The sequence below is a fragment of the Pecten maximus genome, chromosome 6 (genome assembly GCF_902652985.1).
Source record: "Pecten maximus chromosome 6, xPecMax1.1, whole genome shotgun sequence".
NCBI classification, from domain to species: domain Eukaryota; kingdom Metazoa; phylum Mollusca; class Bivalvia; order Pectinida; family Pectinidae; genus Pecten; species Pecten maximus.
This window is the reverse complement of record NC_047020.1, coordinates 34,395,071-34,453,063: the sequence shown is the minus strand read 5'-3', so window position 1 is coordinate 34,453,063 and position 57,993 is coordinate 34,395,071. Positions and strand designations below refer to the sequence as shown.

Genomic DNA, 57,993 nt, shown 5'->3' with positions numbered 1-57,993 from the left:
ATCTTGACTTTTTAGCTGAGTGTGCATTTTTGTGAACTGAACATCTTAACCAAGTTTCATGTGAATCGGTCAATAAATACCAAAGTTATAGCCAGGAGTAAAATTTGTGGCAGGCATGCAGATAGACAGAGATAGACAGACAGACAGACAGAGTGATAACTAAAGTGCACTGGTATCTTCAAGGGGCCCTAAAAAGGAAATTTCAACTTTGGTTACATTGTACTGAAATATTTACTACATTTCAAGTTGTATCAATTTCATCAGACAATTAGAAAATTGAAAAAAAAAAAGGCTTATCTAAAAGAAAAATAACTAATTTAAATCTAAATTGATATCATCAACTGTAAAAGTTCAATTATGGAAATTGTCATTAATGCAGAGTAATGAAAAAAATAATTTAATCTGATTAAAAAATAATACAGATGAAATTGACTCAATATTTGTTAAGAGTTTTAATTAGTTAATCAAAAGGCCTCCTAGTGCTACAGCAAAGAAAAATTAAAATGATTTTTTTTTTAAATATAAATTTGAAATGAAATTGTCTTTGTAAAAAAAAATTAATTTATAAAGAGACCTACTTATGAAGTGAAAAACAAGAGGCCCAACGAGCCTGTATCACTCACCTGCTATTAAGGCAATTTTTTTAAAGTTGATCTGATTACTTCTTTCAAATAATAGAGTATGCTAAGATTATTCATTTAAACAAATTTAATTTTGTAGTCCTTAATTTAAGCATACTCCTGTCCTAGCTTTCTTGCTAAAAAAACAAGAGGCCCAATGGGCATGTATAAACTCACCTGCTTCCAATACAATTTGTAATGATGATTTAAAGCTGATTATCACTATCAAATATAAGATCAGTCTAAGTAAATTAATACAAGAGATCACAAAGGGATCTTGACATCCACCATTGAATGTACTTTATTGGCTCTATGTCAGACTGATCTTTTTGTTTTTCTGATCAAAAATCCAAAGTCCAAATGGCACAACCAGGGAGCAAGAGGAACCTACAGATGATGTTTGAGGAGTATCCCTAAGTTCTTTTAAAAAAAACAGTGATACCAAACTTCAATTTTCAAAATCAAAGATGGCTGCCTGTCGGCCATTTTATTTTTCTGATCAAAAATCGAAATTCGAAATGGCACAATAGACCACGGGGACCAATCTTGCTTTCATGACAATTTGTAGCAGGCAAGAAAAAAAATCTACAAAACAATATTTTTGCTATTGTAAATATGTAGTTACAGTGCCTTTGTAAATATGTAGTTACAGTGCCGTTGTAAATATGTAGTTACAGTGCCGTTGTAAATATGTAGTTACAGTGCCGTTGTAAATATGTAGTTACAGCGCCGTTGTAAATATGTAGTTACAGCGCCGTTGTAAATATGTAGTTACAGCGCCGTTGTAAATATTTAGTTACAGCGCCGTTGTAAATATGTAGTTACAGCGCCGTTGTAAATATGTAGTTACAGCGCCGTTGTAAATATGTAGTTACAGTGCCGTTGTAAATATGTAGTTACAGTGCCGTTGTAAATATGTAGTTACAGTGCCATTGTAAATATGTAGTTAGTGCTATTGTAAATATGTAGTTACAGTGCTATTGTAAATATGTAGTTACAGTGCTATTGTAAATATGTAGTTACAGTGCTATTGTAAATATGTAGTTACAGTGCCGTTGTAAATATGTAGTTACAGTGCCGTTGTAAATATGTAGTTACAGTGCCGTTGTAAATATGTAGTTACAGTGCTATTGTAAATATGTAGTTAGTGCTGTTGTAAATATGTAGTTACAGTGCCATTGTAAATATGTAGTTACAGAGCTATTGTAAATATGTAGTTACAGTGCCATTGTAAATATGTAGTTACAGAGCTATTGTAAATATGTAGTTACAGTGCCATTGTAAATATGTAGTTACAGTGCTATTGTAAATATGTAGTTACAGTGTCATTGTAAATATGTAGTTACAGTGCCATTGTAAATATGTAGTTACACTGCTATTGTAAATATGTAGTTACAGTGCCATTGTAAATATGTAGTTACAGTGCTATTGTAAATATGTAGTTACAGTGCTATTGTAAATATGTAGTTACAGTGCTATTGTAAATATGTAGTTACAGAGCTATTGTAAATATGTAGTTACAGTGCTATTGTAAATATGTAGTTACAGTGCCATTGTAAATATGTAGTTACAGTGCTATTGTTAATATGTAGTTACAGTGCTATTGTAAATATGTAGTTACAGTGCCATTGTAAATATGTAGTTACAGTGCTATTGTAAATATGTAGTTACAGTGCTATTGTAAATATGTAGTTACAGTGCTATTGCAAATATGTAGTTACAGTGCCATTGTAAATATGTAGTTACAGTGCCATTGTAAATATGTAGTTACAGTGCCATTGTAAATATGTAGTTACAGTGCCATTGTAAATATGTAGTTACAGTGCCATTGTAAATATTTAGTTATAGTGCCATTGTAAATAAGTAGGGACAGTGCCATTGTAAATATGTAGTTACAGTGCCATTGTAAATATGTAGTTACAGTGCCATTGTAAATATGTAGTTACACTGCTATCGTAAATATGTAGTTACAGTGCCATTGTAAATATGTAGTTACAGTGCCATTGTAAATATGTAGTTACAGTGCTATTGTAAATATGTAGTTAGTGCTATTGTAAATATGTAGTTACAGTGCCATTGTAAATATGTAGTTACAGAGCCTTTGTAAATATGTAGTTACAGTGCCTTTGTAAATATGTAGTTACAGAGCCTTTGTAAATATGTAGTTACAGTGCCATTGTAAATATGTAGTTACAGTGCCATTGTAAATATGTAGTTACAGAGCTATTGTAAATATGTAGTTACAGTGCTATTGTAAATATGTAGTTACAGTGTCATTGTAAATATGTAGTTACAGTGCCATTGTAAATATGTAGTTACACTGCTATCGTAAATATGTAGTTACAGTGCCATTGTAAATATGTAGTTACAGTGCCATTGTAAATATGTAGTTACAGTGCTATTGTAAATATGTAGTTAGTGCTATTGTAAATATGTAGTTACAGTGCCATTGTAAATATGTAGTTACAGAGCCTTTGTAAATATGTAGTTACAGTGCCTTTGTAAATATGTAGTTACAGAGCCTTTGTAAATATGTAGTTACAGTGCCATTGTAAATATGTAGTTACAGAGCCTTTGTAAATATGTAGTTACAGTGCCATTGTAAATATGTAGTTACAGTGCCATTGTAAATATGTAGTTACAGTGCCATTGTAAATATGTAGTTAGTGCTATTGTAAATATGTAGTTACAGTGCCATTGTAAATATGTAGTTACAGAGCCTTTGTAAATATGTAGTTACAGTGCCTTTGTAAATATGTAGTTACAGAGCCTTTGTAAATATGTAGTTACAGTGCCATTGTAAATATGTAGTTACAGTGCCATTGTAAATATGTAGTTACAGAGCTATTGTAAATATGTAGTTACAGTGCTATTGTAAATATGTAGTTACAGTGTCATTGTAAATATGTAGTTACAGTGCCATTGTAAATATGTAGTTACACTGCTATCGTAAATATGTAGTTACAGTGCCATTGTAAATATGTAGTTACAGTGCCATTGTAAATATGTAGTTACAGTGCTATTGTAAATATGTAGTTAGTGCTATTGTAAATATGTAGTTACAGTGCCATTGTAAATATGTAGTTACAGAGCCTTTGTAAATATGTAGTTACAGTGCCTTTGTAAATATGTAGTTACAGAGCCTTTGTAAATATGTAGTTACAGTGCCATTGTAAATATGTAGTTACAGAGCCTTTGTAAATATGTAGTTACAGTGCCATTGTAAATATGTAGTTACAGTGCCATTGTAAATATGTAGTTACAGTGCCATTGTAAATATGTAGTTACAGTGCCATTGTAAATATGTAGTTACAGTGCTATTGTAAATATGTAGTTACAGATCTATTGTAAATATGTAGTTACAGTGCTATTGTAAATATGTAGTTACAGTGCCATTGTAAATATGTAGTTAGTGCCATTGTAAATATGTAGTTACAGTGCCATTGTAAATATGTAGTTACAGTGCCATTGTAAATATGTAGTTACAGTGCTATTGTAAATATGTAGTTACAGTGCTATTGCAAATATGTAGTTACAGTGCCATTGTAAATATGTAGTTACAGTGCTATTGTAAATATGTAGTTACAGTGCCATTGTAAATATGTAGTTAGAGCTATTGTAAATATATAGTGACAGTGCCATTGTAAATATGTAGTTACAGTGCCATTGTAAATATGTAGTTACAGTGCCGTTGTAAATATGTAGTTACAGTGCCATTGTAAATATGTTGTTACAGTGCCATTGTAAATATGTAGTTACAGTGCCATTGTAAATATGTAGTTACAGTGCCATTGTAAATATGTAGTTACAGTGCCATTTGATGGCCTTAACCATGACACTGATCCAAGACATGTTCATTCTCGACTTACTTGGTATGTAATAAGTTTGATGTAAACCCCTAAAGAAAAGTCACTAAAGCACTGATGTCAGTGTGTTTAACGTTTATAAATAGTAATGCTCAACTTGACATCCTGAAACAGCAACTTATCTCCAAATTAATACTAGACCTTCGCATAATACTTGATTAAAATCATCAAAAGAAATAAAGTTACTAGAATGATATTAATTCAATTGACCTCTTCACTATAAATAACAAGGAGACCTCGACTTTAGAAGCTGTAACACAATTCCTACGGTATGTTTACTCTGCAATTTTATCAAAAGTTAAAGTTTGACAAATAACCCAAAAGAAAGATATAATGACTACATCAATGTTATCGATTCCTGATGGAATTGGATGGATGGGATATATGGGATGGGATGTATGGGATTAGATTGGATGGGATAGATGGGATGGGATGGGATGTATGGGATATATGGGATGGGATGTATGGGATTAGATTGGATGGGATAGATGGGATGGGATGGGATGTATGGGATATATGGGATGGGATGTATGGGATATATGGGATAGGAGGGGATATATGGGATGGGATTGGATGTATGGGATCGTATATATGGGGTCGGAGGGGATCTATGGGATGGGATGTATGAGATATATGGGATGGCATGTATGGGATGGGATGTATGGGATATATGGGATGGGATGTATGGGATGGATGGGATGGGATGGGTGGGATAGATGGGATGGATGGGATGGGGTTTACACAGGTTACAACCAGCCCTGTCGACTCTATCCCCCACATAAATCAGTGGGGCAGAACATAAATTGTTCGGTAGTTTAAGTTTCGTTACCACGTAAAAAATAAGTACAAACTGATATGAAAATAAAATAGATTGTATTTGTTTTTATTGTCCTTGTTTATCTTCCAAAAATCACTTTTACAAGACAAGAAAAAATACGACTACATGACTAATCAATACATTAAACATAATGAATTCTACACAAGACTACCATTGTCTGGATGAAGTTTAAAAACAATGATTCAACCAATTAATCATCCAAAACAAAACATTTAAAAATTGTCGACACAAAAAATGAATACTTGATGTGAATTGTTTAAGAACGTAAAATGTATAGAAGATTAGAGAACATAAGTAAATGATATATCTACACATGATTACTGTTTACAGACTTGTCCAGGGTCAGAGTTCAAGCCTTGTTAGGTAAGATTACTCCCCCGTACCATCATGGTTTTCTTATTATATGTTACAGTATGATACAACAGTTTCATTTAAGTAAAGCTGAACTAGAACAATGAAAGACTTCAGTACCGTACTCATCCTTGAGTTTGCGCTTTCCCCTTTTGACGAAAATGGGTAATTTTTGGGAGGGGGCTTTTTGCAGGCATCATTTCTATAAGTCATCAGTTTCATGTTCAGATTCTTTGTAAGTGGAGGGTTTTTTTTTTTGTTTTTTTTTGTACATAACAAGGCCGGTCTGTGGTTGTACAAGCCAGTAAAGAGTTTGATATATAAACATGATCATCATCTACCATATTTATCCTGAAATAAGCCAAGGGGGCACCCAATTAAACTTTAACCAAATTAAGGGGTGGACTCATTAGAGGAAAATAATATTTTAACATTTTTAATGAACTATTAATATACATGAGTGGGCTTATTACCAAGCATGGGCTTATTGCCGGATAAATACTGTAATTAGGTCGTGGTTTTATGTACAGGTTATAAATGACCACACACATCCTTTCACACACAGATACAGAACTATTATTCCTCTCTCAAACCATCGTATTCGTTACATTCATGTTCCACGTTTATAATGGGACGTTTTGTTTACATGTCACACATCTCCTACTGGAACATGTCAATGCCACCTTCGTTATCAAATCTATGAGGTTCAGATCTTATAAATGTAATGAACAGTAAATCGAGAATCTTCCAGCCGAGATGTCAGTTAGCTTTGTTTCCCATCATCTGTATATAGAGCGGTAAAAGAGGAGGCAACTCAATAATTTACAAAGGTCTTACTGAATATCAGCAGAGCATTAAAATGACACTTTACACAACTAATTCAGCACCAACATTAATCTCTGTCAATACAAAATAAAAGTCTTCATCAGGAAGAATGCTTTCATCTCTTTCTTCAGTCTCAATACTGTCTAATACATCGTAATGTTTCAAATTAAAACCACAAAATATACCTTCTGGGGCATTGCTAGTCATTTCATGCTAGTACAGAAATGTTAAGAAACTATTTCACTCAACATCACAAATAACCAGCAATACGACATGTTGTATACAAAATGGAAAATTAAACTGAGTGACTTTTTGTAAAAACCATACAAACCATAAAAGTGTAATTTGATTGTACAAAAAAGATGGTTCGTTCTATAAAAAAAGATGTACACAAAACGATGTAAAACTTGGCCTTAAAAATGGTAATTCTACTAAAATCATCCGACAATGAAATGTCCCAAACAGTATTTATATTTTAACAGGATCACTAATGCTGCACCAAAACATAAATTTGATATATAGCTACCAATGTATCAGAGGGCAGCCTGGATACTCAAAATATAAAAAAAAAAACATGACCCAACTGAATCTTCAAAATTACAAAATCAGACATAATTTCTTTTGTCATAATTCTGTTCATTATCAAAATGTTTTACAAGATTAATTTAATAATAATTTAGTATTTGGATTAAACATCAAATGGGTATAAGACGTTTAACATTGACTGAACAAGTATATATACTTCATAGTGCCTATTGGAGGCTGTGTTGTGTTTAGTACCAGTCCAACTATCATGATTTAAGACCTTTTCATCAAATCACCATTGTGTTGTTTTATTTAAAAACTGAATGATCAAAACGTAACAATTGTGTGCCAACACTTTGAAAATATACAGGCGATACTGGGCACTGAACCGCTCCCCCAAAGCCCTTATACAAAGTTGAGGTCCCTTGAAATAGGGATGCTCCATGTCAAATTTTGACAAAATGACGAAATCAGTTCAGCAGTTCTGAAAAGGTAAGCTTTTGAATAAAAACCTACCAGATGAACAACAGACGCCATGCCCCATAAACTCACACGGAAAGGTGAGCTAATACACTGCAGTAGCATTAACAACATGGAAGTGTTTCACATCCCAAAAATCTGTTCAGACATTTTGATCACATCTCATTCATGACTGGTCCAATATCGGGGTCTCATTTGTTCATTTGTCTCAATGTCCTTACAAGCCGACACAAAATTTCAACCCACAATTACATCGGAGGTCAAATCTGAAATGGTCGCGTCAAACTTGTATTTCCTGCCAACCGAGCTGTGGATTTGTGGTTAGATTTTATGATTGCATTAATGTCCCATCTCATGCACTCGCCGCCCGATACACGGCAGCAATGTCGCTGTCACCATATCCCAGTCGTCTCGCTTTCTTGTACAACTGAAACAAACGTAACACCATCAATTCCACTATTCCGTTAAGATAGTTATGAACAACTCTACAAAATGCAAGCATTTAGATTGTACATTCTCTAAATTATCTCCAACATTAGTTTTGATAGTACATTAATCTCTAAATTATCTCCAACATCTGTTTTAACTTTACATTAATCTCTAAATTATCTCTAACATTAGTTTTGATAGTACATTAATCTCTAAATTATCTCCAACATTTGTTTTAACTTTACATTAATCTCTAAATTATCTCTAACATTAGTTTTGATAGTACATCAATCTCTAAATTTACTTATTGGCCTCTTATATACAAGAACTTCTGAACCATATTTAACATCAACTGTAGGTAACACACAAATTTTAAATTAATTGAGCTGTAGTATATAATTGGTACTATGAAGCAGTCCCCAGATCAATAAATATGTTCTATGACACATTTATATGCATTGTTTTAATCTCCCAGACAATCTGAAGTACCATAACACCTTAAGTCATACGAAACCAAAGTTAAATGGCCGTAACTTACCTCATTTGCTGCTGCGGCCACATACAGAGGCTGTTCTACTTTGTCACCAAGCAACAGGGACAGACGAAGGTCCTTTTGTTGGTGTACAAGAGGGAAGTGGGGGTCATACTTCTGGTTAAGTATTGCTGTCAAGGTCAAAGTTCAAAAGTTAAATAGTATGCAAGATTCTACAACAATAATAGCATTCTTATTTAAAAGCTGACAATTTATTTATTTATTGAAACAGCAGAATTCTTCCTTTTAGCTTGTACGCATTTTACTCTATGTCAGACCAGTTATAATAAATCTCACACATATTTCTGATAAATATGAAACATGGTCACTCATTGTTAGACAGCTTAACACAAATTTCCTCCTTGAGGAAAACTCTGAATGTGATAGAAGATAAATTGATAAAAGCTGGGACCTTCAAACTATTGACGGATGTCCTAACCAGTTGTAGCTACCTGGCCACTGGTTTTCAGCCTGTATGAAGTCTCTGAAGGTTTACCCAGTGGTCATTGGTTTTCAGCCTATATGATGTATCTGAAGGCTTACCAAGTGGTCATTAGTTTTCAGCCTATATGATGTATCTGAAGGCTTACCCAGTGGTCATTAGTTTTCAGCCTATATGAAGTCTCTGAAGGTTTACCCAGTGGTCATTAGTTTTCAGCCTATATGAAGTCTGTGAAGGTTTACCCAGTGGTCATTGGTTTTCAGCCTGTATAAAGTCTCTGAAGGTTTACCCAGTGGTCATTAGTTTTCAGCCTATATGAAGTATCTGAAGGTTTACCCAGTGGTCATTGGTTTTCAGCCTATATGAAGTCTGAAGGTTTACCCAGTGGTCATTAGTTTTCAGCCTATATGAAGTCTGTGAAGGTTTACCCAGTGGTCATTGGTTTTCAGCCTATATGAAGTCTCTGAAGGTTTACCCAGTGGTCATTAGTTTTCAGCCTATATGAAGTCTCTGAAGGTTTACCCAGTGGTCATTGGTTTTCAGCCTATATGAAGTCTGAAGGTTTACCCAGTGGTCATTAGTTTTCAGTCTATATGAAATCTCTGAAGGTTTACCCAGTGGTCATTAGTTTTCAGTCTATATGAAGTATCTGAAGGTTTACCCAGTGGTCATTGGTTTTCAGCCTATATGAAGTCTCTGAAGGTTTACCCAGTGGTCATTAGTTTTCAGTCTATATGAGGTCTCTGAAGGTTTACCCAGTGGTCATTGGTTTTCAGTCTATATGAAGTCTCTGAAGGTTTATCCAGTGGTCATTGGTTTTCAGTCTATATGAAGTCTCTGAATGCTTACCCAGTGGTCATTAGTTTTACCCAGTGGTCATTAGTTTTACCCAGTGGTCATTGGTTTTCAGCCTATATGAAGTCTCTGAATGCTTACCCAGTGGTCATTAGTTTTACCCAGTGGTCATTAGTTTTCAGCCTATATGAAGTCTCTGAATGCTTACCCAGTGGTCATTAGTTTTACCCAGTGGTCATTAGTTTTACCCAGTGGTCATTAGTTTTCAGCCTATATGAAGTCTGAAGGTTTACCCAGTGGTCATTAGTTTTCAGCCTATACGAAGTATCTGAAGGTTTACCCAGTGGTCATTAGTTTTCAGCCTATATGAAGTCTCTGAAGGTTTATCCAGTGGTCATTAGTTTTCAGCCTATATGAAGTCTCTGAAGGCTTACCCAGTGGTCATTAGTTTTCAGCCTATATTAAGTCTCTGAATGCTTACCCAGTGGTCATTAGTTTTCAGCCTATATGAGGTCTGTGAAGGTTTACCCAGTGGTCATTAGTTTTCAGCCTGTATGAAGTCTCTGAAGGCTTACCCAGTGGTCATTAGTTTTCAGCCTATATGAAGTCTCTGAAGGTTTACCCAGTGGTCATTAGTTTTCAGCCTATATGAAGTCTCTGAAGGCTTACCCAGTGGTCATTAGTTTTCAGCCTGTATAAAGTCTCTGAAGGTTTACCCAGTGGTCATTAGTTTTCAGCCTATATGAAGTATCTGAAGGTTTACCCAGTGGTCATTAGTTTTCAGCCTATATGAAGTCTCTGAAGGCTTACCCAGTGGTCATTAGTTTTCAGCCTATATGAAGTCTCTGAAGGTTTATCCAGTGGTCATTAGTTTTCAGCCTATATGAAGTCTCTGAAGGCTTACCCAGTGGTCATTAGTTTTCAGCCTATATTAAGTCTCTGAATGCTTACCCAGTGGTCATTAGTTTTCAGCCTATATTAAGTCTCTGAATGCTTACCCAGTGGTCATTAGTTTTCAGCCTATATGAGGTCTGTGAAGGTTTACCCAGTGGTCATTAGTTTTCAGCCTGTATGAAGTCTCTGAAGGCTTACCCAGTGGTCATTAGTTTTCAGCCTATATGAAGTCTCTGAAGGTTTATCCAGTGGTCATTAGTTTTCAGCCTATATGAAGTCTCTGAAGGCTTACCCAGTGGTCATTAGTTTTCAGCCTATATTAAGTCTCTGAAGGTTTACCCAGTGGCCACTGGTTTTCAGCCTATATGAAGTCTCTGAAGGTTTACCCAGTGGTCATTAGTTTTCAGCCTATATGAAGTCTGAAGGTTTACCCAGTGGTCATTGGTTTTCAGCCTATATGAAGTCTCTGAAGGTTTACCCAGTGGTCATTGGTTTTCAGCCTGTATAAAGTCTCTGAAGGTTTACCCAGTGGTCATTGGTTTTCAGCCTATATGAAGTCTCTGAAGGTTTACCCAGACATATGACAGAACTACGGAGATACTTACCCTGACTTTTGTGTATGATAGTGGGACAGGAAAGAGCACCTATAGAGAAGACTTCGGCCACATCCTCCTGGTCCAGGCCGACCTTCTCCGCCATCGCCATGCCTTCTGACAGACCCGCCACCACTGACCCCATTACCATGTTAATGATGAGCTTCATCCTCGTGGCCTGGCCAACATCCGCACCTGGATGGAAGAATAAAATTAGTCACATGATACCATTTTGTATCTCCAGTTTTCTAACTTTTCATCTTGTTTAGTGCTAAATGCTGTAATTTTATATATTAGTTATTTCAGAGAATTAGTGGTTATACGGATATAAGAAACATGGATCAACCTCAAAACTCAGGTCTATATAACCACATATTGACCTGAACAGAAGTCCATGATTTTCCTGTAGTAAGTTAAGGTGGTCAACACATTAAATTTACTCAAAATAGAGGTTGGTTCATTGCAGAACAATGAAATTGCATTTGATAAATTCTTAAATGATGTGCAACAGGCATGGATAGTCATATTATAGGGCAAGTGCTTTTTGTAGGAATATATACACTAGTACTGTATTGTGTATACAATGAATTTTTTACAATTTTTTATATATTTTTTTTTATGGATTTACACTTTGGTTTACTTTTCAGACTAATGCACAATAATGAGCAAAGTACAGAACATTTAAATTGATGTAAGCTAACAACCTGTTTTTCTACCTCTTCAACAACATAAATCCAATTAATTCTTCCTGCCATCACTAACCCAAATATAAAGCCTTCTTTCCGATTGCTTCAAAACATGAGAAACAATCATCGTATAATTTGCGTTCCCCAGCTGCTAAGATGATGAGTTGACCCTCTAGGGCAGGGACTCGGCTGCCGACGACAGGGGACTCTAGGAAAACGCCGCCTCGAGCCATAATTGCCTCTCCAACATCCTGCATTGTCTCTTCGTCTATTGTGGACATCTCCACAAAACATTTTCCCTTGGTAATGCCCTGCAGAACTCCTGAGTTTCCAAAGACAAGCTGAAAGATACAATACATTCCATATCATTTCTTTAACCGAACAGTATAAAGATTACATATTTCCAACATGTACATATATAGATATGGATATAGATGTCAAATGGGAGATAACTTGTATCAAAATATGTCCTCATTGTAAGGGCAGCAACTCCACTCCTCTTTCAGGTAATTTTACAGATTGCTGATTAGTCACAACAAAAAAAAAGAGTTTGATTTCCTTTTACCCGAATCCTATTGTTTGTTCCAGGAAGCAGTGTTTATGTCATGATCAATCTCCTATATAACCCCTTTGAAAATCTTTTAACAGGATAACAAACATTTCTTTTAAATTTTAGGGATTTGTTTGTTTGCTGGGTTTATCACCCTGTGAACAATTTGCTAGGGTCAATTTCACATGGCATCCATAGCAATTAAAGTGTCTTGGCCAACGACACAACCACGACAGCACAGACCCGGCTGGTTTCTCAGCTTCCCGAGAAACACAAACAAACTCAGATAGGGAGCATCCAACCATGCACCTCAGATTTTTACCCGAGGTTTACGTAGCCAGTTCTAACCAACTATAAGCTATCGCAGCCCCCTTCAGGGAGATGCATACAATTTTAAGTCATGTTCAACATTAAATACCCATTTATATACAGTATATCAGTATACCCAATACTGATTTTATAAATAATATCCTATTGTCTAAACAAATCTAATTTATATGTGGTAGGAAGATGCGTGTTTGGTCAACACATGAGTAGAATACTGGTAGTTATCAGATGGACATTATAGTCGGAAACTCTGTTTTTGATCAAACACATGTCTCTCTCTTGTGTAGTAAACGAGTTCTAATATATATTTAATAATGATTTTTAAATATCATAAAGAAAAGAAAAAAAACCACATAAGATTATCATTATATATTATTCACAAATACTCTTTCTATATTATATACATGTATATACAAATGTACTTACTATACTTTCCATTCTTGACTAATACTAAATATTTGAAATAAATGTAATATGTTATGGAGAGAACTTTAATATAGGCTTAAGCCTGATGTTCAATCCAATTGATTTCCAATAAAATATGTAGAAATGAAATTTAACATATCTAAAAAATATCTTGGTGTGGCTGTTGGTTCATTGTCATCACGTTAACCTAAGTTTCTGTTTTCATCTGTCCAATATCTTCAGAATAACGAAGTCTTCCAAACTGTACTTACATCTTTTACAGCTGTGGAGTCTGCCACACAGGAGAATGTGATATCACAGCTTTGTATAACTTCTGCGGGGTTGTTTCCCTTTAATGCACCAGCTTTTACAAATTCTCGGCACTGCAAATACACAAATATACCAAATCATCAATAAAGATACAGGAAAATAAGAGGAAGAGGCTGATTATCTGAAACAGGGCAGATAAGTAAGTAGATAATGGTAAATCCATCTCACCCTTGTGACCACCAAATTTACACAGGTCACTCATTCCAACAAAGATGGAAAATCTCCATTTCAGGAAACTAGAGCATAAAATATCTACAACTTCAGACTAGAGTATAAGATATGTACAACTCCAGACTAGAGTACAGACTAGAGTACAGACTAGAGTACAGACTAGAGTATAAAATATTTACAACTCCAGACTAGAGTATAAGATATTTACAACTCAAGACTAGATTATAAAATATTCAAAACTCCAGACTAGAGTATAAAATATACAACTTCAGACTAGAGTATAAAATATTTACAACCCCAGACAAGAGTATAAGATATTTACAACTCCAGACTAGAGTATAAGATATGTACAACTCCAGACTAAGTATAGAATATACAACTTCAGACTAGAGTATAAAATATTTACAACCCCAGACAAGAGTATAAGATATTTACAACTCAAGACTAGATTATAAAATATTCAAAACTCCAGACTAGAGTATAGACTAGAGTATGAAATATTTACAACTCCAGACTAGAGTATAAAATATTTACAACTCCAGACTAGAGTATGAAATATTTACAACTCCAGACTAGAGTATAAAATATTTATAACTCCAGACAAGAGTATGAAATATTTACAACTCCAGACTAGAGTATAAAATATTTACAACTCCAGACTAGAGTATGAAATATTTACAACTCCAGACTAGAGTATAGAATATTTATAACTCCAGACAAGAGTATGAAATATTTACAACTCCAGACTAGAGTATAGACTAGATTATAGAATATTTACAACTCCAGACAAGAGTATAGACTAGAGTATAAATTATTTACAACTCCAGACTAGAGTATAAAATATTTACAATTCAAGACTAGATTATAGAATATTTAGAACTCCAGACTAGAGTACAGACTAGAGTATAAATTATTTACAACTCCAGACTAGAGTATAAAATATTTACAATTCAAGACTAGATTATAGAATATTTAGAACTCCCGACTAGAGTACAGACTAGAGTATAAAATATTTACAACTCCAGACTAGAGTATAAAATATTTACAATTCAAGACTAGATTATAGAATATTTAGAACTCCAGACTAGAGTACAGACTAGAGTATAAAATATTTACAACTCCAGACTAGAGTATAAAATATTTACAACTCAAGACTAGAGTATATAATATTAATTTAATACCTATCACTTAATCACCTTATAATTTTTTAATTTATACATTTATTTTTTAAGTTCAATTTATTAAATTACTCAGCAATGCCCAATATATGTGTTTATGTATACACATGAAAGATATATATTTTAAAATAAGGGTGACAGGGTTTAGAGGCCCTAGCTGTGTTCAAATCCCTGAACAGTAAATGTCCTCAAACACAGGGCACTTTCATACTCCAATTGTCAAACATAAAAGTTTTTATTATTTTACACAATCTTAGAATTGTTATTAATTTTACAATCACCTTCTGATTTAAATAATCTAGCAAAGCAGCAGATCAAGATTTCACAAATCCCAAAGATCATTAGAATTTTTAAATATATTTTATCATGGAGACTATTAGATGTTCCGATGTGTGTTTAGTAACACATGTCAGCACGTAAATGGAAAGACATGAATGATCAATACTAATATGTATGAGTGATGGGAGAAAATAATCTTTATTGATAATTTTGTCAGTTGGTGATGAATTATTTCTCATTTGTCAAATTGATATATAGCATTAATGTACAACAGTCTATGCAATGCCCTATTAACACACAGACATGTATATTCTATAGATTTCAAAACACTCACCTATAACTGAACAATTCTATATAGATATGCTATGAAGTCAAGCCTGTTCATATGATATGCACATAGATGGTGTTAATTTCAATGAAGCTTTTTTGCAACCTGCCAGTCATGGACAGAAATTAACATCCTTTGTTAATTTGTAATATAATAGGTAGTTGCTACTCCTGCTCAGCACTCTGCCTTATTGGAGTGCGACGACTGGTTCGCCCGTTGTCAGTATAATGTGACCGGGTGGGGTATCCTGCAGGGTGTCTTTGGCAGCATCAGATCTGCACTATCGCAAGGTAATAAAAACGACCATACCGCATCTCACACACAGGGGAGGTCATCTTTAAATGACCTTACCTGTCGATAGGACGTTAAACAATACTAAATCAAACCAAACCAAAATTAAAACATTACCATTACCACTATGTACATTTTCTGATATCATAGCAATCGTGCGAATTTGTTTTTTATCTGAGAAAACCTTACCCATATAACACAACTATCACATTCACCAATGTATGCAGGCAATGAAGTGGCTTCATTTGCATATCAAACAGTCTCATTTGCATATCATACAGCCTCATTTACATACCAATATATGTCATACACTGACTGTAGGGTATTTCATTAACGCATGTTCATAGGTAGAATAGATTGAGCTAATTCTGATTGTTTGTCATGGTATCAATTATTTTATGTTAGTTTTGATAGTCGTTTGGGTTTCCGAATTAAATTTGAAGCCAGCTTTGATAGTACATAAACTTGTAATTCATAATCAGCAAAATACATTTTACATGTACTGTTAAAAGTGTAACAAGTCAATGAGTACTTTTACTTCAGGGCTATTTTGCATAATTGTTTAAACTCTCAGAAATCGATACCAGCTCTGTAGTAGTACAGCCACAGCAGCCAGCTCTGGTGTACACCCCTACACACAATGGAACAGCCCAGCAGCCTCGCCAACCCTACAGGTCACCAGGATGGATCAGCTCAAGGTCACAATCATGGAGGCTGATCAATACAGCCTGGTTCAAGAAGAGGATTGGGCAGTGAAATAACTGGCTGATTGTGAAACATGGTAAGTAGAATAGCCCTTTATTTATATTGTGTTTTAGGGGATGTTTTCATCACCATACCTAATATGCATAACCGGGGCCACAGACTAATTATAGTGAGAGTTGTCTTTGTTCTCCGGTGAAATCATCATCCCGCCTTGTGTAGTTTTTGTCTAACTGTAGACTACAATACAAGAGATAGTATTTTCATACTCTCCCCTAAGGTGTAATCCACATGTTTATATATGGAACATATTTGTACGATAGGACTTTTGACTAGCAACATCTTCATGAATTGCTTGACTCAACATGATACTAATATATTGCCTTTATACTTTTAGAGCTAGAAAACTACAAGCCCTTATACTTTAAACATATGTTCAACAATACATGTGCAATCAAACTTCAGTAAGAATCACTGTATAACGTAAATCTGTGAAATCAGTATCTATGATAACAATTTCCGAGGGATCTAATAACTTTTAAATTTGACTGAAATAAAAAAAACAAAAAACAAGTTTACTAAAGGAAAAGTCACTGTGAATCATCTTCAGTTTCAGCATTCAAATACAACTTTACTGCTGGCTTTAAAAGCCAAAATGATTTTCAATAAGAGAAATGCAAGAAAAATACACACTTTATGCCATATATAATATTAAACATTTTGTTATCTTGACAATATCCTGGAGAACATTGGGTTTTGATGTTGATATAACAGAAGCTGAAGTTTCACCAAATATTAACAAATCTCTGTCATGAAAAATGACATTCCATTAAAACACTATAAATGAGTTTTGTACATAAAAACTGTAAAATAGACAGACCTCTGAGGGAATGTATGCTTAACTGTACATAATGTTACCTGGATCACTGCCTGGTGCAAATTTCTTTTTTTTTTTCCCTGGAAATTTACTTAAAATTTAGAACAAATGTTTCCTAAGCAGTTTCATTTTAAAGAATTAATTCTGTGGATAAAACAGTAAAAAATGTCAATAAACAGGAAAGGTCTATAAAAGGTTTTTTTAAATTGTTTAAAACAATACACAACTATAGATAATGCTATATGTACCTGGTACATGGGGCAATTTAATTATTTAAGCACAGCTGGTGTGTTGGAACAAACCATACAAAATCTACATATCCTAACAAATACCAAACACAACAGGGTAATGATTTATGTTTTTTTTTTGTGCTTCAAAAAAAACTTTACCCAGACCAGATGAAAAATCTGTAATTAGGTGCCAGGTTGTGTGTATTACAAGTAACAATCCAAATGATGTTTTATGGCATCAAACTTGGGAAGAAAAAAAAAACATCAGGTAAACATAGACATAAAGCTATTGATTCTGAACAGTGTGTAAATATTGTATGAGAAAATTGGTAACATAAATATTGCTATACAGAGTGAAGTGTCTCACTATATATCAGATGAAATACACATCACAGGAACTACTGTATTACAGTCTGTACAGTGTATAAGTACACAGCGACTGGTCAAGTGGTCAGACCAGCAGGACCACTGTCTCCAGCAATACATCAACTGACCACATCAAACTGACCACTGTCATTTAGGGAAGAGGAATATGTCTGAAGATTTCAAAATCATCCACAAGTATAAAAAATCTCCCTCAAAGAGTGTGGATATTGATTTAATTATATACGAAAATCTGAACATAAAAACATATAATTTGTTTTTAAAAAACTCTCCCTTGATCTGGAGTATATCTATTCTTAACAGTTATATTAAGTTTAAGTGGTGCTTTCTGCAAAATTTCCTCTCCAAGTCAATCAGGTAATTTTAGGTATTCTTTATTACAATGCAGCAAGCAAGGTCTACCAGTAGTCAGATGTGTTCAGTGATAGTATTTTAAACGATCTTATCAAGAACTCAGACAGGTTGGTGAGCTATATTGGTATCACAGCTAATTAAATAAATCAAGGTTTCATACAAAGATTCCGTCTGTAACAGTTCTTCAAAGTTGGAATGTGTTTCTATATTGGCACAAGTCTTCTCAGATATGAAAATGCCTCTTTATTGTTTTTTGATGAAAGAGAATATCACAGAAAGAATCAATTCTTAATTAGAACAAAAATGGAGACTTGTAATGCAATAACTGCAATTTATGTGAATGCTTCGGAAGTCATTACAAAAATCAGAATCCATTAGGTAACAACCTGTACTAAAATCAACGCAATGAATCAAAATGAACTTTCCATATCAAGACGGCATTGGTTCTTTGTTTTTTTTTTTAGTACGATACTCAACCTGCAATAACAGCCATCCCCAACCCCTCCCCCCAAGCTCTAGTAGGAAATAAAGGGATTTGAAAGACAGGAGGCTTATTGCTGAATGTAGGCCTAGTTCTAAAACAGGTTTCATACAAAGTTATGTTTTCGGCAAATGGAAAATACATAAAATGGAAGAGGCTTTTGCCGAACGTTTTGACGTAATTTTATTCTATGTCGCCACTTTAAAATTCGTGTTATATTATATTTTTCTGTTTGTTTTATAGGAATTCCTAGTTAAAATCAATGGTATTTTAAGAGACATTTTTTACCAGTTCGCTTAGAAAAGACGAGTGCATAATATGGAAATGCAGCGGTGAAGTTAGGATCTATTAATGTGTAACTGCGAAGTTTCCGCACACAGTAGTCGTTTAACTAATTTTTCATATGTTTCTGTTACATATATACATGCACAAACCCAAAAATAACAGTGTGCAAAATTTCACTTTGATCGGATGAGTGCGGCCTAGAGTTTATTTTAGTCATTGATGCTGTAGACAATCCACAGCGAAAGGGAAGTAACTCTACTGATCACGTGATGATATCATAGTTTTCGTAGCCGTGCGTTTTTTATTTACATAATAGTATCAACTAAACTGGCCTAGACAGTGCGTTTTCATCATACAGACAGCACAATAATTTGTTCCAGAATTCGAATTTCCATGCCAAATTATGAAATGCCATGGCTGGTCTTCCGGGTGTTACAACTCACTCAAGGTGTCAAAGGGCTTGCAATATTGAATGTGTATGTACCACACTGATTCACCTGAATATTAGGTATTAATTGACCAATCACATTTACGGTTCACTGGAGGATCTATTCATCTCTGCCACTAATTAATTTAATAGCTGAATGAACTATACCTCTCTACCACTAATTAATTTAATAGCTGAATGAACTATACCTATGTATTTAAGATTTTCAATCACTGTTGATCTGACGATCACATCTATTGATCTGATAATCAGTTAATTGAGTATAACAATACTACATGTTGATAGTAATGTTAACCTTTATTTATTACAGTACTGTAATAAAACTATTTCTTTAAAATTTTGTGTTTTATCAACATTCAAATCAAATTTATATAATAAGATTTTCGGAACAAGAGCAAAATTGGGAAGGGGGCTTACTATCAAATGTAAGCATGGTTGCAAAAGTCTTCATAAAAAGGGGAGGGGGCTTATTGCTGAGCAGGGGCTTCAGAAAGGGGGCTTACTACTGAATGTAGGCCTGGTTCCAAAAGTCTTGACAGAAAGGGGAGGGGGCTTATTGCTGAGCAGGGGCTTCAGGAAGGGGGCTTACTACTGAATGTAGGCCTGGTTCCAAAAGTCTTGATAGAAAGGGGAGGGGGCTTATTGCTGAGCAGGGGCTTATTGTCAGTCTAGTACAATATTATCAGCTTTGAAAACCAAGAGGTCTACTCATTACACTAAACATGTCTAGGCTTTCCACTGGTACCACCTTAATTCCATAACGCACTTCATTGTAACATGCAAATATATATATACAGTTGTAACGCTCGTGTGGGAGGAAATGGAACATCCAGCATCTAAACAACAATATACACAAATGATAATGTCATTGACTTTTTATACACATTGGTGAATGAATTTTTCAAACATGTGGGTTAACAACATTCTCATACATATGGATGAATGGCACTTTCATGCATGGGTGAACAAGTTTATCATGCACATGGTTGAATGACTTTCTCATACATATGGGTGAATGACTTTCTCATACATATGGGTGAATGACTTTCTCATACACATCTTTGAGCAACTTCTTATATATATATGTTGGTGAACAATATCTACAAACATGGGCGAATGACTTTCTCTCTTGCGGGGTAAAATAGAAAGAAAGGTGAAAATAACTTTAACAGCAGTTTCTTGAAAATTGTCACAAAAAAATAGGGTAGACACCAAGCATTTGGGTCAGTATAAGGAAACACTTCCAATTACTGGGACAATTAATGTTCCATGTCATTGTGATAATAACCATCAAAAGGACACCTTTGTCAGGCGTGACAGTTGGCAGCCATAACTAATCCTACCGGAATTAATTTGTCTGTCTACTGCTTTACATATATCACCAGCTTTGCACCATAGATAGATAGGTGATATTCAGGCCTATATGTCAAGAAGACCAACAGAACCTGCTTTAATTTGTTCTTAGCAGGAATGTTTGTAAAACCAGAAAGGTGAACCATCATTAAGTGTGACGCTGTATGGTCACATGTTGAAGTGAGACAATGACAGTCGGCCTAAGCCTAACTGTTGCTCGTCATCGTAAGCAGGTCTAATACCATGGTACATGACACCTGCATATTAGCTCTGATGTACTTAACACAAAGCAGAACACCTCATCTTAATTCTGTACAGCCTCATTAGCAGGTTTTATTATGAGAGATTCGATCAGATATAAAACTCTTATCATCAACCAAATCCTATACAGGAACAACCAATAAGGAAGAAATTGATTTTGAGATCTAAACGAGTTAATGACCGATGTCATTAGTCTGTCGACTGGTGCCATGAGTAATGACAACTTCCTGACTGATCATCCAGCTCCAGTTTAATTTCCTTAAGCATAATAGAAATACATTGTGAGCTATAATTTATGTAGATATATAATAAAAACACTGGCATAGCTATAGAATAAGTCATGTTTACCATATTTCTATAGTTTTACTGATAATAAGCTGGAAGATTTATTCAAATGAATTCATACATCTGTACTTTGCTGGAAGGCTTAGATGAATGACAGCTAAGCTGCTATTTGTTTTGTCTCCCAGTATAACATAGTAATGATTCCACCGATTCCCGGATCAGACTTGTACCCATCCTAGCCAAATATATCGCCACAGAGATACACCTTTCAATATTTCATGTCTAGGACAACAGGGGACATGATAAACGGTCAGCGGGGCTGTCAGCTGATCCAAATATACATTCACTTACATATATGGGTCACAACAGTGGGTCTCCAAAGATATGTATACAGAGTAGATATGTAGGTTCATAACCACCATTACGCACATAAAAAATAATGATATATCTATTGTCAAAGTAACTTCCCAACATACCAATATAAGTCTATGAATATCAGATAACATAATAAAGAATAATTTGATATTTTCTAACATAACTGTTATAATCTAATTTGACACATGATATCCATCGGTTGATAGCTACTTTTTTATTTGTTTTTCACTTGAGATGCTATTTAAACAGATGAAAAAAAACATGTATATTCTTCAACAAAGATGAAGACCCCAAAATGTTCACCGTGACAGCCTACAAGTTTTCAGAGAAAGTGTAGGCAATTCTACACATGTACAGTACACATTATTCCAGACACATGTGGTAGTGTTTATAATTACATAAATACATTACCAAGCATGCTACAGCATGGTACAGACATATACCAGATAACATTTACATCACACACAACTCTATACATAATTCAACATCTGTGTTCACAATCAGTGTAGTTTATGTGTACAGTATGAAATGATGACCTTATGACCTTGACCTAATGACCCCTCCATCATCACATGACTGAGCCCCGGACTGTGTTTAAGAGCATATGTAAACCTGAGCACATGTACTGGTTGGATGTAGGCACACAGTGTCAGTAGAGCTGTGGGTTCCAGGGAAGATGGAATACTGTACAGGTAAGTGTACATGTGTTGGTAGCGACATGCCTGGGACCTAGTCTGCCACTGATGACTGCAGTGCTATTCTAGTTAAACAATGTATGTTCATGTACAGCTGATGTTTATTGAACTGAGTGTTAGTGCTGTACAGGGAAAATATATACATCACACATAATCAGCGAGAGTAAACAAAGGATAAGGATATAATATTGTTTATATATCTTTGTAAATATACATAGCATAATTATCAGATTGAGCTGATATCTCTATTGATAGAACTGCTATGGGGTTGTGGAAGTGAAGGGAAGCCAGGTAGGCGAAGTAGGAGTCTCATCAATGAGGCTGGGACGGGAGGCTGGGACGGGAGGGTACCATGGAAAGTCTTCTCAAAAGGCAGGGGGTTTAATAGGATGTCAGATTACATAGCAGATAGTCTTCACCATAAACCAACTTCAATAACCTTGTATCTGTTCAATATCTAACAGAATACAGGCTGTAGACAAATGGATTGTGTAGTTTGAATGAGTGAAGACCCAGGTGATCAATGTTGTCTACCTGACCACTTGGTTTGTCTGTTGTTGGCCACTTAAGGCACTTGTCTCTGTACTTCAGACGATTTCTTTCCCTGAAATCACGAGGTATCTACAGACGTGAGTAGCTAGAGGATGTAAAGCATCCTTTACAAGAGGACTTACATGTCCTCTACACCAGATGTCGGCCCGTGTACCTTCCTGACATGGTATCTACATACAAGGCATTTCCTGTATACACAACAAAGAAGGATATTGGCCGTTATTTTCAGATGTGAAGTGCTTTGAGCCCTTAATGTACTCTAGGTCATAACATATTCTGGGACATGTATCTCGCCACATCACAGACAGGGGACCACTTCCTTTAAAAGGAAGGCTGTCATCTGTACGTACAAACTGTTTTATATACCTATAATGTAACCCCTACAGGATTCAACAATCAGTGGTTGATAGTCCTAATACATCCCTAACCAGTACAGATATTGGGCTAAGGACACCCCTAACCAGTACAGATAAAGGGCTAAGGACACCCCTAACCAGTACAGATAGTGGGCTAAGGACACCCCTAACCAGTACAGATAGTGGGCTAAGGACACCCCTAACCAGTACAGATAGTGGGCTAAGGACACCCCTAACCAGTACAGATAGTGGGCTAAGGACATCCCTAACCAGTACAGATAGTGGGCTATGGGTATATCTAACCAGTACAGATAGTGGGCTATGGGTATATCTAACCAGTACAGATAGTGGGCTAGTGGGCTATGGGTATATCTAACCAGTACAGATAGTGGGCTAGTGGGCTATGGGTATATCTAACCAGTACAGATAGTGGGCTATGGGTATATCTAACCAGTACAGATAGTGGGCTAAGGACATCCCTAACCAGTACAGATAGTGGGCTATGGGTATATCTAACCAGTACAGATAGTGGGATATGGATATATCTAACCAGTACAGATAGTGGGCTATGGGCATATCTAACCAGTACATATAGTGGGCTATGGGTATATCTAACCAGTACAGATAGTGGGCTATGGGTATATCTAACCAGTACAGATAGTGGGCTATGGGTATATCTAACCAGTACAGATAGTGGGCTATGGGTATATCTCTAACCAGTACAGATAGTGGGCTATGGGTATATCTAACCAGTACAGATAGAGGGCTATGGGTATATCTAACCAGTACAGATAGTGGGCTATGGATATATCCCTAACCAGTACAGATAGTGGGCTATGGGTATATCTAACTAGGGAAACATAGGGACAATGAGTAACTCTAACAAGGACACATAAAGGGGCTATAGGAGAGTTATGATAGGGGGCTACTGGCGATCCCCAAACCAATTCTAAGGTCCGACTGTACGTCCTCTCTCCACAACCCCTATCTGTGTTAGTCTGCTAGCTAGGATGCTGAACAGGTACTGTCATGGTCCTAAACCCTCCTGTGGATTCAGTAACTATGTCAGCCTTCCACCAGACTAACACAGATGCTATATCAAGAAAACCAATCCTAAACTGTAATTAACACAAGCAAAGCTATTACACATTGCTTTCATAGTCATCACCACAACATAAATAGAATTCTCCAATGCCTTACCTTACTGACAATGGTACACACACTCTAGAATCATCCAACTGACAATACATCTACACCTACCGACATCTACCTACAGACAACAATACTACATCTACCTACCGACTATAATACTACATCTACCTACCGACATCTACCTACAGACTATAATACTACATCTACCTACCGACTATAATACTACATCTACCTACCGACTATAATACTACATCTACCTACCGACTATAATACTACATCTACCTACCGACTATAATACTACATCTACCTACAGACTATAATACTACATCTACCTACAGACTATAATACTACATCTACCTACAGACATCTACCTACTGACTATAATACTACATCTACCTACCGACATCTACCTACTGACAACAATACTACATCTACCTACCGACTATAATACTACATCTACCTACCGACTATAATACTACATCTACCTACAGACTATAATACTACATCTACCTACCGACATCTACCTACTGACTATAATACTACATCTACCTACCGACTATAATACTACATCTACCTACCGACTATAATACTACATCTACCTATCGACTATAATACTACATCTACCTACCGACTATTATACTACATTCTACCTACGACTATAATACTACACTACTATACGACTAACGACTAATAACTACATCTACCTACGACTATAATACTACATACTACCTACCGACATATACATACTACATCTACCTACCGACTAAATACACTAATCTACCTACACGAATAACCATCTACTACCGACATCTACCTAAGACTATATACTACTCTACCTACGACTATAATACTACATCTACCTACCGACTAAATACTACATCTACCTACCGACTATAATACTACATCTACCTACCGACTATATACTACATCTACTACCGACATACTACGACATCTACCTACTGACTATAATACTACATCACCTACCTGACATAATACTACATTACCTACCGATATAATCTACATCTACCTACAGACTATAATACTACATCTACCTACAGACTACAATACTACATCTACCTACCGACTATAATACTACATCTACCTACCGACTATAATATTACATCTACCTGCGAACATCTACCTACAGACTAGATTTGTTCTTAATTATATGGTCCCACCAAATCAACGCTCCACTTAATTTATTCCCTAGACAGTATACAGATTCAGTATCTTGCACAAAACGCTATGAAATTCATGTCACAGTTATTGGAAATCATCTGACTATGGTTTGGTTTGAGGAGGTCCTAGTTTATTTTGGACAGAAAACAATATTATTGACAAATACTATATAAATCATCGTGAGGAGGTAATCATTAATTAGGGGACCACTGATCAATAGGGCTGTATAGAAAATTGGTATGATAGAATTTACAATAGTAGTCGATAAAAGCTTGGCCTCTGGAGTCGGAATCACTAACAGTAGACTATTTAGAGTTCCCTCCAGTCCATACCTTGGTCTGTTGTGGGTCATTAATACTGAATCTGTGGTCATTATCTACTGGTCAGATACTGACCACAGTGGCCTGAACAAATCAGGTATTCTACATGTACAGACTAGATAAGGCCGAGCTTGTTAAGTTTACCTGTACAGATCTCTCCTCCTTTTATCAGCTTTCTATTCCCTAAATCATTCTTTATGGAGTCTGGTCTAAATTGTATGTGACACGTTTTCTCTCACATGCTCAAAACTTCCCAGTTTTGTCTGTGTTGTATTTCACACTACACAGAAATCTTTCATTACAGGACAGAATTATAAAGCTAAAATTCCTGGACAAATGTATTTTTCAAAGGAACAAAGATACATACATTAAGGTACCTGTTGCACTTTTCTTGTATCTATGTTAAACATTTCATTTAGTAGTTTTTAAATTTTTGACTGACTCGCGTCAAGATAAGTGAGTGTACAGTATATATTATGTCCTTGCTGTCATTCTGTAGCCGTCAACATCACACACATGTCCTCGTATATATATCCACGGCGAAGAAAAACACTTAATATCATGTAACTATGTACAGTCAAACCTGCCTTAGCGACCACCTGAATTAAACGACTTCCTTTCATATGCGACCGTATTTTTTCCTCCCAACGTTATTTACTACACTAGTGACCTGAATTAAGCGACTACCTGTCAGACGCGACTAACGACCATCATTTCCGTGTCCCAAATGCTGAAAAACGACTTTTTTCAGCGACTTTCCGAGTTTTAAAACGGAAGCAGAAGTCATAATCAAGAAGAAACCGGACGAACTTGTCTGCTTTCAAAGATTAAAAAATACTTTAGAAATGTATGAAATGTCTTATTCTGTCTCAAAAAATGTATTGAATTTATTATCTTTGCCCTGATAACACCCAAAAACGAACGAAACTGTACTTTACTTCTAAAGAATGAAAGGAGATGGGATATGGCGAAAAAACGTCCTCGCCATTCAGACGATTTTCACGAAATTTTGATAGATAAAAATACAAACATTTACTTGACAAGTATGAAAAAGAGTGAATAAACAGTCAACTTACTGTTTAACTGAAATTTATGTTCTTTTTGAGACATTAGGACAGATATTTGCCAGTTAAAAACGTCTCCATCGTTATGAAGGAAATGCAGTTACGTGACTAATAATCCGGACGGAAGTCCGGACCAGGAATTCAGGAATGAAAAAAATAAAAAAATAAATTTTTTTTGTAAATGTATCCGGCACTAGAAATAATCAAATTAGCCATTCAAACTCTTTGATTATTTTTTGTATTTTAAAATTTAAAAAATTATTGTAACATGCTAAAAGAATTTAAATATATATATTAATGAAAATAAAGAAACTGAATTAAATTTTAAAAAATAGATATTGTACTACATATGTAGAAATGGGGATATTTCTATATATTGTCCATTATTAATATTATAAGCATTTTATTTCATTAAGTGAATAGTGATTTTTTTTTTTTCTTTTTCTTTTTTTTCTTTCGTTTTCCTCAAGAGGTCTCTTACAGATTTGATTATATTCACAATCTTAATTGATGACTGAGGTAATTCCTTTTCATATATGTACTAATATTTGTAGCTGTTAAATTTTACATATGTGGCAGACTAATCATGAACTTTCCTTTTCGGGTAATTTTCTTTGAACCTGGATTAAGAGACCACCTGTCATATGTGACCTTTTTTATTGACTCCCTTGGAAGGTCACATATGACAGGTTTGACTGTATAACTTTCTACATAATAATTTATCTAATAATCATTACCCTCTGAGATATCTTAACCTGCTTATGTCAGCACACTACCTTACCAGACAACCATGGAGAAAGTGATATCATGTTAAGAATGTGCAATTACAAAAAAAGAAGCCGTTTTTATACAACATTTATATGATGTTAGATTTATTGGTGTTTTAAATGAGAGATTTCACAAAGTGTGAAATAAATCATTTCTAATAACTGATATTTTATAAGCAGTTTTCAAGGCCATCTCAATATTCTGAAGACTTACTTTCCCAGTTTTTATGCAACTTGGGTGATAAAAAGGCATTCCTGTTCTACATGTTTGTGTAGACCCCATGTAACTCCAACATGGATCCTAGTTAGCTACAACACAAATCAACTTAGCAGAATGCTCCTGTAGGCATGTGGATATACAATTGAAAACACCTGTAGTGAGCGGTGCAATCTAACCATGCTTTTAATGGAAGACATGTGCCTCAGATAATAAATATTGCTCAACAAATATTATGGTTTCTCTTGAAATTTGTTATTTACAGATAGTATCTGGAGCCTGTTTTCAATAAATGATAATAAAGAGCAGAAGAAGCAGGGAATCATGTTAGATACCTGAACATGTCTGCCATGAATAAAAAAAGAAAAGAATTCACAGCGACTAAAAACACATGCATCCTTAGGTGGTCGACGGAGGATCTGATAACTAATTAGTTTGTACATATTGATATCTCTGATTGGGATCTTCACATCATATGCACAGTCAAGCACATGAGTAAATGAAGTGTGAGGTGGGACCAGGGCAAAATCACACAGCACTATTGATTTTAGGTTACATAAAGGTTATGTATATCTAATTTTCTACCCTGATTTAAGGTCAGTTCGTCTACAAATGTCACTCATTCTACAGGGCCCATACTCTATTATATTAGGGTGACATCAAACGTACACCATGTTGTATGTTATCTAATATGGACTTTGTCTGATGAGTAATGCTATTCATGCATTGAACTTAACATAGGAAAGGGAGATAACCACATCCAAAGTGTACTGTACATCTTCTGACTATTTAACCTGTGAATCAACCCAAATATTATCATACTCTATCATACTCATATCAACACTATCACAGATGATGATATAATGGTAATAAAATAATTCTAATATCATGTCGTATAGAAGATAGTGATGGGAAGTTATGGGAACATCATTTCCATAAATAATCAGTTATTGAATGCACCTAGCAGATCGGTCCTTATTTACATCTGGTTTACAGGATAGCCTTGTCAATTTTATTGAAAATATCTTAAATTTTCAAGAAATGCATTAATTAATCAAGTATTAGGAAGTTTTAAATCTGTAGAATTCTCTAACTAATTAATGAAACATTTCTAGCCAATGAGTTGTAAATTACCTCTAAATCTTAATAATACTTCTTTTGAATTTTGGCATCAATTAATGGGTCACATTAATAAAATTGTCTGTCAATTTTGACCTCAATTAATGAGTTTAATAACAATTAAATACCTTGTCAATTTTGGCATCAACTAATGGGTTTAATAACAATTAATTACCTTGTCAATTTTGGCATCAATTAATGGGTTTAATATCAATTAATTGTCTTCACCATTTTTGTATCAATGGGTTTTATTTCTATCATTTTTTCATAATTTTCCTATCATATGCCGATCATAACTAAGAATGTCATTGATGAAATATCGTCATTTTATCATTGAAAAGGATGTCAGTATTTTGTTGAAGGACCTAGTGAACCACCAGCTGTGTTTAGATTTGTCAGCCATGCTGTCTTATCTGCTAAAGGTTATCAACCATCAGTGAGTGTCCTATTCCAAAACTGGGAACAATGTCCAACATGGATTACATGACAAAGGAACACCACCATCCTCAGCATAATCCTGTTAATCAGATGTAAAACTAATACCTTTGTTTACCCACGATTCTGGGAAAAGATCTCCCCACTGTTGGGATTTATGAATCGCAGGTGAATTGTACCACTGTGTGGTAGGTTCTCGTTTATCAACAAGTGTGCATACAGCAACATAATGTGATAAATCGGTCATCGGGAGAGGATAGTACATATATGAACTTGATGACTTATAAATATTTATATTTGTTTTAAATACAATCACTGTCTCTATCTCACCTTACTGATAAACTGTGATACACACATAACAGGGATAAACAGTCATTTACTCTAACCTGCTGCGTAAGTCTCTATCTCACCTTACTGATAAACTGTGATACACACATAACAGGGATAAACGGTCCTGCTGCGTAATTTGTTCCATAACTTATCTACATCATTTTGAAATAATATTAATTAAGTCTCCATATGATCCATTATAGATTGAAACATTTCCATGCTTCACATCTAAATGTCAATGAAAATATACCAACTATAATGTGCTACAAGATTGTTTAATTTCCTTTTTGCAACAGAACATTTAGTTAATCTTTCCCAGCTCCTCAATATATTCCTCAACCTTTCCCTTACTTCACTTTCCTACATTTCTTTTCAATATATTTCCCCCATCCCCTAGATTTCCTTTCAATCCTTTTCTATATTTCACTCCCTTCCTCTACTTCACTCGTCCTTCCAGGTATAAGGCTAGATTGGAAGTGAATCTTGACAAACACAAGAGGCATATTGATTATCAAACCATTACCAATTGTCAGTTTCTATAGAAAGGAAACTTAATACAACCTACAATGACTTAAAAAGACTTTAGTTTGTTGAATGATTTGTCTCTGCTACAGACTTTAAAAAAATCGTTGTTTAAAAAATGATATGACCTTGGTCTACTTAATTCTCCCGGTCTGTAGCTAAGGCTGATTCTTTACAATAAGACAAAGATAGAAATCAATTGAGTAGACTCTTTGATCCTTTTAGAATATTTTATAAAACCCTCGCCGTATATTATGATGGAGCTTTATTAGTCAGTCTATAATACTGACAGCTGCCATCAAGCCCCTAACCTGACCATCCTTATAAGCTCTCGCACAGTAGTGAGTTAATATGATACAGCACGAATTCTAGAGCAGAAAATATCTCTCAGACTATAACTGTGATCTATAGCCAATCATCTGTCTGTGGTAGAAGCTTTTGATTTTGTAGACTTGCCTGATTTGAGATGTTGGTGGTGTTTCTTCTATCCTATCCTATAGCTAGGCGAAAGTTGCTTCTTTATTTTAAATTTTTTCCCCCTTACTGCTAAATCTTTTGAAACTCTCAAAAAATCATGACAGTGACAAAAAATTATCACTGGGAACGTTTTGGATACAAGACAAGAAATCTTGACAATCTGCCACTAAATTCTGGAATAAAGCTTAGTAATACTGATGTTTAGTGAAAAAGTGTGCAAGTTGCATTAAAACATTTTTTTCCATTACACACAATACATTCCAAGTACCTGAAATATATTTTCATATGCAACGACTAATTATCTTTCTTTCCCAATTGTATTTTTCAGAGTTGTACCCCCTAACAATGTGAGGCGAGAGTGTCTTGGTGACATGGCTGAGACACATTCAGGCAAGGCTGGTTGGTGACAGTCGCCATGAAGTGGAGCGAGATACACATGAGGAGTCTCATGTGGCAGGCATTGGCCCTGCTCCTGTTCTGTTCATACTCCACACAACTGTGTCCAGACCAATGTCAGTGCCATGGCAACGAAAACACAGGACATGTCAAGGTCAGTTGTGCTGACCTTAACCTTACAACCGTCCCCAAGGGTCTTCCGCAGAACACCACTATTTTGGATCTCCGTGGCAACCTCATTTCTAATCTGAGCCAAGAAAACTTTGAGAATCTCTCAGAAGGACTTCTAGAAATTGACCTCGGGCATAACAGAATTACAGAAGTTGGTGTGAATTTTTTCCAGAATTTGAAACAGCTGACGAAATTGTCATTAGATTCTAATCAAATCAGTGTGATACAACCCGGAGCTTTTGAGGATCTTCAGAGTCTACAGAGTCTAAACCTAGCCAAAAATCAACTGGAGATACTGCAGGCAGAACTTTTCTACAGACTTCCTCAGCTACGCAAGCTAAATCTGAGTGAAAATTCAGTAAATATCATAGAGAATAGCACATTCCATGAACTCGACTCCTTGGCAACTTTGGATTTAAGTTTTAACAATGATCTGTCTCTAACCAATACAAGCCTCTTAGGCTGCAGTCAAGTTCACACATTGTATTTACAGGGATGTGGGCTAGACACGATACCAAATGAGGTATTAGAAGGCATGACATCTCTGATTTATCTTGATCTCTCCAGCAATAGTATTCCATATGTGAACCAATCAACATTCCCAGAACTACAGACATTGCAACACCTAATCTTAACCAATTGCAGCATTGGTCTTCTTGAACCAAATTCATTCTCCAGTTTTCCTAATCTGGTAAACCTGACGCTTGACCACAATCCATTGACTGAAATACCTGCTGGCACATTTGCAGGATTGAGCAAGTTGGAGACGCTTTCAATCAGCTACCTTCCACAACTTCACTATATATACAGCAACGCCTTTGACGACTTAAAAAGTCTACGAGCACTGTGGATCAACAACAATTCCCGATTGGCATACATCCACTACAACTTATTCCGCAGATTACAACATCTTACTTATCTTGACTTGAGTTTCAATAACATCACTCGTGTTCATGAAAATGTGTACAGTAAGTTCCAGAACGTTACAGTGAATATAAATGGGAACTACCTCTTCTGTGACTGTGAACTGGACTGGATACTACATACAATATATTCTAACTCCACGGATCTACCAGTAACTTTCCAAAATAAGGAGAGACTCAACTGTAGCTTTGAGGACGACTTGTCCTATGAGTATCCACTGCAGAGTTTATCCCCTAATGATTTACAGTGCCATAACTTATCCACAAATTCCCCTGTTAAGAGCTCTGTCATGTTCTTACCCATTGGAAAGCCTGCCAACCTGTTCTGTGATGTGGAAGGCGATAACAGTCCAGTGGTCACATGGTTTCTTCCTCATAACAGGCAGATATCCTTCCACAATTCACATCCACTAATCCACGTGGAGCATACAGCTAAGACTGAGGTGGATGAAAATGTGTTACACCCCATGTGGCATAGCTCAGGAAGTTATCGATCAGATATCGCAGACCATCCAGAACGAATCATCATCCTTCAGGATGGCTCTCTGTACATTGACTACATATTACGAAGTGATGCAGGTCCATACTCATGTGTTGTTCAAAACTCTCGGAGCAAATTTTCCATGCATTTTATTCTCAGGTTAAACTACGAGATTATAAACGAGGTAAAGATAATGAGCCTTTTTGTGGGGCTGGCATGTGCTGCTTCTTTCTTCATGTTGAATTTGATATATGCATTCACGTCCGCTTTGGCACGGCGTTGCGTCAATCAGCGTCGCCGTGATGCCATTTTGAAACTTCTTGAGAACCTTGATCAATACAAGTCATCACAGCTGAGTCGACTTCGTGAGAATTACAATAGTCAGTTGCAAAAGATTCGAGAAACATACCATCAGCGTCTGGAACGAATCAGTACAAACTATACCAGCCAGGTGTCGAGGCTCCGACAAGGAGCCTCTCACCTACGCGAGGGAGCATCCAACAAAGTCGGCACTATTAGAGGTAATTATAAGTCGATACGCGACAATTACAACAACCAGCTGGGAAAGCTACGTGATTACAGCTCCCACCAGCTGGAGCAGCTGCGTGATATGTACAGCAACCAGGTTCTAAAGGTACGAGATTATGGCTCACTACAGCTAGGACGCTTCCACCACAAGTACAAGTTACAGCAACGACATGTCATCAAACTTCTAGAGATGATGAACATGGACAACTGCCGTACTGTGTTTGAGACTGAATGTGTTCATGCTGAGTCTATGATACTGCCGGAGCCAAATCTAGACCCGGCAATACTGTCTCCCTCGGACAGCATCAGTGTCAGTGATGAGGAATATGTTACAGCTACATCTGAATCCTCGTCCATTTCTAGCCAGAATCATTTAGCTTGTGAACACTTACTACCAAAGAATCCAAGGCCAGGGGAGATAACTCCATCCACTTCAGGATATTCTCCTGAATCGGAGGATGCGAGTCTGACAAGTACAGGATACAATCCTGACAAACATTTAACAGACTATGATGTTTTTAGTGAGAGCGACAGTCGGGGGGACGAGGGTCGAGGAAAATGATCGCGATTCGTCTTACGTCAATATACAGATGATAGACGAGAGTGAGAATTTTAACCTGGAGTATGATGGTGATTATGACGAGGATGAAGTTACTGTGTGAGAGATCCTATACAGAGATGTATGAGTGACAATGCGTAAATGAAGATAATAAAAAACTTCTTTAATTTTAGTAAGTTCTGTGTAAATAGCTTTAAGATTCAAACATAATCAACTGCAAATATATATTTTGATTCAAGAATACTAGTCATACAAATGATTGACAACATGTTATTTCTTACACAAATGAATATCATTAAACTGCAAGGCGAACAATTGAAATCATTAAGAAATAATCAAATTTTCTTAATTTCTTTGGAATTTCTTCTAACCCGAGTTAAATGGAACTGAATTTTATGATGGATTAAGAAGATTTGTAAGTGGAACTGAATTTTATGATGGATTAAGAAGATTTGTAAGTGGATGCATATGATTTCTTTGGGTGGAGAATTTAAGTATAGCCTTAACAGTACAAACACCAAAAGTACAGTGTATGAATCAAGACTAGGATAAAGGCTGGTTGTATCTAGCTAGTAATCAGAATTTTTTATGTTTTAACAGCTCAAGTCAGTTTGCACTAGGGAGACTGTGTTCATTCTGGGGTCATAGAGTATAGAGATAGGGGTCATGAAATTGGTATAGGACAGATTTCTTTCTGTTTGTGGAGAAACGAAGTCAGATAACCACCTGATTTCAAACACAGTAATGTCCATTCTATCCCTTCAATTCAACTGAAATTTCTAATCAGAAAATAAATTCTGTTCAGAACCTCTAAATGGCTTGTGAATCCAAAATAAACTTGAATTAATTACTTAGGACTGTTGGGCTTGATGAGTAGAAAATCAAATTCAATTCAGTTTTATTCTTCATCTGTCACAAAAACACAAAGATTTTACAGTAAGGGTCCAATCCCATTCCTCAAATAATTTTTTTTTTTTTTAAAAACCTAGTTAATGAGTACAGATACATCTCATTCTCACAAAGATAATAAAATGATCATATATATATATATAACCATCTATAAACAGAATACTAATTGGAAATAAACATCGAACAGTGTGAGCAATACAAGTGTGTTCTGTGGACGTGCCAACCTTGTTACAGTTGTCTGTTATAGTCATGTTGACCATTTTGTGTGTTAGTGCAATACAAGAAGAACCATCTAGTCACATTTTGTAAAAGGGTTGCGATATAGTAAGCCTTATTTTGCCTCATTTTGATTCAAAAACTGCTATTTATAAGCAATTTGGATTACTATAGCAACCAGACTGATCGCCTACTTTTTCCTTCTTCACTAGTCCAAACATGTTATTTTATACACATTTTAATATTGCTATGAAGAGTAATGAATTACAACGTCACATTGTATTGCACTTGTGTGTCTAGTCTTCAAATCTAATCACATTCTAGATCATGTTAATTCAAGCATTTAAAAAATGCCAAAATCAATGCATACTTTGCTTAAATCAACTAAGATTAAATTTCTTAAGATTGCACAGAAAAAATACAAAAGATTCAACTGTTAACAATCACTCGCTGTAAATACCAGTTTGGACTTAATAATCTTTTTGTGATCAACTGAAGCAAGCTGTATTGAAGACTTTGACTTTCTTTAATACAGTTTCTTCTGATTATTCTTTTTAAATCTTTTAATCACTTTAAATTCAAGCACTTTATCAATTTCAATTCTTGTGTTTTAAGTGTTCAATCTTATTAGAATAAACTTTTCTTTTATGTTATTGTATGAATAAATGACTGTGACTCATACAAGGTCATGTTAATTACACAAGGTTATATGTGTATTACACAAGGTCAAATGTTAATTATACCAGGTCATATGTTTATTTCACAAGGTCATATTGGTATGTTAATTACAAAAGGGCATATGTTAATCATACAAGGTCATAGGTTAATTTCACAACGTCATATCAGTATGTTAATTACACAAGGTCATATGTTAATTAAACTAGGACATAGGATAATTATACGAGGTCAAAAGGTTAACTACGAAAAGTTTGTATATTGATGTTCTTTATATTAATTACTTAAATGAAGTATGTATTAGAATACAAAAGATCCAGAAGTGTTGGAAAGGATTGATGTTCCTTATATGCAGAAGGTATTTATTCATTTCTTGAATAAAATCGATCTTATATGGGTCACTGCCAGGTAAATGTGATAACATAGGTGAACATACTTCAGTAGAATTTTATAAAAATAATTTTCAATTTGTTGGTGGGTTATATTATGTTGCACATGTTATATTCTTCATCTAGTCGATGGTACATGTTGTTCTTACAATCTTATTTTTACCTGATGCAAAGATGTCCAATAGCAGATGCAGATTAATAGAGAGCAGGTTAAATTCCACCAGCCTGATCTATATTTTCCTAGTAGATATTTTCACTTGCCCTGATGAGGCGACGGGCCGGTGGAACATTTACATCACCTGCCTGATGTACACAGATTGGGTGTTTTCTTATGCGACACTGTACTTCGTACAATTTCTTTGTGCCAATGTCTTGTCTATTTCAATGTCATGTCAAGTGCTTAAGTTATTAAACTATTGATGTAATTCAGCTTTGTCTTGTTTATCTTTAAAAATGTCTTTACTACATTTAATTGTGATAAACATTTCATAAAGCATATATTCATTTAAAAACAGCTCAACATGCATATTTCTGTGACATTTCTGAGGAACAAGCTTAATAAAAATTTTGGTTATTATGTAGTAAGTTAAGATCCCTGAATTTGATTCAACCTAACTTATTTCAACAAACTTCATAGGTTACAAAGGATAACCTCTTACCCCATGTTATAAACAAGTATCGTAACTGCCACAAGTTAAATCTCTACCTCAAAGACATATATTCAACCTTTCCCTTAGAAAGGCTCAGTGTTATGAAAATAAGTTTTCTTCAATATTACAGGAATTTTGTAAAATTCTTTAAAAAATTATCAGCATGGAAATACCGATTTATGAAAGTTAACCAGAAATGCAATCCAGAAGCTAACATAGTAATGCTCGCTCTCGCCTAAACCTAAACCGATGTAAGTAAGTCATCAAAGGGACATAACTCACAGGGAAGAAATCCTCAAAATCAAACACTAGTGCAAAACTACTTCAGGTATTGATGATATGTACAAATCTTATTCTGGGAATATAGAGGAGTACTTCAGACAATCTCAGGTCTACATACAGATCAACATCCAAACAGCCCGATCTCTGGTCTACATACAGATCAACACCCATTCACCTCGATCTCTGGTCTACATACACATCAACATCCATACAGCAGATTCATACCGGTACAACTGGTACAAACCTGATAGAGGAATGCACTGTACATGTTAGTCTGTATCAGTCTGCATCTATATATCCAACCACTCCATGTATGTTGACAACGTACGACTGAAATTCACTTAAATGTAACAGCAAATGTCTATCAAAGTTTACAAATGTGAAACTTTGAAAGCCAGTTTCCCTTGATATTGTGTTGCGGTTAAAACTATGATATGAAGAAAGTTCCAGATCTATGCCAGTCAATCATATTTCAGGTTCTTTTGGTTTGGTTTGGTTTATTTTGTTTAACATCCTATTAACAGCCAGGGTCATTTAAGGACATGCCTGATTTCGGAGGTGGAGGATAACCAGAGTAGCCTGGAGAAAACCCACCGGCCTACAGTCAGTACCAGGCAACTGCCCCACTTGAGTTTCGAACTCGCAACCCAGAGGTGGAGGGCTAGTGATAGGTTCAGTAAGTGAAAGCAACCATACTGTAAAAGGAAAAACATAATAATGGTAGGACTACAAGAAGGTAAAACAGTGCAAACTGACCTTGAGAGCTGTCCTGTTCCACACCGTGACCTCGTGACCCGACCTCAGAAGATTCATCACCATGCCTTGTCCCATAATTCCTAGTCCAAGGAAGCCTATCCTCGACGGTGTAGGGATGACTGTTTTAGCTGCAGCTCGTGATTTTAGCAGTGTCTCCTCGATCTGAGTCCCTGCTGACGACATTGGATTACCAGACATATCGGGAGAGGAATGAGAACTCCTCACTGGAGAGTCCTTCTCTGGGGACATCATGTTCTCCTCCGATATGCGCTGTAAGGGGAGGTAACTCTTGACATTACAAACACACTCGTAATACAGGTATCATACAAGGTAGGATTCAACTCATATACACTTCTGATATAAACATTGTTAAAATTCAATTCTCTATTAAACCCAGCTTTGAAATGTCAACTTCAGTAACTCTCTTTTTAATCTTTACCACCAATACCTTCTAATTCTAGATATTTTTTCTATATTTTCCCTATGGAAATTTATATGAAGAATGATGAAACTAGAGCCTAGTATTTTGAATGAAGCTCTGAACGATTGTTTAAACAGGGATTAATCTAGAATTTATGGGAAACTACCCTTTTTGGACCATAGGGGAAAATCAGTTCTGAAAAGGGGAAATTTAAACATCAAAGTTTCAGTTTTTTGGCATTAAAAACACATTTTCCAAGTAAAAACAGCAAATAGTTAATTAGGAAGGCAAATCTGTAGTATTCGGTCTACATTGATCCCTGGTTTAACCATACATATCAGATATGATAGATAGTAATGTTCTAATTAATGGATCTAGCCGATGGTTACTTGATTAAAGTCAGAACAATTAAACATTATTGGCTACGTGACTACAAATCATAACACACATCGTCTTAGCATATTGTCATCTATACAACCAGAATTTACATCCACCTAAGACTGGAATTATTCAAGGTTTGGAAACCTTTCAGGGTTCGGTTACATTAACGGGGACAAACATTTCCAATCCAAGGTCCATATATAGATATTTGTATACTCGTTATATATGTATTGGGTTTAGTAAATAATAACGTTGGTATGGTCCAAAATAGGTACTGGATCCGAACAAACGTTCACTGGATTACTAAAAATAGATGTATGATCAGTGAAGTAATAGAGATAGCACAGACAAGCACATTGTTGAATGTTCAAGGTCATCTGCCCCATTATCAAGTAGAAGATCACTCTGGACCGAATTCATTTTTTTTTTTTTTTTTCCCTTTATTTTCCCACTTTATTATGTATCAAATTGAAAACAAAGAGATTTTTGGTGAGTTAAGATGTCCATACAAAGAATTTTTTTTATCTTGATATTGCGTTATGATGTCCATCCTAGGAATATTTTTATCTTGACAGTGAGTTTAGATGTCCATACTAAGATTTTTTTTATCTTGATGGTGTGTTAAGATGTCCATACTAAGAATTGTTTCATTTTGACAGTGAGTTAAGTTGTCCATACTAAGATTTTTTTTATCTTGATGGTGAGTTAAGATGTCCATACAAAGAATTTTTTTATTTTGACAGTGAGTTAAGATGTCCATACTAAGAATCTTTTTTATCTTGATATTGAGTTATGATGTTCATACTAAGAATCTTTTTTATCTTGATGGTGAGTTAAGATGTCCATGCTAAGAATCTTTTTTATCTTGATGGTGAGTTAAGATGTCGATACTTAGATTTTTTTTATCTTGATATTGAGTTATGATGTCCATACTAAGATTTTTTTTATCTTGATATTGAGTTATGACGTCCATACTACAATATAAATCCAGGTTGATTAACATAGGACTGGCCTTCCTGGCAAACCGAGCTACACAAAAGTTTAAAACCAGTTACCCAGCATACAGAGTCACTAGACCAAAAGTTCTGGATGATTAGATTGACACTATGTAGTAGTCTAACTATAAGTTTGGTTAAATTTGGATTTACACTTTTTGAACAACAAATATAAAACTTTCAAGTCAACTTGATGATGACACCTTAGTCTCACTTTTGGGAATATTTGATGCTGATAGGATCAAATACAAACTAAATTTCCTAGTGAAATTCACTGAGAAAACCTTACAAATCTATATTTCTGATGAAACTCAAACACTTCCTGATATGTGATAACACTTGTTGGACAGAGTTAGCAGTTTTTCAATTCATAATAACATTCTATCAGACATCATCAACATGATCCTCATCAGGGAACAAGGGTTCACCGGAACAGAATAGACAATACTACATTTCAAAGTTCAGATAACATTCACCGGAACAGATTGGACAATTCTACATTTCAAAGTTCAGATAACATTCACCGGAACAGATTGGACAATTCTACATTTCCAAGTTCAGATAACATTCACCGGAACAGATTGGACAATTCTACATTTCCAAGTTCAGATAACATTCACCGGAACAGATTGGACAATACTACATTTCCTATTTCAGAACACACATTCCCTTGAATAGATACAACAATTCTACATTCCAGATAATATTTGCTGGAATACATTGAAATAAATTGCTCAATATCATTATCATTCGTAAGAGGTTACATTTCATCATCTCACTTGTAATATGACTTTTCCTGAAAACACCACACTTGACACATCAATTCTACCAGCCCTGTCAGAATTTAGTTTTAACACAGATGCTGACAAATCTCTTAAACTCTGAACATACTTTCCAAGCCAAATATGAACAAACATCTGAACCTTGAAGATACTTTCCAAGCCAAATATGAACAAACGTCCGAACCTTGAAGATACTTTCCAAGCCAAATATGAACAAACATCTGAACCTTGAGGATACTTTCCAAGCCAAATATGAACAAACGTCCGAACCTTGAAGATACTTTCCAAGCCAAATATGAACAAACGTCCGAACCTTGAGGATACTTTCCAAGCCAAATATGAACAAACGTCCGAACCTTGAAGATACTTTCCAAGGCAAATATGAACAAACTTCCGAACCTTGAAGATACTTTCCATGACAAATATGAACAAACATCCGAGCCTTGGAGATACTTTCCAAGGCAAATATGAACATACGTCTGAACCTTTTAAGATACTTACCGAGGCAGATGCTGATAATTCTGCTTTAGTCTTTGGTTTGATTTTTGTTGAGTCGGCTGTAGACAAAGATTTACTGGGAGACCCATGCACTTTAGAAACCATTTTCTGTTTCTTAAATCTCGGCTCTCCTCCAACTCCTGCTGGACGTTTGACGGGGAATCTTTTTGGTGTGAGGGAACCTGTACTCTGTAATCAAACACAGCGTCATACAGAAAAACATACAGGATATCGTACATCACTCGTCCGGTTAGTGGTAAAGTTAGGGATGTCAGGAACACTAACCATTTACATGTTTTATAGAAAAACATACAGGATATCGTACATCACTCACCCGGCTAGTGGTAAAGTTAGGGATGTCAGGAACACTAACCATTTACATGTTTTATAGAAAAACATACAGGATATCGTACATCACTCGTCCGGTTAGTGGTGAAGTTATAGAGGAAGGATGTCAGGAATGTTTACCATTTACATGTTTTATAGAAAAACATACAGGATATCGTACATCATTGTAATCAATCACAGTGTCATACAGAAAAACATACAGGATATCGTACATCATTGTAATCAATCACAGTGTCATACAGAAAAACATACAGGATATCGTACATCATTGTAATCAATCACAGTGTCATACAGAAAAACATACAGGATATCGTACATCATTGTAATCAATCACAGTGTCATACAGAAAAACATACAGGATATCGTACATCATTGTAATCAATCACAGTGTCATACAGAAAAACATACAGGATATCGTACATCACTCGTCCGGTTAGTGGTAAAGTTAGGGAGGAAGGATGTCAGGAATGTTTACCATTTACATGTTTTATAGAAAAACATACAGGATATCGTACATCACTCACCCGGCTAGTGGTAAAGTTAGGGATGTCAGGAATGTTAACCTTTTACATGTTTTATGGATCATAATCGCCTTACTATGCAGTGAAATTTAAAATAAAACTGTGGTAAATTTGAGAATAATTTTAAAATATTTTCAACACTCAATTGTCATTTTATCATACCTAGAGATGAGTTTGGATGCAAAAAAATGTAATCTTAAACATGGTAAAAGATGGAAATTTTATACCTTATATTTCCACACTAAAATTCCATTGATAGTACTCCAAGACCTCTAGGGGTTGTTTTATAGCAAATAGAAGGAGTGTTGGATCTATATTTATTGACCAAGATTAACTTTCATAAACTATCTCAAAAACTGATGTAACAAGGATGTCAGGTGAATAAAATGGTACCCATTGAAAATATTTGGTCATATTGTATCACAATATACAGCAGTACTTTGAAACTGTATCATTACTACCCAGTAATAAGTACAATATCAAGATATTGTAAAAGTGTTATTCCAATTGATCAATTTCGTTGACGCCTGGTCATTTGTACTTGACCATCAATTAATCGATCCTTCGTTTATCATCATCGATCATGTTTCAACTAATAATAGTTTTTTGTACCTTTCAACAAGAACTAAATCTCGGTTACTTAATTAACAGCATCAGCTAAGTTGCGGGAGTTTGTTTATATCAAAACCTACAAAGTCCCACAAAACAGTGATGCTGATTGGTGGAATGCTCCAACCAACAACCAATCATAACTAGCATTTCAAAAGTAAAGCTATCTTGTATAAAATCAGCAAAACTGAACAGTAAGCCTGATGAAAAAAATGAAACTATAAACCATCCCTGGACTGCTGTTGAAAATTCTTCAAACATTTCAGGATCAGGCATTTGGAAGTCTGGGCTCCAGTGTTGTTCCCCGAAACTTTGAATTATAAAACTTTCTACGGAAGTGTGATTGATCTTATAGGTAAGTTGTGTTGGGTAACATGTCAACGACGGGATTTTATGTCATATAAGGACAATAAAACATGAATGAAAATTAACATTGGCCAATTAATAAGTTAATTTTACATGAGTATCTTGACAGTTTGATATGCTGAACACCATTACCAACATTCTATGACAGGGTTTCCCTGGTAAACGAAACCAAAAGTAGACAGCGAAAAACAGGTGTACTGTTAACATAAAATGTTTTAGGCCTATGTTATAACTGGGGTAGAAAATCTTTCTCTGGGTATGCCTCAGGACAGATCACAACTATTTCTTTTTCTTTGGACCATGACCACAAATTTAAGACATCTGCTGAATGACAGACTGTCTAAAAAAGCTTCTGACACTCGATTATGATAATCAATTGTCTTCTCTTAAGTCTTCTTCTGCATGTGTAACTTGACTTTATATCATGAGTGACAGAATGTGTCATTTTAAAAATAATGATCAATCATGGTTTTACAAGTGGTTCACAATACAGAAAGTGTACTTTAATGAAGTGTTATCACAATCTAAGCTATCCTACCTTTCTGGATATAGTGTCTTTGGGTTTCATCAACGGTTTTACAGTAGAATCGAGGGACTGCAAAATGAAAAAGAAATGTATTATTCCATACATCTATCCGATGGAATTGCCTTCCAAATCACCATTCTACAATATTGCTCTTATGGGACACAACGGAACACTATCAAACCAGTCAGGCATGGGATAAGAATATTTGACCAGTTAGAAAGGAGACAGAATTGAGATAATAATTAATTTTATCTCTCAGAATCCTGATATAATTGTGCATGCTGCTTCAATGATACATTCAGTATAATTGGGTGGAGCAATATTGTGTTTGCAAGTTATTGAATTAACTTCAAACAAATCAATCAGCTACGAAATTGATGGTCATATATAGTCCTATGAAAGAATAAGGGTGAAAAGCTGGTTTTAAGAAAAATCTAACTGTGAAGCCGTGTGTGGTAAATCCTCATCTCCATGGTAAATCCTCATCTCCATGGTAAATCCTCATCTCCATGGGTCGGTATGTACCATATTGTATACAATTAACCTATCATTATGTCAGGTTCACTAAGGAAAGTCTGATTTACAGTAGTGATTTTAACCATTCTGCACACAAAACTGGTTCATTATTCAGGTTCCAGTGGAATTGTTATGCCAATGTTTATTATAAAGAAGAAGTAATGCTGTACGATGCAATTCAGTTTAATATCAGGAGGTTATCAGTTTACAGAAAAGTCAGTTTGGGGAATTTCCACTTAAATAGAAAGTTTGAAATATATCTGACATAAGTAAAACTCTTTATATACCGGGTAACTGTGACATGATGTAGAGATCTCCAGTAAAATAAAATTGACATATTGTCAAAGCTGAAGATTAACAAATATATAAAAATAACTGGCTTTATTAAATTTTGCAAACAGAAAAAAGAACAAAGCAAAACAATTTTCACAGCAATTAAATACAAAAATATACAGTGTAAAAGCATTTAAATGACCAAATAAAAACTTATCTCACCATTCGATCTGCTTTTCTTTGTTTGCTTTTGAAGATTTTGTTTGTTGTGGGGGACTTTATCTAAGGAAATCAAGACATGCATAAAATTACAGCTCACAAAAATGTACAATTAACACAGAGCTAAAATTTACACAACAAAAGTAAAACAACGAAAGTAAAACAACAAAATTTACACAACAAAAGTAAAACAATCCAATCAAGTTCTCTGTGAATTTGAAGCTTTCTATTTTTACCATGAGCTTAGCATTCTAAAGTAACCAATCAGAACATCCAGCAGATCCTTGAGGGTTAAAGTAACCATTGAGAACATCCAGTAGATCCTTGAGGGTTAAAGTAACCAATCAGAACATCCAGTAGATCCTTGAGGGTATGTTTCTGACTCTCCAAAATCAAATTTGACTGTTGGGTTTGAAAGCACGTCTATTTGACATACGTTATGACCCTTCAGATTTCTGAGAAATAGTGATTTGACAACTGAAATTGCTGAATCTCAAGGGTCAAATGGATGTCCTGCAAATATCTTGGGAGTTTGTAAAATACAGTGGACCCGCATTAGTCCTAAAATATCAGAAAACCTTCAAATCCAAGTACTTTGAAGTATCAGATATAGGTTTTTTGTTAATGCAGATTCAATCCCTTGGCCTATACTGTATGTATGGAAAAATGGGAGTGGTTTCAGTAGCAACATGTTTTAGTCTTACAACGTTTTTATTTAATATGTTACAACTTAAATCACATGTTTTCTTTACAACATTATTCTTCATTTTCAAAAGACAGTAAGTTCAGATTTCAAATGTATTCACTCATTCACACTTAAAAGAGTGACTCAAAAGATCATTATATAAAGTAGATATTGGAACATGGCTGACAAAGAATTGACTTATATATATATACAGTAAAACATGTTTAGTACGAACACGCTTATAGCGATTTTATGGATATTGCGAGCTGATTCCGATTCCCCAGCTATTCTCCATCTTACTTCTATGTAATTCTATAATTATATTCTATAATTTCATTCTATAATGAACCAATTTAGTGGTCCCGTCGGCAGAAATTCCGTGTTATTTTAACACTATAGTACGAACCCATCTTCCGAAGTTGTAAAGTCAAATCCTGGTGATCACGATCGTGTTACCGAGAGGCGACCGAGGGCACATTTCAGGGTATATATTTTGTACCGCTATCAAATCTGTGAGTTGTGTTTTCGGTGACTTTTGAATAAAGTGAGTTGTTTTATCGACGTTTATGTCGAGTTGTTAATCCATTCTTAGATGTCTTAGTGTGTACACAGTACATGTATGTTTCGCAATGGCTTTATCATCAAGCGACTGAGAGCTAGTGAAAACGAGGCTTCTGGGATAAAGGTCACCGCGACCAATTTCGTCAGTAATACTAGGGAGGTGACTGATGCAGATGTTGTAAAAGACGTTATGAATGTTTCGGACAGTGAAGACGAGGAGAAAAAAGAGACAGACAAAGAACATTCCGTAATCAGAGGTGCCACGGCGAGTGATTACTTACACGAGACAAGCCGTTTTCTGGAGTCTCAAAATGATACATATACATCAGATGTTTTTAGTACTTTGTAGACATTTGCCTTACGGGAAAAGTTTCAGCAGTAAGTTATAACTGACTTAAAATAATTGTATCACTTTCAATTCGTACTTGCTTGTAATTTTATTTTTATATTTTCATACAGCAAAGTTTTTAGGAAAAAACAATAAAATTCATAATACACGTTATACGAACTATCAATATAACGAACTGATTCAGTTAGTCCCTTTGGATTTGTTATTACCGTGTTTTACTGTATAGATATTACATTATAAAGCATAGGCTGATCCAGGAATTTGGTTTGGGGGTACATTTTTACATATTTTTTTTCCTGGAATGCCCATATATTTTTTAATATTTCTACCAAATATATGATGAAATTCTTAGTTTTTAAATCCAGAATAATATTTTATGGAGTAAAATTTGGACATTGCAGTTCAGATAAACAATCCTGATACCTCATCAATTGATAATAACTTAATAAAACCAACATTTTCTAGAAATCCGATATCAGCATGTTTGTCTCATATAGGAATGCAGCACTAGATAGATCCACAAGGCTTCAACTGAGTAAATTTTGTAGTGTTAGGAATCACTACAAACTTCATGATCAATCAACTCCATTTCTTAAATGATAGATGGATCAATTATTGATTGGTCTTAGAACAGAAAGGAAAACATCTGTAAAAATATCAACCAAAAGAGGGGGAAATGTTGTGGATACGTTTTATGGTATCTAGCTAAGTTTTGAAATGTTCTTTCATTTTACCAGTGATATTGTTCACTTATTAATTGTTTTATTTGGCTCTAAATCTTGAAAAAATGTCCATGTCATAGTAAAACCATGATCAATCACAAAAAATCATGATCGATTTAGTCATAGTCAGAAGTAAAATGACTAACCATCGATTAAACTGATAAATTGTATGTAACAACAATACAATTTAGTGTTATTTTTCCTTAGACAGCCATGTCAAGCTTGTTCCATCTCTACTTATTTATATTTTTCACCACATGTTCACAGAAAGCATGCACAACCTACTGTGATCATGCAACAACAGTTGTAAGAAGACAACATATCTTGCTGTCAGTGGATTGAAATTCGGATTTAGCAAAAACTGATCTCTGTCAGTGGAATAATTGTATTTTAGTGTAAATCTGGGTCAAACCTCTTAATTTTTTGTAGTTACTGGTACTGACTCTCTGTGTTTAGTACAATGTATACTTGTTTTATTGAAACCACAGCTACCTTAGTGAAAATGTAATGCCAACCACTAATCAAATATGAACAAAATATTCTTGAGAAAAACACCTCAAATTACTGTCATCATCACTAAAGGGATATTTCACACAAGTTAGGATTTCATTTTATAAAGCATCTACTCATGTTAAATAATACACCTTTGTAACCCAAGGTTATTATTGTACGCTGTATGTGTCAGGTCCCTGTGCGGTATACTGGGTGACATGTACTTATTTTACTTGTGAATCGTATTGTGGTGTTATATCCGTACTTGTTACCTGTCATGAGTGTTAACTTTGACCTCGGACATGCACGTTTCATCTGACAGATGAGTGTGGACATGACACTCGACGAGCGGCATGACTTTCTCTCTTACTTTCACTGTACCTGCGCAGTGAGCTTTCCTGCTAAATCTCCTATCCTTTACCGATCACTCTACAACTGCTATCCGTGAGGGTCAGTTGTGTCACCCTGAACATCACTATAACCATATAGTAATATACAGTGGAACTTTGTTAACTCGAAGTCGACGGGACCACGAAAAAACTTCGAGTGTTCGAATTAAGCGAGTTATCATTTTTGGTGAAAAGTTTGGTCAATATTTGTCAACATTATATAATCATTATAACTTCGCTCTGTCGCTCATCAGTTTAGTGTGAAGACTGGTCAATACATGTAAATATATATGTAATGTTTCGTTATGTTACTTGTAATTTGGTGTAGTTTTGCCGATATACAGTCACAATAAAGTTTCTTTCACTTAGTCACTTCAAGAACGATCTGATGTCCAAGTAATGTTTGCAAAAGGTAAACGATAAAACGGAATTCGACAAAATAACAAGTTATTCATGTCCAATCAAATACCCGGTAACCGTTTGAGTTTAACACAGATCGCATGCAAAACGTAACAGAACCATTACTTTTTATTGAACATATAAAATACTGTTTGATCGGCCTACTTACTTTTTATTGATAACCACGCCATTTTCATGTGTATTAGCACCGGAAGTTAGGCTGCGCATGTGCGTATAAAATGTTACTGTAACTGAGCAGGCGTTTTATCCGATTTAATAGACAGCACTGATCGTTACAGTTGTACTCTGAACACCTTGGCAGTAATTACGCTATAGTTTCAGCAGTTTAAAGATTTAATAGGCGCCGGTGACTGTTTCATTTCTACACCTGTAAAAACATCAGCCGGGTAGATCTACCGATGTGTCAGAGATTAGTTCCGCTTGAGCGAACGGGTAGATGAGTTGTTGACTATCGTGTGTACTAATATCGGCGACCGCCTTAGGAAATTACTTGATGTAAGTAAAGCAGTACTTTTTATCACCAAGACATGTTGTTATAAGATTCAACCGACAATTTCTTTTATGAATTTATGAAACACTTATAATAGCATGTAGGTTAGTAGTGCCGATATGTTCAGTATTACAAACGGAATTTAGCTCTTAAAAAATGTCGGCGTTTACCACCGATTGACGAAAATTATACTTCGAGTTATTCGATCATTTCAAATAGGATTTTTATTGTTGGGACCAAATTTTCACTTCGTATTATCCGAGTTCTTCGAGTTTTCCAAGTTTTCTTTACTAAGATAAAGAGAGAATTCGGCCGGGACCGACGAGGTACTTCGAGTTAAGCGGGGTATTCGAGTTATCCGAGTTCGAGTTAACGAAGTTCCACTGTATCATATCCAGCTGAGGGGATCTGGAAGCCTGGTAAGCATAGCGTCGGTGCGAATGGGAGTGAGGGTGTGCTTGATTTGGTGTATACCTGTGTATGGGTACAAGGTCGGAGAGAGTGTGTATGTAAATTTGAGTAATGTGTTTGTTTTTGTGTTACAGGTCTTTGTATTGCATACTAATAAAACTGTTGAAACGGAAGAACCCTGATTGCCTTTCTATATATGAACCGTTTGACACCTCAATTGTATGATATCTAATTTGTGGAAATTCTTTATAGATCAAAGTACTAACATCCACGTGGCCCTGGATATATTTCAACAAATTTGCTTTCAATCGGAATCCCTTGTCATTTTCTATCTTAGCAGACATAGGCAAGGTATTCCCATAGGTTTGTATTGATTTAGTCAAACAGTTTGAAATATTTAGGTACATTGTAAAAACAACAGGAAATAAGCTTTACAAGTGAAGAGTTTACTCAATTTGTACAAAACATCCCTGTCAGTAAGCCTATAAATGGTCTGGGGAGGATCACTACAAATGATACAAAAGACAACTCTGTCAACTGTGGACTTAAAGTGACACCATAATCATAGTATTACGACTTCATTTATTTACCGTGTTGCATTCCCAAAATGCATTTCTATGTTAGTAATTAAAATATCCAGGTTAATGATATGAATTACACTATGGAAATCCCTCAAATCCTTTCCCCAACAAAACCATTCATATTTCAAGTTTTCTAGGCAGGATATTTCAAAATCAATGCGGGTCCACTGTAAAAATATATATTGCTACAGGAGGTGTAGGACATAAAAAATGGTGGAGAAAAATGTAAGTCTGATTGACCTACTTCTTTCTTCACAAAATTGTTGAAAAGAGCACAAAAACAACAGCATTAAAAGTAGTGACTGTGTTGAGACTTTGCATTATCAGTCAAACAGATTATGCAACATGAAATACTGAAATAGTCATGGAGAGGAGGTGGATAATACCTGTACCTTTTTGCCAGTGAGGGGTTCTCGGGTGTAGTCTTTCTGGGGGGAGGGAGATTTGTGGGGGAAGATCTGTGCCAATTCTTCATCAATTGAAGGAAGCTCTACAGCAATCATTGTTTTCTGCAAAAGGTAAAAGTAGAAAGAATTCAGGGCATGGCAAAAGCACTTGTCCCCTCGTCACGAGAAGCAGATTTTGACAACAGACAGGGAAGTGATTTTTAATGTTAGTCTGTTGGACAAGTAGATTTGTTTTCATGATATTCCATTAATTTTTAAAATAATTCTGCATACCTTTCAATTGGCTGTTATGCCAATCCTTACCTCACCAGTTTTTGTGTCTAAATAATACTGGTTATGCACTGTATCGAGTACGACCCTATCACCTGGTTCTTGCCTTATCATCGACTGATTTTTGAGAATGTAGTGTTGTCTCCAATGTATTTTAATAGTGTATTTTAATAATGATGCTGTAATTATACTTCTGAAACACAAAAACCTGGTGTTCTTTCCTTTACCCCTCAGAAAAGTTGTGCTTTTCCACAGTAATATGCATGTTGTTTAAACTATTGCAGAACAAGTTCAATTCAATTCATATTATTAATGCTTGTTGGCCCAGATGGAACCACATGAGGGGGGCATGTATGTTGTTTAAAGTATAATGAACAGTTCAACCAAAAATAGCCAGTACAAAGTTTATCAAAGACTGATTTTGTAAAGATACCAGATTTAAACACCTAGACACTCCCAGTTCACTGTCTTACTGTAGTTGGCTGAGCCTTCAAAGCATCCTCTATGGCCTCCACAGCCTCCTTGAATCCCTTTGGAATGCGATTATTCAGCTTGAATTTATTTCTGTGATCAGAGTAAAGGTACACATTGTCCTCAGGAATCCAGGCACTACAAATAAACCAGATGTCACCTCAATCTCTAATAATGACAGGTAATTAACATAATGATTAATGTAATTGTCTTACACATGTGATCATTGTATAATATAATAATTACATATCCCATGAATATTGAAGTGAAATCATAGAAATAACACATTTGTACCAAATTATTGTGAAAGGACGATATTATCATTGGATTTCTCAATTCAGAAAATAAAAAGAAGAAAAGCTTAAGACATGTTAAGACATCACAAAAATGAAGAGAGGATTATGGCTCTGACTTAATTTCATACAGATTGTTTAAAAATGTGTGGGTTATATTCATATTTTCATTATTTATCATATAAACTTGTAAGTCACAAACTGGCCTAGAGATCTTGGTTATCAACACAAACTTACTAGTTCTCTGAACCAAAGAAGAAAACAAAATGGTGTGGTTTCTTGTTAGAGGGGCGTTTGACTTCATTTTTTGGCTCAATAATCTGAAACAAAAATGAAATAATGGTCATAAAATATAAAATGTTAAACTCTAATATCTAACTATCGAATCCAACTAAAAACAACAATTAAACCTTAATACCCAAAGTATATATACATACGTACTAGCAATGAGTTCATTTTAATATCTTGGAATTTAAATGTTCCCAAACTGGATGTCATTGATCATGAAATATCACACAAGTTTAACTTCAGTATGCACAGCATGTACATGTAATTATCTATCTACATATTTTAAGGCAGAGAAAACAAAATGAGATATATGTAAAAACACAAGTTCTCATAAGCTATGTTTAGCTAATTATGTTATGTTCAAACAGGGACAATGCATCTAAATTTAAAGTTGTCATATTTAATTGAGTTGTCATTGGGATTTCTATTCCTTACATTGTATAGCAAACCCCATCACTGCAATCCTTAAAAATTCAACTAAAAAACATATGTCCTTGATATAAATATTTTCTTCATATATGTACGGTATACATGTACATTTTTATATGTGTGTTTAAATAAATTTGAATATAAACTTTATTTACTTTACAACAATTGCAAAACAAGTTATATCAACTTATATTAATAACGCTTGTTGGCCCGGATGGAAGTGCTCATGGGACTTTACTGTGGAAGGAAACTGGGATTTATTAATTTACATATACTTTTATGTGGCGATATAGATTTATCTCAAGATATTAATCTATATATCTTAAATCATGTTTACTTATATATAATGAGCACTAAAAGATTTCAACTATTATGATTATGTTCCTCATCATAATTTTTCATGTCTTTCCTTTATGAAATTGTGTGTGAGTGTGAAAGGTGTGCTGTTTAGACTATGTATAATTATTATACCTATCTGCAACCGGTCTATGGAAAAGACTTATATAGGGTAATCCTGTTGTCTGATCCTATTATTTCATATATATAAATATTTAAAATAAAACTTAACAAATGATAATAATATACATAAATAATATCTAAATTTCTAATATAATTAGGTTTATTGATTGTATGTATATTGAACATGTATTTGTATATATTTGGAATAATAAAATAATTTTTGAATTGAATTGAAAAACTGGAGTACCCGGGGGAAAACCATGTGGTCGGGCAGGTGACCCCATACCTTTTCATGTCTGATAGGGGAATCGAACCCTGGTCGCCTAGGTGAAAAGCAAGTGCCACCCGACCACCCAAATACTGTATATGTGATCAACATTTCTTATATGGTGTGATTATTATTACTATCATAACTCTGGTTTATTATCTTGATGTCTATTATTAATTCAATTTGTACATGGTTTACATGAATCAGTGTATTGTAATTTGTTTAAGCAATTTCAAACGGTCACCTATCTAGTACTATGTATCCATGTATTGTACATCAGAGTTGTGGTTTAAACTGTTATTTTAGGGCTATGTGAAAGATTTGCATCATGCTAAACATGTTACCCTTATTAAACAAAGAATTATCATTATAAAAGTTACATTATTGGATTTTCTTATGACCACTTCTGTTAATTCTACATTAACAATTTAAACATCTAATCTATATTACTGTCAACTCATGATGTTTTGATTTGTTTTACCAAGTTATCAACCTTTAAGTTTGGAAACAATAACCATTTTTGACAGCTACTTCTTACATTATAGAAGAAAATAGAAATAGAAGCTGAGCTTGAGCAAAACATGGAAGCAATATGGGTTTCTTTCAATTTATTTGATGCATGTCAGGAAATTGTCTTTTTAATCTATATTCCAACAAATGTTCCTTGACTTTTGCAAATTACATTAACAAAATGTGAATTGTAAACCGTTTATATCATGAGAAAACTATTCTGACAAAAAATGTCTTCATATATAAATTATATACACCGTATATATATATATATATATGAATCTTATACAGATTGAGCCAAAAAGAAGCAGTTTGTCATGCATATTTTTTATGCTTTGTGTTTAGTCAATACTATTTGTGTAAATTTTATATTAGATGTGTGTTGTTAAAATTGTGTGTTTGGGTAGCAGAAACTTTAGAATTAATGAATTAAGAAGGGACAACTAGATGAAACTGTTAATTGATATTTTTGCCTAAACCAAACGTTTATTTATAGACATGACGGGGCATTCTTAAATTTATCATTTTCTGCCTAATAGTCTTGTAATATTAACAGAACAATGGGTCAGACAGATGTCTGAAAATAGTAAATGTGTTTGCATAATTCGTAAGTAAATGTAGGGCGGTATAATAAGTTATAGCTTTCTTGTCCATTTTTGTTTCAATGGCCGCTCCCAAACTACCAGCTGGAATCAGCACGTCGGATGGGTTCTCGTTCTTGGCTATGTAAACTACAATATACCCCCGGTTTTCATCGAGCACCGGCTACATCAACTCGTATCTCCTCACCTTTCCAGGCCATGCCGGAAATCCCTTCATCTTGGCCCTGCAAAATAATGAATAATATACATATTTTAGTGTTTTGCGCAACTGAAATCGCGTAATCAAAATCATATAAATCAAATACAACAAATCACTTACCACACAAGATCGTCAACTTCAAATTTGGACTCCATCTTGAAATTTGCATGTGAACAGTGCTTTGTGGGTAATTTTTCGGCGTGGGTAAAGAAACGGTTTTGTTTACTTCTGCAAGGTGGTCAAAGGGAAATAACTCTTCCTATCAATTATTAACTGACGATGGGTCGGAGAACACTTTCATTCAAAGTGAATTAAATGAATATATATAGAAGGAACAAAATACTAAAGATCACACGGAGTTGTTTCTATTTGCTTGAGGCCTGCTTTTCTCATTGCAGACATGATCATATTTTTTCTTCGTCAAATGAACTGTATATTTGATGCTTTTGTGTGCGCCTTTTACTGTTTTCGGTGCTTGTGATGTGATGCGTTTTTTTAGACAAAACACATAGACATGCATAAGCATTTAAGATCTTATGCATGTCTATGGTTTTTGTCTTAAGTTTAAATCTTACCTACCTTTTTGTGTTTGCTTGCCTAACTTAATTTCATGGCCAGGAATTTATTTCGGGATTGTTTACTATTTGCTTGTAAAAAATGTACGTCATTAATAATATGTATGTAAATTGTACACGTCTACAAATAGTTTTTATTTTCAAATTTCAGAACACAGTGTCTATACCATACTACGGGTTTCAACTTACTATAATAACCTGAAATATTCGATATATCAGTGATGAATTTTTCGCCGTTATTCAATATAAGGCCAAGGTACGATTTTTTTTTTTTACAAATTAAGCATGCGATTGTAATGGAGTAATTTACTCGTCTATGATATAACATTTAAATTAAAAACATCATAATCATGTCCACAAGTACCTGTGACTGCCACAGCCGCCTGTCATCAGGGGAACTCGGACTAAAAGACATCCATCTGTCAGCGGGGAAACTCGGCTTACATGACATCCATCTGTCTTAACGTTATATTTAATTCTAGCGTTGAGGCCAGAGGAAACTCGGACTGCCATACATCCGTATATCGGTTATATTTTCTTCAACCTGATTAAAATACTTATCATCATTATAAGTAGACTCTAACGAACGCTGGTGACCAGGAGGTCCATGGATGACATCTTTTGTTTATTGTTTTGTTTAAACATATTCTACTTGAAAATATTCAAAAGGAATTGGACACAAGTCGTATAACTTACAATATACAGTGGTATGTATAAATGTATATATATATGTAAGAAAACATCATCAACATATAAGGTGACAATACACAGTTTCGTATGCCATACCAGTACCCACAATTTACATCAAATAATATTGCCACTATACAATTCACATGCTTGTACTTTTCCAAGACATTTGAGAGTTCATTAGAATATGCGATCATCGGACTGATTTTGTCTAGTCCACGGGAGCTAATGCCTCGTCTGTCAAACACGAAATATAGTACGAGACTTGTACCGTTTCGAGAGAAAAAAATTACGAAGGTAGATTTTTGTAGATTTTTTTCTGTTAAAAAGTGTATACCAATCTGAATGGGGAAAAAACAATACAAATGATTTTTTTTTTTTTTTTTGCAATTAGTTTGAGGTTAACTCGTACATTGACTGGACGCAGATCATAATTACTCTTTGTCGGATATGTAGCACATATTACACTATACTATACATCCTTTCTAATTTGAAACATCAAAAGATGTGGCGAAAACAAAATACCATATGACAAAATTTAGTGCGATACCCACCACAGCAAATGGACAGGAATTTAGGCCCGGTATCAATGAATAATACCCCCCCCCCCCCCCCCCCCTCTCTCTCTCTCTCTCTCTCTCTCTCTCTCTCTCTCTCTCTCTCTCTCTCTCTCTCTCTCTCTCTCTCTCTTTTAAACAAGTTTCGTTACTTTTCGCCCATGCAGAGACGTATTCAAAACACAACAAATGAACAAGGTTTTACCGTCCTCTCCGGAGGAAAGTTAAGAAGTGTTCGATATATCTTTAAATATGTAATGTGTTTTGTTAATCCAGTTCAACTCTTAATTCAGTTCTATTCCGAAATGTTCATAACTTATAGCAGAGACGTGTATATCATATAAGTCTCTGCTTGTAGGATAATAGTATATAACCACAAAGGGACAAATATACCCACTCTTACTTGCTCCATCATACACGTTTTGATATATTTTATTTATTCATTTATTTATTCGTTCGTTCGTTCGTTCGTTCGTTCGTTCGTTCGTTCGTTCGTTCGTTCGTTCGTTCGTTCGTTCGTTCGTTCGTTCGTTCGTTCGTTTATTTATTTATTTATTTATTTATTATAAATTACAACTTCTTCAAAACACATACACATGATATATAGTAATAACAGCATGCCTGTACATTTATTTGACCTACATATTTCATCAATAATCTCTTTATATAGAATTCCATATTCGCCACACTTTATTTCTGTAAAATAATATTCAGATCATTCACCTGACTGACATTCATCCATAAGGCTGTCACAATCTCGTTTAGCATACAGTCATACAAACAGAAAGTAAGAAATATCAATCTTGATACCGTTAACTTACAGAAAAATAGCAATTCACAAGTCATAATTAGCACAATACAATGATAATATTCCAACTTAAACACCATTCGATACAAAGACTTACTTTCTTATGCTTGATAAATTAAAGCAAATTATATACATATATATACAAATTCTAACGATGATGTGATAACAAGCCTTTCCTGAGTTTAGTTGCTAATGTTAAATTCTTTCCTTAAGTTCTCAAAATTTTAACTTTGACTAACTAAATTTAAAAAAACCTATGATTATTACAATAATAAAGATTAATCAAATGTCCTCATAATACATACGTCTAATGATAAAATGTCATCCATCTTCTATATCATTGCCTAAAATACCCTCTGTACATCTCTGTATCTCCCACGTTCTTTTTGCTAGGTCGTGCTCAGATGAAACGGTCATCGAAATAAGTATTTGGCAATCAAAGTTTACTGACCTATGTTAGTATTTCTGAAGTTTAATACTTCAAATTAAATGCTGATATAAAATTCCTTTAGATTATGAATTAACTTTTACAAAAACATCCCTGTTGAAAGTTGTCAAACAATCGGTGTTTGTGGACAATTCTATAAAAATCATCAAATCAGTTACTGGTATATTCAAACATATATCACAGAGGTCGGATTGCTAAAAAAATTAATGGTAAAATTGAAATTATTCTTAAAGATGCTTAACATATCGGTATTTGTTTAGAGGTCTTTGGTATTTTCCATTTATTTTTCTTTAGCAATCAATCAATAGTTTATTTAAGTGTCACATGTTAATACATTACATAATAAAATAAGTATTTGAGGCACAATAACTTAAAAAACCAATGTTAACATCCAGCCACTTGGTGAATTATGAGACACAAGAGATCATATAAATGTGTTCCAGCTTCTAAAAACAGTATAATGAGGAAGCGTGAAAATAAATTTTGCAATCAGAATGTACACAGGCTCAACGGCGAGAGAAATATGAGAATGGTTTGGCCAATCCCTACCGACAGATCAAACAACACCCGCCATTTGGATTTTGGCAATATAAAATACTGATAAAAGTTACAATAAAATAGATAAATATAATCTAACATTAATATTATCTCATATATAGTATCTGCCAGACTGTACATAATGAATAACCTAGTTATAAAATACAAATAAAATATTCACATTTATAAAGGGATACAGTTTCAAGATTAATTTACAAACCTTCTTCTTCTACGCAATATTAAAACACTGTTTTGGCTAAAAAAAAACCCCGTGAATGTCCGGATTTTCCATTAATAAACAGAATTTGCCGTAACTATCACAGTAATAGGACACAAGGCTGTGGTTATAGAGCTAGCAGATATTTGACACAGTAATTAAATTGCTGTCAATCGCCTCACCCGCCACCACCCACACAAGGTAAAGGTAGATATATAGGTAAATCAAACAGATCGAGTACACGGCCAGCGTGTCAGTTGCAGCAAACGTAACTAACACTTTATAAATATTTCACAATTAACGGGTGTTTCTGGTCACTTTGATGTTGACCAGGTGAGACGAGACTGTCGCGGTTCATGACACAGGTAATCACATCGCCCTCCTCTGAAACTGACAAGCCCACGTGTGCGCCGCTAGCTGTTTGCCGGTCGAAATAACAAAATGGAATAGTTCTTTCAGGTGAAAAGAGGACGATAGTCCAAATTCAATTCAAAAATTATTTTATTATTCCAAATATATACAA

General features: G+C 34.9%; 2 protein-coding genes across 3 annotated transcripts; one reads left to right on the top strand and one right to left on the bottom strand.

Annotated features, from left to right (window-relative positions):
- Positions 1–5,342: 5,342 nt before the first annotated feature.
- LOC117329623 (putative oxidoreductase GLYR1) lies at positions 5,343–53,804 on the bottom strand. The gene is made up of 14 exons (XM_033887647.1): positions 53,762–53,804; positions 53,630–53,666; positions 51,124–51,206; positions 50,596–50,731; positions 49,838–49,954; positions 44,349–44,408; positions 43,350–43,406; positions 40,971–41,156; positions 37,891–38,160; positions 13,431–13,541; positions 11,953–12,217; positions 11,203–11,385; positions 8,473–8,597; positions 5,343–7,932 (listed from the first exon to the last, which is right to left on the bottom strand). The coding sequence occupies exons 1-14, from the start codon at positions 53,794–53,796 to the stop codon at positions 7,858–7,860; spliced, it is 1,740 nt and encodes a 579-aa protein (XP_033743538.1). The 5' UTR covers positions 53,797–53,804; the 3' UTR covers positions 5,343–7,857.
- Positions 16,413–36,631, top strand: LOC117329622 (leucine-rich repeat and immunoglobulin-like domain-containing nogo receptor-interacting protein 1). 2 transcript variants are annotated; one of them, XM_033887645.1, is made up of 2 exons: positions 16,413–16,516; positions 31,284–36,631. In XM_033887645.1, the coding sequence occupies exon 2, from the start codon at positions 31,371–31,373 to the stop codon at positions 34,014–34,016; it is 2,646 nt and encodes an 881-aa protein (XP_033743536.1). In that variant the 5' UTR covers positions 16,413–16,516; positions 31,284–31,370; the 3' UTR covers positions 34,017–36,631. The 2 variants fall into 2 exon arrangements, with proteins under 2 accessions (XP_033743536.1, XP_033743537.1); XM_033887646.1 differs by lacking the exon at positions 16,413–16,516 and adding an exon at positions 22,360–22,462.
- Positions 53,805–57,993: the final 4,189 nt, after the last annotated feature.

What these genes read in the sequence shown, in the direction of transcription:
- LOC117329622 (XM_033887645.1), top strand. Translation starts at nt 31,371, where the DNA reads ATGAAGTGGAGCGAGATACACATGAGGAGTCTCATGTGGCAGGCATTG.
- LOC117329623 (XM_033887647.1), bottom strand. Translation starts at nt 53,796, where the DNA reads ATGGAGTCCAAATTTGAAGTTGACGATCTTGTGTG. An exon ending in TTCCGGCATGGCCTGGAAAG is followed by an intron (nt 51,207 to 53,629) that starts GTGAGGAGATAC and finishes TTTTTGTTTCAG; the next exon opens with ATTATTGAGCCAAAAAATGA. An exon ending in AAAGAAAAGCAGATCGAATG is followed by an intron (nt 43,407 to 44,348) that starts GTGAGATAAGTT and finishes TTCATTTTGCAG; the next exon opens with TCCCTCGATTCTACTGTAAA.